The 72,089-nt window shown below is 42.3% G+C and overlaps 1 protein-coding gene and 1 long non-coding RNA gene across 2 annotated transcripts; both read left to right on the plus strand.

Moving 5' to 3' along the window:
- Nucleotides 1-20,618: 20,618 nt before the first annotated feature.
- On the plus strand, nt 20,619-24,381 carry LOC127307566 (uncharacterized). Its single transcript, XR_007855678.2, has 3 exons — nt 20,619-21,556; nt 21,658-23,145; nt 23,900-24,381. It is a non-coding gene; the product is annotated as an uncharacterized lncRNA (long non-coding RNA).
- A 4,076-nt stretch (nt 24,382-28,457) lies between these two features.
- LOC127307567 (lipoxygenase 2.3, chloroplastic) lies at nt 28,458-31,824 on the plus strand. The gene is made up of 6 exons (XM_051338291.2): nt 28,458-28,885; nt 29,000-29,265; nt 29,376-29,613; nt 29,700-30,023; nt 30,100-30,185; nt 30,279-31,824. The coding sequence occupies exons 1-6, from the start codon at nt 28,552-28,554 to the stop codon at nt 31,710-31,712; spliced, it is 2,682 nt and encodes an 893-aa protein (XP_051194251.1). The 5' UTR covers nt 28,458-28,551; the 3' UTR covers nt 31,713-31,824.
- Nucleotides 31,825-72,089: the final 40,265 nt, after the last annotated feature.

Genomic DNA, 72,089 nt, shown 5'->3' on the forward strand with positions numbered 1-72,089 from the left:
ATCATTCAAAAACAACTTCACTTCACCAAGTTCCCATCTAGAGTAGTCAAGTTTTATTTGTTAGCAATAGCACTAATCATGAGGGGTGCTAACTTAGCTTTTCTTGCTCTAGGCTAAGGTGGTACTCTTGTGCTACTCTAGACCAAGTGAAACATGAATCAAAAGGTATCTCTGATAAAACAACATCAATAAAACTTGCATTGTAAAAACTTGGGATAGGACCACTAAGCATAAAGTAAAAGAGGGTGATGCATTGCTCTTGAGAGCTTTGCACTTTGCAAGTGTATTAGCTTGCCTTGGTTGGGGAAATGATCAAAGTGATCTTCTTCTCCTTCTTCTTGGTAGAATACCTCCTCCTCCTGATAGTCTCCGGTACTAGCGTCTAAAATTGAATACGAGGTATACAATCACCAAACAAGTCTTAAGACTATACTAAGCTCACACATAAGTCACCCAAGCTAGGCTATCATCATACACTACTCTTAGGTTGGTGGATTGGTTTTCTTATTTAAGAAAAATAATTTCCTCTCATACTAATTAAGGTGCTTCTTTTCCTTCTTTAGAGAAATAAATTCCTCTCATTATCTTATTAAGATTTAATTTCTTTCATGAATAATATATGACCTAGGTTGACCAAAGTCAACCTCTTCATATTTATCATTTAAGAAAATGATTTAAATGAGGTGGGGCACCTCATACACTTTAATCCTAACATGGTGATGATTTAATATCATCAAACAAACCTTATGAGAACTAAATGACCATAGTCCCTATATCATAATGAAATGTTTGTGACAAGATTTAAGTGAGAGACAAACTCCCATACTAATTATAAATAGTTTTGGACAATATCTTTGACTAGAAATAGCCAAATAGTACTCTAATTAAACTAGGCCATGATCATTCAAAGTAAGCATGGCATATTTTTGCAGAAACAAATAGTGTAAGTGAAATGTGATTTATGAGAGGTGGAATCACCTCAAAATTCAAAATGGTTGATTTTATAAATTTGTTTGAAATTTGAAAACTCTCTGACTTGTTAATTTTGCTACTTTAATTCTACAACACATCTAGGGTTCAAACCAGTGGCAAAGTGTAGATAAAACTCTAAGCTTTCCATCAATATAAAATTTGTAAAATTTGGCTCAGGGGATTTGGAGATATTTGATTTTTAAACAAGCATCTGTAAAGAAATTTACTGAAAAGATTTGAATTTAAAATCAAACGCTGGGCCTAGGCGGGAAAGGGTTTGGGCCAGCGTGAGAGGAAAAGGTCTGGGCCAGCCCAACTACGCGTAGATGCGCCGTGGGCTGTCTGACAGTGCGGGCCCCAGCTGTCAGCCTGTTTTAAACGACGAACCGGTAAGGAGCGAGGATGGCCGTAGGATTAAAAGAGAATCGGGCGGCCGTCAGTCGTCCTCGTCCTCGAGCAGGAGCAGCGAGGAGCTAACCCTACCGGCGGCGAGGGGGTGGCGATGGGTGGCTTACCGACGTCCAGCGAGGTCGGCGAGGCGGGCAAACGGCGTTGTCGACGACGACGAGTCGAAGGAGGGTCGAGGGAGCGGCTGTGGTGGCCTGGAGCTTCTCCTCCGTCAAGCTACTGCGGCGGCGGTCTCCGGTGAAATTCCGGCGAGAGAGGCCAAATTGGGAGGAGGGGTTTAGCTAGCTTGATCAGGGGAGAGAGGGGATGAGAATGGTGTGAGAATTGAGGGCTGGGGTGGCCGCTATTTATAGCGCGAGGTGGTGGCCGAGGGTGCGGAGCAGGTGAGTGATGACGCCGGCGATAGAGGTCGCGCTGGGCCAGGGGAGTGAGCGTGGACTGTTGGCGACGTCGAGGCGGTCACGACGCGCGTGACGGCGAGGAAAACCAAGCCGTGACGAGGGCAGGAGCGTGACAAAGGCTCTCGGTACTGTGGTGGAGACTTTTGATGGTGACGACGGCGTGCGTCCCCTCCGGCGTAGGTGGGCTTGTCTAGTGCATAGAGGATGACGAGGTGGTGCTACGGACGAGAGGAGGGAGCAGATGGAGGACGGAGTGACGAGGGCGAGGGGAGGTACTGGCGCGTCCAGGACCATGCCGATGCGCGCGCTGGCGAGGCCGTGGGTGGTGACCACGTCGCGGCTAGGGCTCTGGCGGCGTCTCCTTGGCTCAGGACCATGTCCAACGTCATCAGCAGTGAATGGGGAAGGTCCAGGACATGGTGGCTTGGTCTGGATTGGAGAGGTGAGGAGGAGGGCATGGTGGTGACTATGGTGATTGACATGGCTGTGTCCTTGGTGTTCTGGTGCAAAAGTTTAGTCTCTGGGTCCCTGGCTTGGTCAAGTGGGGTGAGGCAAGGTGAATTGACAAGGTTGTCAAGGTTGGATAGGTCTAGGGCTTGTAAGAATAATTTTTGCCAAAGTTGTATGTGACACATGCAAGTACTTGGCATAGTTGATGTGTGATGATCATGGCCAATCTATGTGAGGTCATGGTGGGGGTTTAGAGGTACCAAGGGCACTATAGAGAGGTACAAGTGAGGGAGAGAGGGGAAGTACAAAGTTGGTGGGGTGATTGTACCCTAATTTTTACTCTATGTAACAAAAAGATCACATGTAATGGTCTCTCTTGGGTTTGATTTTTGGCCAAATTTCTGCATGGGAGTGGTCTACATAATGTTTGGCACTCATTGGTGGTCTTGGTTTGAATTTTGGAAAAGATTTGTGAAGATTCGAAAATTGGAGGGAATCTAGATTTGGTTTCAATGTTGCCACTTGGCACCCTTGTGCTAAGCAATGGTCAACTCTCTGGTCAAAGTGGTCAACATCAAAAGTGTTCATCTTGATGAGGTCTTGGATGAGGTGCAAAGAGTTGGCAGGGTTTGGTTTGAAAATTTCTTAATAGAAGGGCTCAAAGTGGGTAAGATGTTAAAATTGTCATATGTGACCATTATCACATGCAACAAGGTTTTTGATTTTTATTTGATTTGATTTTGGTTTCTTTGATTCAAAAAGGATGCTATTGAGTTTAAAAGGGTTTCCCAACCCTTGGCAAAATTTTATATGGCCTAGGTTAAAGATTTTTCAAAAATGGCCATAAGCCATATGTGAGGGTTTTGCAATTTCTCTAATCTTTTTCTTTATTTAACTTTGATCCAAAGGATCATAGTTTTGGGTTTCAAAGAGGTTGGTTAGGGTTACTCATGGTTTCCAACCATTTGGGTAAGGCAAATAGAGCATAGGTCAAAATTTGGTAAAAATGGCTAAGTGCCACATATGCCTCTATGCATATGTTTATTTGAATTTTGGTTTCTCACTTGATTTGGTTGGTAGGTACTAGGTTAGGTTTGTTGATGTTTTCAAAACCTCCAAACAAGGTAGAAAGGCCTAGGTATAAGTTTTATCAAAAATAGTATGGGCACATAGGCCCTTTCTTTCTAATTTGATTTCTTCTTATTTGGTTTTATTTTGAAGGGTAAAGTGCAAGAGTAGGGTTTAGGGTTTTAGATCATCTCAAACTATTTTAACAACCAAACATGGCAATTACACAACCAATAAGAAATATCACTATGCATCAAACTAAATTTAATAAAAGTTTTTGTTGGTTCCAAAATTTGGAAAAAGGTATCTCATTTTCTTTTTGTTTAAAAATTGGGATGTTACAAACCCTTCCCCCTTAAACAAATCTCGTCCCGAGATTTTAAGAAAAGTTAGGTTCCTAAGAGAGATTGAGCAACTTGATTAAACAGGAAAACATACTTGGCATGGTCTGAGGGGCTTCTTGGGCTTCACATTGCGATCATGTTGTAGAGGCGGCCGTGATTGTTGTTCTGGTTCCTTCTTGCGGCAAAGCGGCGCTGGTTCTGAGCAGGTTCAGCGGTATTGGCGGCAATCTTTGCAAGCTTCTTGGGGCACTCATTGGAGTAGTGACCCACAACTCCACATTCATAGCAGTTCACAGTTGACTTGTCTTTGGGAGTGACGGGAATGGCGTTGCTTCCGGTCCTTGTGGCAGTATTGTTGTTGTTGTTGTTGTGGTTGCCTCCGGACTTCGGGGGTCCTCTGTTGTTGTTGGTGTAGTTGGGGCGATAATTCTGAGTGGTTGGCTTGTTGTATCTTGGGGTGAATCCTCCAGAGGAGTTGTGGCGGTACTTCTGGGCATTGTTGGGCCCATTCTGGTTCATCATTCTTCTCTTGCGGTTCTCGTTGGCTTGATGCAGCTTCCCTTCCATCTGAATGGCTGAGTCTACTAGGGCTTCGAGGTCAGCGAACGGAATGTTCACTAACACAGTTTGCATCTCGTCATGCAGTCCGTTCAGAAATCTTTCCTTTCTCTTCTCGTTGGTGTCGGTCTCATCCGGGGCGTACCTCGACAGAGTAAGAAACCTGTCGCGGTATTCCACCACGGACATCCTTCCTTGTTTGAGTTCCCGGAACTCGTCTCTCATTTTCTTGATCAGTCCTTGGGGCACATGGTACTTGCTAAACTTCAGCTTGAAGTCTTCCCAGGTCATCATTTGTCCGGCATTCATTGCGCGGGCGCTTGTCCACCAGGCTCGTGCAGGTCCTGACAGGTAGTGGGTGGCGAACAGTACTTTCTCTGCGGCTTCTACTCCCGCAACTTCTAGGTTGTTCTCCATTGTCTGGAGCCAGTCCTTGACATCTAGGGGCTCTTCAGTCTTGTTGAACATGGGTGGGTTGGTGTTCTGAAAGTTCTTCAACTTTGACCCTGGGTGGTCGTGGTTTCCATGGCCGTTGTTGTTCTGAGCAAGCTGCTGCAGTGCAGCAATGTTGGCTTGGCGTTCAACTCTCTCGGCTTCCCGGTCAGCCATCATCATCTGTAGCATCTGCATCATGGCGTCTTGGATGGCGTTGCGGGTTGGTGGGGCCATCTAAATCATTGAGGTAGATGATAAGATAAGAGGGGAATTTCTAGGGTTTGTTTGGTTTAAAGTTTTTTTTAAAAAAAGTTCATAACTTGAAAATTTGAGTAGTGTTGCGGAGGTAAAAACCAACAACACTTTTTCATTCATACCAAGCATCATACATTACAAAGCTAACACACCGTTGGTTTGAAGAACCATTCATTCGTTCTACGATACAAGGGGATCCTGATACAACTCACACCTACTTAAGTGCTGGGGTGATACTACTCTTCAGGGTGGATTCTTCGTCTTCACGGGTGATGTGCTTGGCGAGAGGCGAGGGCGTTGTCCAAATCCCTGCGAGTTTTGTACAGCCTGAAGTCCTGGTGTGCTACATAGGGGTTCATCTCCGTGTGTGGGGGAATGGTCATCGATCGTCCTATGGAGTCATGTCTTGGGTAGTAGATGAAACGAGTGTTCTTGATCTTGTTCTCATTTTGTCCACACAGACGGAAAATTGCTTCTTGCATAGCTCTGACTAGTCCTTCCTTCCAAGTGTTTCCCGTTACAGAAATCCAGATGGTTTCCCATACCGGGGCTCCAAGCTTTCTTCGTAGATCAGTTGAAACTTCCCACCGAGGGGGTTCTTCGGAGTGGTTGTTGAGGGGTATTCCGAAGAACTCGGGATACGGGTGTCCTAGGTACTCCACTAGTTGCTTCAAATCCTTTTCGAACCTCAGTTCTCCTCCGTGACCAGGCTGATAGCACTCCCATTTGTACTCCATCTGTGAGCAATTAGGATGACCAAGTTAAAGAAGTAGTCAAGTGTGCAAAGTTTTAGATAGTTCTACCAAGAAAAAGTAGAGCATGAATTTCTCATTTTGAAAAAGATTTCAAGGATAAGAGTGAGAATAAGTTTTTCACAAATATTCACTTCTTTGGTTTTTGAAACTAAGTTTTGCAGACGTCCATTCTAACTAGGGTCTCCTAAGGTCAACAATGGCTCTGATACCAACTTGTCAACACCCAGATTTTTAAGTCCAGATGCTTATTATGCCATTCATCGCAATCCCAGGAATATTGTTTTTGCGAGACATAATAGATTAATATCACAACACATCATTCATTACAACGCATAATTGTCTTACAACAAGGGATCACATGATCCAGTCTCATTACAATACTAGTTGATCTATTGATCAATTACAAAACACATAGCGGAAGCGAAGTAGCGTAGTAGTAGTCCATCTATTCCACAGGCAACTGTTGACGTCAGGAGTGATCCTAGTTGTCGTAGACGTCCTGCTGTCCTTCTTCCGGGTTCCGGTACTCTTCTTCATAGTCTGGCCATTTGAATAGCCAGGGACACAGCCGTGAGTACTTTAAAGTACTCGCAAACTAATACTAATGTAAGTAGTATCAACTATAATAAGGGGGTTCTAAGCTCTAGTTTTATTTGCATAAAGCCAGTTTTATTTCATAAGCACTTTAGTAAACAAAACCTCTTTATTTGCCTAACTTACTCAAGTGGGAACATTAGTGTCATTCCCACAACTCAGTTGTGATTCAAGTCAAGTCACCCTTCACCATTCAACCTTTTCAAGAAATTCTGACACCGGAAACTGTATGGCCTTTCCAACCGTCCGTAACCGTGGACACGGCTATTCGAATAGGTTTACACTCTGCAGAGGTTGCACACTTGTGCCACAACATTTGATTACATCCGTCGGGGATAACCCCGAATCATCGTAACTCAGTACGCGGATCATCAACCTTAACCTTTCACTTATATATCCTAGTATAGGCACCTCTCCCCATGAGCTTGGCCTCCCAGTGAAGACAGACAGTCAGCCTGGGAACTGCACAGGGCTTGGGCCGGACATTCACCTCATATCACATCATTTCTTTTGTTGTAGAGGCAGCTTTCGGCATAACCCCGATGATGCTTGTTTAGAGGGAACCCATACTAAGACACACAAACTTCCAGCTAAGCCCTACCCATAATCAGGTATTGTGGGGGTACTTGTAAATTGGAAAGGTATCGCATCCAAACCAATATCAGTTTTAATCAAAAATCACCATCTTCTCTTAGTCATAACACCTTTCAAAAATCATTCAAAAACAACTTCACTTCACCAAGTTCCCATCTAGAGTAGTCAAGTTTTATTTGTTAGCAATAGCACTAATCATGAGGGGTGCTAACTTAGCTTTTCTTGCTCTAGGCTAAGGTGGTACTCTTGTGCTACTCTAGACCAAGTGAAACATGAATCAAAAGGTATCTCTGATAAAACAACATCAATAAAACTTGCATTGTAAAAACTTGGGATAGGACCACTAAGCATAAAGTAAAAGAGGGTGATGCATTGCTCTTGAGAGCTTTGCACTTTGCAAGTGTATTAGCTTGCCTTGGTTGGGGAAATGATCAAAGTGATCTTCTTCTCCTTCTTCTTAGTAGAATACCTCCTCCTCCTGATAGTCTCCGGTACTAGCGTCTAAAATTGAATACGAGGTATACAATCACCAAACAAGTCTTAAGACTATACTAAGCTCACACATGTCACCCAAGCTAGGCTATCATCATACACTACTCTTAGGTTGGTGGATTGGTTTTCTTATTTAAGAAAAATAATTTCCTCTCATACTAATTAAGGTGCTTCTTTTCCTTCTTTAGAGAAATAAATTCCTCTCATTATCTTATTAAGATTTAATTTCTTTCATGAATAATATATGACCTAGGTTGACCAAAGTCAACCTCTTCATATTTATCATTTAAGAAAATGATTTAAATGAGGTGGGGCACCTCATACACTTTAATCCTAACATGGTGATGATTTAATATCATCAAACAAACCTTATGAGAACTAAATGACCATAGTCCCTATATCATAATGAAATGTTTGTGACAAGATTTAAGTGAGAGACAAACTCCCATACTAATTATAAATAGTTTTGGACAATATCTTTGACTAGAAATAGCCAAATAGTCCTCTAATTAAACTAGGCCATGATCATTCAAAGTAAGCATGGCATATTTTTGCAGAAACAAATAGTGTAAGTGAAATGTGATTTATGAGAGGTGGAATCACCTCAAAATTCAAAATGGTTGATTTTATAAATTTGTTTGAAATTTGAAAACTCTCTGACTTGTTAATTTTGCTACTTTAATTCTACAACACATCTAGGGTTCAAACCAGTGGCAAAGTGTAGATAAAACTCTAAGCTTTCCATCAATATAAAATTTGTAAAATTTGGCTCAGGGGATTTGGAGATATTTGATTTTTAAACAAGCATCTGTAAAGAAATTTACTGAAAAGATTTGAATTTAAAATCAAACGCTGGGCCTAGGCGGGAAAGGGTTTGGGCCAGCGTGAGAGGAAAAGGTCTGGGCCAGCCCAACTACGCGCAGATGCGCCGTGGGCTGTCTGACAGTGCGGGCCCCAGCTGTCAGCCTGTTTTAAACGACGAACCGGTAAGGAGCGAGGATGGCCGTAGGATTAAAAGAGAATCGGGCGGCCGTCAGTCGTCCTCGTCCTCGAGCAGGAGCAGCGAGGAGCTAACCCTACCGGCGGCGAGGGGGTGGCGATGGGCGGCTTACCGACGTCCAGCGAGGTCGGCGAGGCGGGCAAACGGCGTTGTCGATGACGACGAGTCGAAGGAGGGTCGAGGGAGCGGCTGTGGTGGCCTGGAGCTTCTCCTCCGTCAAGCTACTGCGGCGGCGGTCTCCGGTGAAATTCCGGTGAGAGAGGCCAAATTGGGAGGAGGGGTTTAGCTAGCTTGATCAGGGGAGAGAGGGGATGAGAATGGTGTGAGAATTGAGGGCTGGGGTGGCCGCTATTTATAGCGCGAGGTGGTGGCCGAGGGTGCGGAGCAGGTGAGTGATGACGCCGGCGATAGAGGTCGCGCTGGGCCAGGGGAGTGAGCGTGGACTGTTGGCGACGTCGAGGCGGTCACGACGCGCGTGACGGTGAGGAAAACCAAGCCGTGACGAGGGCAGGAGCGTGACAAAGGCTCTCGGTACTGTGGCGGAGACTTTTGATGGTGACGACGGCGTGCGTCCTCTCCGGCGTAGGTGGGCTTGTCTAGTGCATAGAGGATGACGAGGTGGTGCTACGGACGAGAGGAGGGAGCAGATGGAGGACGGAGTGACGAGGGCGAGGGGAGGTACTGGCGCGTCCAGGACCATGCCGATGCGCGCGCTGGCGAGGCCGTGGGTGGTGACCACGTCGCGGCTAGGGCTCTGGCGGCGTCTCCTTGGCTCAGGACCGTGTCCAACGTCATCAGCAGTGAATGGGGAAGGTCCAGGACATGGTGGCTTGGTCTGGATTGGAGAGGTGAGGAGGAGGGCATGGTGGTGACTATGGTGATTGACATGGCTGTGTCCTTGGTGTTCTGGTGCAAAAGTTTAGTCTCTGGGTCCCTGGCTTGGTCAAGTGGGGTGAGGCAAGGTGAATTGACAAGGTTGTCAAGGTTGGATAGGTCTAGGGCTTGTAAGAATAATTTTTGCCAAAGTTGTATGTGACACATGCAAGTACTTGGCATAGTTGATGTGTGATGATCATGGCCAATCTATGTGAGGTCATGGTGGGGGTTTAGAGGTACCAAGGGCACTATAGAGAGGTACAAGTGAGGGAGAGAGGGGAAGTACAAAGTTGGTGGGGTGATTGTACCCTAATTTTTACTCTATGTAACAAAAAGATCACATGTAATGGTCTCTCTTGGGTTTGATTTTTGGCCAAATTTCTGCATGGGAGTGGTCTACATAATGTTTGGCACTCATTGGTGGTCTTGGTTTGAATTTTGGAAAAGATTTGTGAAGATTCGAAAATTGGAGGGAATCTAGATTTGGTTTCAATGTTGCCACTTGGCACCCTTGTGCTAAGCAATGGTCAACTCTCTGGTCAAAGTGGTCAACATCAAAAGTGTTCATCTTGATGAGGTCTTGGATGAGGTGCAAAGAGTTGGCAGGGTTTGGTTTGAAAATTTCTTAATAGAAGGGCTCAAAGTGGGTAAGATGTTAAAATTGTCATATGTGACCATTATCACATGCAACAAGGTTTTTGATTTTTATTTGATTTGATTTTGGTTTCTTTGATTCAAAAAGGATGCTATTGAGTTTAAAAGGGTTTCCCAACCCTTGGCAAAATTTTATATGGCCTAGGTTAAAGATTTTTCAAAAATGGCCATAAGCCATATGTGAGGGTTTTGCAATTTCTCTAATCTTTTTCTTTATTTAACTTTGATCCAAAGGATCATAGTTTTGGGTTTCAAAGAGGTTGGTTAGGGTTACTCATGGTTTCCAACCATTTGGGTAAGGTAAATAGAGCATAGGTCAAAATTTGGTAAAAATGGCTAAGTGCCACATATGCCTCTATGCATATGTTTATTTGAATTTTGGTTTCTCACTTGATTTGGTTGGTAGGTACTAGGTTAGGTTTGTTGATGTTTTCAAAATCTCTAAACAAGGTAGAAAGGCCTAGGTATAAGTTTTATCAAAAATAGTATGGGCACATAGGCCCTTTCTTTCTAATTTGATTTCTTCTTATTTGGTTTTATTTTGAAGGGTAAAGTGCAAGAGTAGGGTTTAGGGTTTTAGATCATCTCAAACTATTTTAACAACCAAACATGGCAATTACACAACCAATAAGAAATATCACTATGCATCAAACTAAATTTAATAAAAGTTTTTGTTGGTTCCAAAATTTGGAAAAAGGTATCTCATTTTCTTTTTGTTTAAAAATTGGGATGTTACATGGCAGTGGTGGTGGAGAACTCCGGCAGGGCTTCGCCTAAGCGTATGCGGGAGTTGTAAGTGGAGGAGAGGTAGCTGGGGTTTGGGGAGAGGGGGCTTGGGCGCCGGCCAACTAGGGCTGCGGCCAAGGGTGGCAAGGGTGTGACGGCCAGCCCCTCCCCTCCTCTCTTTATATAGGTGGAAGCCCCAAGGATTAGGTCAAAAGTCTCCGAATAAGACCCCAACATAAACCTTCCATATGACCAAACCTAGGGGGAGTGGGACTCCCCCCTTTCCTTGGTGGGGTGGCCGGCCACCATGGGGAGGAGTCCACTTGGGACTCCTCCTCCCTTAGGCTGGCCGGCCAAGGTGGGTGGAGTCCCTCCACATTCCATGCTGATTTCTTCCGGACTCTTCTAGAACCTTCTAGAACCTTCCAGAGAAAATACCAGATCATTTTCAAACCTAGAAAATGACTTCCTATATATGAATTTTATTCTCCGAACCATTCCGGACCTCCTCGTGATGTCCTGGATCCCATCCGAGACTCCGAACAAAACTTCGAACTCCATTCCATATTTCCATATCTACTTAAACGACATCAAACCTTAAGTGTGTCACCCTACGGTTCGCGAACTATGTAGACACGGTTGAGACTTCTCTTCGACCAATAACCAATAGCGGGATCTGGAGATCCATATTGGCTCCCACATATTCAACGATGACTTTAGTGATCGACTGAACCATTCACATACGATACCGATTCCCTTTGTCACGCGATATTTTACTTGTCCGAGGTTTGATCATCGGTATCTCTATACCTCGTTCAACCTCGTCTCCTGACAAGTACTCTTTACTCGTACCGTGGTATGTAGTCTCTTATGAACCATTCATATGCTTGCAAGCTAATTAGACGACATTCCACCGAGAGGGCCCAGAGTATATCTATCCGTCATCGGGATGGACAAATCCCATTGTTGATCCAAATGCCTCAACTTATACTTTCCGGATACTTAATCCCACCTTTATAACCACCCATTTACGCAGTGGCATTTGATGTAATCAAAGTACCCTTCCGGCATAAGTGATTTACATGATCTCATGGTTGAAAGGACTAGGTAACTATGTATCGAAAGCTTATAGCAAATAGAACTTAATGACGTGATCTTATGCTACGCTTAAATGGGTGTGTCCATTACATCATTCACATAATGACATAACCTTGTTATTAATAACATCCAATGTTCATGATCATGAAACTATGACCATCTATTAATCAACAAGCTAGTTATACAAGAGGCTTACTAGGGACTCCTTGTTGTTTACATAACACACATGTATCAATGTTTTGGTTAATACAATTATAGCATGGTATGTAAACATTATCATAAACACAAAGATATATAATAACAATTTATTATTGCCTCTTGGGCATATCTCCAACATTGCGGCGCGCGGCTGGGAACGAAATTTTGTCCAGCGCGCCCCAAGTTCAGAAGGAAGTCAAGGAAAAAGTCAGTGTGACAACAGTTGTCAGGCGTAGCCCAAGAAACAACATTTACAAGGGTTTTAAAGTGAACATGCCAACAGATTCAAAGAAGAGAAAGTCCAAGGTTGTGAGCCGCATAGTACCTGATGCTTCCTTTACACCTCCAAAGGATGTTATTGAACCTTCCAGGGATGACTCACTAGTTCCTCCTCCAACTCTAATCCCAATATTGTAGAAGATTGGTGTCAACATCTGTGGCATCCCTCCTGAAGAGCTAGAGAAGGACAAGCTAGAGAAGAAGGATGATGATGGTGAAGATTGAAGCAGGCTATCTTGCTACGGATTTTAATGAATCCCCTGATGAGTTATTCTCAAAAAAATTATTTATTATTAGCTTCTGGAACTTTATTAGCTTGAATACATGTTGTTCTGCCTGTCTTATTCTTTTATTCATATTTGGACTTGATGAACTCAACACTTAGGATTTGGCACATTTTATGTTGGAATATAAGGGGTATTAATTCAGAGGATAAACATAATGCTTTAAGATCACACATTGATGCCTCTGGTTGTTCCATAATTTTTTTGCAAGAAACAAAAAGGGTTAGTTTTGATCATTCATATATTAGAAAATTTTGCCCAAGGAGGTTTGATAAATTTGTTTACTTCCATTCGGATGGTAATTCTGGTGGTCTTGCAATTATATGGAACAATACAATTTTTAGAGGACAATTGGTTGAGAATCTAGCTTGGGCCACAACAATGAAATTCTATTCTACATAGTCAAACAGTTCTTGGATATTATCAAGTATATATGGCCCATGTGATGGTGATAACAGAGACAATTTCGTACAGTGGTTATATGACATCAATATTGATGACCTTGATAATTGGATTTTGATGGGAGATTTCAATTTTTATAGATCTCAAACTGATAGAAATAGGGGTGGAGGCAATGTTGATGACATGTTACTTTTCAATGACATAATCAGAGCACAAAATCTAATTGATTTACCACTGCAATGTGCAACTTTCACTTGGTTAAATATGCATAGTTAACCATTATTCGAAAGGCTGGATTGGTTTTTAACTTCGAATAATTGGACTTCTTCTTTTCCCAATACCATAGTGACGGCTTTACACAGACCTGTTTCTGATCATACCCCATGTCTTATTTCTATTCAGTCAACTATTCCCAGAAGCGAAATATTCAGGTTCGAGAATTTTTGGATTCAGCATCTAGGATTCAAGCAAATATATGCTATACTTATTCGTGAACAGCTTCGATTTTTTACAGAATTTTGGGACCTTTTCGTTGACTCATGTCCGCTTGACACGTATGCTCTTTTGTTACTGATTACCATGGCGTTTCTTCTGTGTATGATTTGGGTGTTGTTTCACAGTTTCCTTGCTCTGCCCTGCCCTGTGATTCTTGGTGGCCCGGGTGCGTGTAGCGTTTACAGTTTTCTAATCTGCTGTGCACATGCGGTGTCTGCTGTCTCTTTGCTGTTCTGTCGGTGGGTGGGTGTTGACACCAATTTTGTCTCGATTATATATAGACATAATTAAATAATAAAAGAGTTTCCTTACAAATAAAATAAAAAATATTTGTGTTTTGGACATTGCGTCAACTACGATGGTCTAATATTGACTAAAATAAGCAAAGTCGCGGTGACAATAAATAGTCGACTGCGAGATCAAAATTATATCTGCATCACCACGGCAACCCTATGAAATACGAGCACATCATATTAATTATTAAATATATCATAGAAAGATTTCACCAAAGAGAAATTCACAACATGTGTAGATGTTGAGCTATGCTAGCAACGTGAATTAACAGTTTACAATCTAGCTAGTTTACATGCTACTGAGCCACAACCAAACCAACTACGTGCAACTCTAGGTTGCATGGATTTTGCGGCACCGTACCTTAATTAACATATAATAATACCCAGCCCATATCCACAAGTAAGACAATGCGTTGAGCTTATCCGGCTAAATAGCTGGGTTATTAAATTACCAAAGCCCACTAGAGAATACATAGCAAAAGGCTGACGGCACAAAGATCTACTCGGCCACGATACCCGCTCGGCCAAGTTTCCTGGACCTGCACGATCGAGAGAACGTGGGCACGTTCCCACGATTTCCTTACGCCGTCACTCAGCCAATCGCCTATATAGAGACCACCCCAGTCCATCGCTGAGGCTAATCACCATTCGCGAATCATCCACCAGCAATCACCGCTTCAGTCCATCGCTGCTGCTCAAATTATCATTCACCAATCGCTATCGACTCAAACCAACAGTCCATCGCTGCTGCCCAAAAACCAATCACCCAGGCTCGCATTGCTGCTGCGCTATACTCGTATATACGCGCTGCCGGCTGATAGCTGTACGCTTTGCTGGCCGATCGTCGTCGACGCTGCCGTACGGACACGCCGGCGCTCCTACATCTCCATGCAAAGGTAATAAAAAGAAGGTTCATACTCTCCTGCTCCCATGGTGCTCCCATGGTGATTGTTGCTCCATACAACACATATATTTTTTAGGTTTAAATCCCTACATAATCCAAAGTTCATATCTTGTTTGGTCTCATGATGATCTTTGATCTCGTGTGATACACTTCAAGAATAGAATCAAGTTCATGTCTTGTTTGGTCTCATGATGATCTTTGATCTCATGTGATACACTTCAAGAATAGAACCAAGTTCATATCTTGTTTGGTCTCATGATGATCTTTGGTCTCATGTGATACAATTCAAGAATAGAACTAAAATAGATATTGATTGGATTGCACATATTGCTCTAACTTGCCCAAATTAATATATCCCTTGTTTTGGTCTCATGGTGAAATCCCATGAAGATACAAATCGGGATAATCAACCAAAGCCTACTTTGGTCTCATAGTGATCATTGGTCCTATGATGATACAAATTAGGTGCACATGATAAAATTATGCTGGCTCCGGTCACATGGTGATTTTGATCCCATGTTGATATAGAATAGAAGTAAAACTCATGTTGTTTTGGTTTCATATGCTAGTAGAAATTAAGACATATTTGCTAGTCCCCTAAATGGATGAATTATTGTAGCATGCCATTTGCCTAGATAATAAACTTGAGCAGCGTAAAATCCACCCTAAAATAAACCACACTCTATGCATGCTGGCCCATCGGCATATGTTAACCAGAGTAAATTATGTATTCCCTCATATGGATGCAAGTATGAATCTAGATAAATTGTCTGATAGGTAAATTTCACCGTATTTGCACTAGATACAAAGTAGTGTATGTGAAATATTATGTACTCCATTTCACGTCAGGAGTTACAAAGAAAACTAGTACACTATGTTGTTAGTACTAGAATTAAATATAATGATCAAAGTGCTTGTACGCGATATTTACGCCATGCAAGAAGTTGCCATAGGTTTTATCATGCTCAGTCAAATATAAAATTGATATATCTGAGAAGAATTGAACTTCATGCGTGTAGCCAAATATATTAAATATGCACGGGCTAGGTAGCATCATGTATGGTTAGAGACACTGATAGATGCGCATGTCCAACTAGACCGAGCAAAGCAAATTATGCTACTCCTTTGTATTGGCTTAATCTAAAAATTAATCAACCTTTATCTAGCTAGTACTAGGCGTGTTGCATATTGGCCCAAAATGGATTATACACTCCCATCAAATGGATGTATATCTCAGCCACATAAGACAAACAGATTTTTCCCACATTGCTTTTGTACCGAATATGATATAGTACACTTGCAATGTTTTCCTAACTCCATTATATGTCAGGAGTTCCCAAATCAGATATGCTATCTAGTACACCATGTTGTTAGTGCTAGAATTAATATGGCAATCGAATAATCATGCATGAAATTCATTTAATGTATAGTTTAGTCTCGTATAGTTTGACTGAATTAATAATTGTCATCATGGGCACGTAAAGTATAAACTGATAAATATTCTCAAGTTTGGTTACACTACGTGCATAAATGCTATGCCATGTTGGTGATAATACAAATGAGAAGAAATCATAAAACTCCACTTGATTATGCTACACGTGGGCTATTGTCACACGGCGCTAGTAATAATACAAGTGAAGTGAAACTTAATGAAATATGTTCATATAGAAACACTAGTCTCTCATACAAAACTAGTGCATTAACATAGGTGTTGAAACCATATTGCACCACCAAGTTGCATGCATATATTCAATGGAAAGTCCGCATACTCCCAAATCAACATATACTCTTACTTGGTCACACTACATGCTATGCTATGCTAGTGATGATACAACTAAGAAGAAATAACCATACTTCTCTTGGTTATGCTACGCGTGGGCATCTTGCTACACGGCGCTAGTTATAACACAAGTGAAGCCAAAGTTAATCAAATTCTCATGTGGCATACCTATCCCAGAAACATAGGGTAAAATCATGCCTAGCCAAATCAACTTGCATTTTATACTATCCATCATGCTTGTAATATAGATGAAGTTGAGTAGAAACCAAGTTGGCCGTGCACCAAAAATATAGCATGAGCCGTATGTTGTCAAATAGTGGGTTGGTTGAAATATTAAACTACTATTATCAAATATTAGTACAATTAAATATGTACGCTAAAGTTCAACTAGACGGGTCTCCGAAATAGATGGATCTAGTCTATGGTGCAAAATGAAACGAACTGTTCATACGAGCTGCCGTGCTCTCAAAGTCAAATATGAATATACACATCTCCATGCTGCTATAACCCTCCCTAAGAATGGATTAGCAGCTTCCATAAACATATTCCCATGCGCATGCTTTAACATGTAGCACTAGGCCAAAATATAATAGAATGCACCTGACCAGTACTCCCACTAAAAAGATAAGGAATTAAACTAGGCATACGCCTAATTTGTAAAACGAGTTAGTACTATATCCACTAGTACTAAAAGAAATATAAAAGGCCAAGTATATGCAGCTGTCGCTTCATGCATGTAGAAAAGTGTTGTGCATGTTCCATAGCTAAATTTGCATGCGTTTCTTGCACTGATAATACTAGTGCAAGAATAAATGGTGATGCATGCGCATATATCCTATCCAGCAAATGTAGGATCAAAGCAAATACTATGCCTAGATATATCAAACTTCATTATATGCTACGTATATTTAAGTAGTAAAATAAACGAAGCATCCTAGGAAAACATATATTAAAAAAAGATGCCAAGTATCTAGGAAGACAAACTTCAAGTTCGGCGAGCAGATTTCATCGACGACCGCGAGGAGGACTTCTTAGTTTATTTCACATTTTTGTAATAGTCATATGATGTAATCCTATGTAATAGATATGTTGGAATTCTTAATCAGGGGTTTTCTCTTCGGAGATGTAATTAACGGAGTTTATATGCAAATGTATGAGTTCCGGAAGTAATGAACCGCAATCTTTGATATTAGTCATTTACATTCGCGCAACTTTAAATTTACATACTATCTGTCTCTATGACGTGGACGCGTACATTAGTTACTTTTGTCGCCGCCATTTTCCCGTCATCAGTGGGGCCTATTGATATGGGCTGGTGTGGCATGGTGGTGACACGTTATTGAATTGAGTTAGAGTTAGTGCTCTTTTGCCGGGTGGATTTTGTCTAGCTTCTTCTTTATTTTCCGGTCTTCTTTTTTCCTTCTTCTTCCTCTGGATTGCATCTCCTTGGTATCGCCGGTTCTCATTTTCTTCCTCTCGCCTGCTTTTGGCTGCGATCGGTTCCTCGCGCGGATCTCTGGGTGGGGCTGCGAGTGGCCGTGGCCGGCTTGGTTGTGCCCTTCGTGATGGTGCAGGAGTTGTTGGTCGACGGCCCGTGATGCGCCTTCCTCGCGTGGTGGTGCTGTTGCTAGGCGCGGTAGCAATGTTGCTAGGCATGGCGGTCGAGTGACTTCAGGGCATGTGTGTTTTCATGGAGGTGGAAGTGGTTGTAGAGGCCGATCTCGCGGCGCGGGTGATTTCGGCGGCGCAAGGGTGCCGGTGGACTGTTCTTCGCCTGCTGGTTTGGCATACTTCGGGCGCGGGTCGTCTCCTTTTTTCACTACTAGGAAAAGGCCTAGCCGTAAGATGGGTGTTAGTGGCGCACCAGGAGGGCAGTGCGCCACTACTACTTAGCAGTGGCGCACCGGAAAGTGGTGGGCCACTATAAAAAATGTAGTAGTGGCGCACCTCTTCTGTGGTGCGCCACCACTAAGTTTGACCATGGGTTTGACCCAGCCTTATACATAGCAATGGCGCACCATGTAGAGGTGCGCCACAGCTATTTTATGTAGCAGTGGCGCACCTCTACATGGTGCGCCATTGCTATGTAAAGGGGATGATGGACATGTTTGGGCATCACTTAGTAGTGGCGCACCCTGCTTGGTGCGCCACTGCTAAGTGGTGCCCAAACATTTCCAGCCCGCCCCCCGTGGATCGCCTTTTCGGGTTTGGAAAAAATAAAAGAAATAGATAGAAATTTCAAAAAATAAAATCCTTCGAGATGCCCATGTAATATGTGATCTAGTTTTAGTGAAACTTTGAAAATTTGAATTTCGATGTATTATGCAAAATGGCGTCATGTTTCGGTAAAACGGGATTTCTGGTTGCATACGACCTCCGATGAAAAACTTTTTTATATCAAAATCGATCTACTCGAAATTTCCTATTCAAATTCAACCGCCTACGGCCGTTTGGACAAAAAATGGATTCGTCAATTGGAAAACAGAAACAGGACTTTTTTCAGGTTTTAGATTTTGATGAAAAAATTTCAAAAAATAGAAAAAAAAATAGCGGTGGCGCACCCATGCCTTGGTGCGCCACTGCTAAGCTTCCCGCCCACGAAATTCAAAATGGGAGGAGCCGGCCACTTAACCCCCTCCTCCCTCCTCCCTCCTCCTCCTCCACACATTCTACTGCTTTCATACTCCTCTCCTCCTCTCCTCTCCTCTCCTCCTTTCACCGGCGACCTCCTCCTCTCCTCTCCTCCTTTCACTCCGGCGACCTCCTCCTCTCCTCTCCTCCTTTCACTCCGGCGACCTCCTCCTCTCCTCTCCTCCTTTCACTCCGGCGACCTCCTCCTCTCCTCTCCTCCTTTCACTCCGGCGACCTCCTCGTCCTCTTGTTCATCCTCTCCTACATCTCCTCACCTCTCTTCACCTCTCATATGTCCCTCATCCATCATCACCGGCGGCTAGGCTAAGAAAAATGAGAATGAACATTGCACAAATAATTCTAGCAACAAGAACGAGAAAAAATAACGAGCCAAAAAAATTCGAAATGAAATGTGCCAGATCCAGATCTAGAAATTTCAAATTTTAGTAGTGGCGCACCTTTTTTCTATCCAGTGGCGCACCTCAGACGTTTAGGAGTGGCGCACCATGAAGCTAGTAGTGGCGCACTACCTGGTGCGCCACTGCTAAGCCAAATAGCAATGGCGCACCACTAGTGCGCCACTACTAAAAGTTAGCAGTGGCGTGATAGCAGTGGCGCACCACTAGTGCGCCACTGATGGGTAAAAGTGGTGCGCCACTGATTGCCCTTTTTCTAGTAGTGTTTGTTTGTGTTTGATTTTCTCGGTTTTTCTTTAACATCTCTCTTCATCTCTCCACTCTTCATCTCTCTAGGGGAAGCCAAGGCACGCCAAGGCCTCAAGATCTACACGTATGGATCCACCATGGTCGCAAACGTGGCGGCGTCCATGGTGTCAAAGGGCTGAGGACCGACTCAGCGTCGAGGCCGACCCGCCAACATCTTCTCGCCGACGTCGCTCCTCCGATGCTGCTTTCTTCTGGGCTCCCATCTAATTTGGCTGAGGGAGACATGGAGGAGGTCGACTTTGCTGGACCACGTGGTGCTCCCCACTTCCAAGGTTTCCTCTCCTGCTCCAAACCCTCGATCTGAAATTTGATTTGGGGATTCAGTGTCTCACCTCCCTTCATTCAGGCCTCCGATTTGAGCTCCACAGAGTTGTTTGTTTGCTTATGAGGTTTGGGTTTCAGCTATCTGTTTGCTGTTCGCCTTGGGGGATTTGTCATGTCTCCCCCAGCCTCAGGTACTCCCTATCTTACTTCACAACGCCTATTACATGTGTGGTATTGAATTAGAGGTTTTAGCAATTCTGGAGAGAGTGAGAGGATAACCCGATGGTGGTGTGGTGGGTGGCATGTTGCTGATGTAGTAGATCGGCGTGCTCTAAATTTCCATCAGTAGACCACCATGTGTGCATAGGAAATGAAGTTCAAACAATTGTTACTGTTCGTCTACTGCACAACTTCAGAAAATGATGTAGTAGATCCATTTTACTATGTTCCTGTTTCAATCCAGTATCTGTATTTGTCTGGTATATTGCATATTTTTTGGTTAGTTTTCAGATTCGGTTCATTGCTAGCAAGATTTGAGAGATGGGTTTGCATCTCAGATTGGAGAAATATGAGTTACTACTTTTAGCCATTACTCAATATTCACTCAGCTAAATTATATCTATGCAGCTTGGCTAAAAAAGTGATAGGACAAGCACTTCAGATATTGCTCATGAGGTAACTGCAGAGTTTATGGAGAAGCCATCCAGCATTCTTCTGGCCCCCTTTCTCTTTCAACTCCCGTCTATGGAGAATCCACAAGAATACCGTGTACCTTCAATTCCTAAATCCCCAAAGACGAATCTGATGTATTTGCTGGTTTTAGTTTGGTTTTTACAGTGCAGTTCGCAAAGGATTTAGTAACGAATTTCACATCTGCAAGCACTGCAGGTCTCTAATTTTTTTTACTGAAACCGTGCCTACCATTTCCTTGCAATTTCTTGCAGGCTGTTCACTCTAGATCGATGTGCTGCTAGGTATTTGGCCAACATGTGGCTGTTGTGTTCGTACACTGATGGACGAGGAGCAGAAAACGACTCAAACGGTCACTCATGGATACAATTATTCTTAGGTGCGTAGTTTAATTGCTCACTCATGGACACAATTAGTTGTTGTAGTTTGAAATTTTGATAATAGAGTATTCCTGCCATGATGTACACAAACGTTTCGGATTCAACACACATGCTGCCAGCTGTTCCATCTTGAAGTTATTTTCGTATACTGAATTCCTCTGGTTAATTAAGGAGATGATTTAAGGACCAATATCTCAGGCTTGGTTATCTTTTGGGTATGTATTTCCTTGCATAGCCCTGAGTTCCAAATGTTAATGGGATTATATCTGTAGGATTTTAGTATTTTTGGTTTAGTTGATATGTTTGAACAATGGTGTCAGCTTTAAATAAATCTTATGCTTATGTGACATATATCTTTGAACACCGTGCTAACGCAATCCATCTTTGATGTTCCTGGTAGATAAATTATATTACTCATTACGCGTACTATCTTGAAGCTCTGATTTTGATGGCAAGATATTATATTTTCTAATGCTGATGGATTAATGGAGTCATCAAATGAAGAACCTGTGATCATCTTATTTGTTGGCCTGATAGTAGTCAGTACTCAGGTGTTACACTCTCATCTTTGTTTTTTTGTGTTATCCTCTGTTGTAATACTTCCTTTCTTTCTTTCTGATTTGTGCTAACTGTGATATGTAATGTGCCGTAGGTTTGTTGGCCTTCAAAAGTACATCTGTTATAGTGCTGAACATACTTCGGTATTCAGCTACTCTGATGCAGAACCCCAAAGGAGTTGTTGGTTTTCATGCCGTTGTTGACAGATCCTGGCTCTACATGCCTGCAAGGTCAACACCGACGCCCAGATCCACGGTGAAAAGAAAAAAAACACCGAATACCCAGGTCTCACCGAAACCATTACCATTGTTTTCTTATCTGTCATGAGTTCAACATAAACAAGGTTGGTATTCCACATGCAGTCAGCTCTCCGAGTCTCTTATGATAAAGTAGGTCAAGTCACCCATTTTAGAACACAAAATGTCTGTCATCTCACCTAATTACGAGTTGTGTGTTATGTGCCATGCCAACAGCGCTGGAACCAGCCTGAAGAATCTGAAAAGTTCCAGTTCTCTAACTGAATCGGCTAGACCAATACATGCTTAGATAGAGTCATGTGGATACAGATAAGAGTGTGAAATACTAACTTGTGATTTTTCTGAAAGCTCCATGTGTGGTAGGTAACTGTGTATGTGCCTATAAAAGCTGTGCCAAAGAGTTTCTCTTGGTGGCCATAGAGATACCTCGCTCAGTTTTCCTCTTGATGTATGTATTCCAGTGATACTTGCTTCCTCTATTTCTTTTAGGTAGACACTTGGTAGCCAATACTAACTCTGATGACAGCATCTCTCTAATCTCTCATCATGTCTGTGTGTTTTGATATTTTCTACCAATTCAAACTTAGTATCTTTTATTTTTTAACTTTCTCCTCTAATTGTCGATTGATTCATGATATACATGATCAAAAGTTTTACCCCTGAACCTGCGAGTGGGCTATGTGATAATATTTTGTATCAACTGTCTTTTTCAGCAAAGGACTTTTTAGTAGGTTATCTCGACAGTGTGAATGTTGTTCTGAATTCTGAACTTGTACAGTATGGTTTGTCGCTGCCAAGCTATATGCCACCTGAGTTTCAGACTACTCTTAACTTTGGATCAACTTCCTGATACTTGGGTGTGCTTATCCAGGATATCTCGAAATTATCTTTCTCAGTGAATAATCTTCAAGTTTCTGGTAACACAAGATCTTCTATCACTTATTTTATCATTTAGTATCCTCAACGCTGTTACCAATGTTAGTCAGAGAAAACGTTAGACATAAACTTCAAAAATCATTATCTCGTGAAAATAAGTAATGTTTTATTTTCTGTTTTGCAATTTGGATTGGTTTGCTATATACTTCTCTATGTATATTTGTAGAGGAGTCCAACTTACAGTTGTATTTATTTTTAACTTCAGCACAGAACCTGATGCAAAACTTTATACATGTTCTGAATATTTGTTGTCTGTCTCTTATTCCAGTCTTCTGCGCCAACTTTCCTTCTTGAGTTATGCTCATGTTATGATTGCTCAACTACAGCTTAGTTGCAGGCTGAAGGGGGCAGCGCGGAAGGCGGAAACGTGTGTTTAAAGACTGATGTAGGTACGTGTCTACGTGATGCAGCAGTGTGTGCACTATGTAGGTTTGATGGCACGCAGATGCATACCTTAAAGTTTCCTTTAGTTCTCCTTTTGTCTAAACTACAAATGCCAACGGGATTCTTATGTGTTGAATAGATAAGAAGAATCAGTAAAAAAGGTTATATCAAACTTGCAAAACATATCTGATCTCTTCTACCACGGCAACTACAAATGGCAAATGTTTTCTTAGGCATATATAGCAGATCTCTTCTGGCCACTGAAGTTGTACTGATGTGTTCCGCATCGATCATATCTGTTGAAATGAATTTGATTTGCTCCAGAAGATAAATTTTTATGTGAAGAAATGTCGTGCATGTAGGTCCAAGTGCCAAAACTAAAACTACTAATGATTTTTTTCTATGGCCTCTCCCTATTCTTAGTTCTTATATATGTGTCACTATAACTACTAAGTAGGATATATTTTATTTGCAGTACAAATTTCTGCAACGAAATGAACTAATCATCCCTATAAAGGTCCTTTTGGTTATGACATGGGATCACGAAATTCTTATGGAATATCTTTCTGCACCCAAATTATGACAATTCAATGTAGGTAAACTCAATTTCATAGAGTGGCTCCTGTTTCACGAATTGACACTGTGTTGACAACTTCAAAGAAGATGCTTGAACTCAAAATTCACCAGCTGTCTTCTCCCTTGATACATACAGTGTGTCTGCTACAATCGTTTTCACTAACCCGAGGTCTATGCTTGCAGTCACTTCCTCCGATGACCTGTATTGATATGTAGCTGCCGTGGTAGCACAGTGACAGGATATGAGCACGAGTTACTCCAAAGGTGCGACCTCCAAGAGGAGAGTACTTAGTTGTAGTGGCACAATGTGATCTGTTTGCTTTTGCACATAAATGTCTGATATTTTTATAATATAGTGTGTGCTAAAGATATACATGCATTTTTGGACTCAAGCACATTATAAGTTTATATAAGCTAAGATTACATGTACATTTAAGTTGATGAAAATATTTTCTTTTTGGTTTTAGATAGTTACAGTGTCATATGCAAATTCAGAAACTGTGGTACATATCTGTTTTATCACCTACTGTTGTAACGTACTTGCAGTTCTGCAAGAGTTTGAAAGTAAAGGACAAGAAGCACGTGGCTACCTATATGTTATGAAAGATAATTCCTCTACATATTCACATTGTTTATGTTTTTAGTCCATATATTACATGCTTTGCTCTGGTTGTTTTTCTCAATTGCCAGTTCATACGCTAAGGTGAAAACAATGATGAAAATAATTATTGTCCCATTTTTGAGTTCAGGATTAGTCCAAACATATATTACAATTTAAATAGTGTATTTATGTTTTTTCACCAAATTTTTCTCAGTCAGCCATTATACTGGCGCGGCGTGCCGCCGCGCCGATCTTTGCTAGTAGTTTTAATGGCTTGGAAGATAAATGTTCACAAAGCAAATGCAGCAGATACTACCAATGCAAAGCTCAAGAATGTACGATTAGCTTTGAAGAATTGGAGCAAATCAATCTCACAATTATCGCTCCGTATTGACAGTTGTGAGAAAGTACTCAAACAAGTGGATGATATTGAGCAACTTAGAAGCCTTACGGTTCTAGAGAATAATTTCCGCAAAATTCTAAAAAGGCATATTATTCGGTTACTTTCGTATAAACAACAATACTGGAAGAAGCGCTGTACAGAAAGGTGGATCAAATTCGGTGATGAAAATTCAAAGTTCTTTCATAGAATTGCAACGGAAAGACATAGAAAAAATGCAATTGCTACAATAACCAGAGAAGATGGAACTATTCTATCAGAGCATGAAGGAAAATCTCATGAACTTTTTTAGGCATATAAAAAGAGACTTGGAGTCACTGAAACACATTCTATGAGATTTAATTTGCAAGAACTCTTTGATCCTTTACCAGGGTTGCATGGCATTTCAACACCTTTCACTAAGGAAGAGATCGATAATGTTATTCAAAAAATACCAATTGATAAAGCGTCGGGCCTAGATGGCTTCAATGGTTGTTTTCTTAAAACTTGTTGGGAAATAGTTGCGCATGAGTTCTACAGCTTGTGTCAAGAATTTGCTGAAGGAAATGCTTTTCTGGACAGTATTAATAATTCACTTATTACTTTGATCCCGAAAAAGCAAGCACCAGCTACAGTAAATGACTACAGACCAATTTCCTTGTTAAACTCTTGTATCAAGCTGCTCACTAAGCTTTTGGCTGATAGGTTACAACAATGGATTTTAAAATTGGTCAGTAAGAACCAATATGGCTTTATTCAGGGAAGAACCATTCAAGATTGCCTGGCTTGGGCATTTGAATTCCTTCATCAATGCCAATCGTCTAAAAGAGAGATCATCATTCTAAAATTAGATTTCGAGAAAGCTTTCGATATGATTGAGCATGACACAGTTTTTGGATATTTTAAGACATATGGGTTTTGATGATATGTGGCTTAGATGGATCAAATGTATTCTATCCTCTGGACATTCCTCAATTCTATTAAATGGAGTAGCAGGTAAAGATTTTCATTGCAAACGAGGTGTGAGACAAGGTGATCCATTATCACCTCTACTATTTGTAGCTACTGCTGAATTGTTGCAAGTGGTTATTAATAATGAATTAAGAGAAGGCAGACTATCACTGCCATTTCCATATGGGGAAAGTTTTCTGATTATACAATACGCCGATGATACAATTCCGGTTATGCAAGCTAATCCAGTTGAGGTGGCCCATCTGAAAAATGTACTCATTGACTATGCTACTTCCGCAGGGTTAAAAATAAACTTTCAGAAGTTCAATATTGTGCCACTCAATATTTCAGAACAGAGAGCTTTGGAACTTGCTAATATTTTTGTTTGTGCAGTTGTATTCATGCCATTCACATATTTGTGCCTTCCTATGGGTACCACTAAACCCACGGTGATTGAAATGCTTCCTTTGATTGACATAATTGAAAGAAGAGTTTCCAATACAACTCTCCTATGTCTCATGCTGGCAAATTGACATATGTTAATGCAATCCTCACTTCTATTGCCAACTACTCTATGTGTACTATTGAAATAAATCCAAACATTTTGAATCACATCGAAAAATTAAGAAGAAGAGTGGTATGGAGTAAGAAAATGGATGATGGTGAGAAGTGTCTTTCTCTGGTTGCATGGGATATGGTGTGCAAACCAAAAAAATAAAGGTGGTTTGGGTGTCCTCAATATGAAAATTCAGAATCAAGGATTACTTCTTAAATTTTTAGATAAATTTTACAACAAGAAAGACATCCCATGGGTGAAACTGATTTGGTCCACTTATTATCAGAATTAAGTACCACATGCCTCTAATATCCGTGGCTCCTTTTGGTGGAAATTTGTCATGAAATTATCTCCAATTTTTAGAGGTATTGCGGCTTGTCAGATTGGTCAAGGTGATACGACACTATTTTGGAAAGATTAATGGAATAACTGTATTATGCAAGAACAGTACAAATGTTTATTTTCTTATGTGCTGAATGAGGATATCTCGGTTAAAGAATTCTGCTCATTGGCTAATATGGATGATATATTTCACCTGCCACTATCCCCTGAGACTTTTCAGGAATATCATGAAATTCAACAAGTCACTCAGGATTTGAATATCTCTCAAAGTAATGATGATTCATGGACTTTTAAATGGGGAAATTCATACACATCTAGGAAGTATTATAAATTTATGTTCAGATTGGTGAACCCTCCCACTCCTTTTCATGGATTTGGAAATATATGTGCAGGAAATGAGCTTATACCGTTGACAAATAGACGATCACGTCATCCCAAAAGAGTTGATGACATTGGCAATGAAATCTCCAACTCCCGCAGCTAGGTTATACTTCCCAGCCGCAAGAGTTTTTTTCTCGCGAAGAGCCGCCTTGTCGAGCGAAGAAGTAGAAAATGCATTTGAGATATCCATACATACCAGTGTAGCGTCACCGTGTTGTTGTGTGTTCCATCAACACAACAAATTAAGTGGGGAAGCAACTTGATGAAGATAAAATGCTAGGTGTTGCCCTCTAGATCAAATTTAGATGGAGAGTTAAAGAAACCATAATGCTTCCACAAGAGAGAGATGGCGCCCTAGGGTTTTTGGAGTTGGAGGGTGGACGCGGCCAAGCTTAAGGGATAGGGGTGGCGATTGGCCTGGGGTGCCCCCCCTCCTTTATAGGTAGCAAGATCCCTAGGACTAACCGAACTAAGCAGAACGAGTCCTCCAATTCAGCCAAGGGGGGAGGATAAGCAGGCTTGAATACTTTAATTATAAGATTTAGATTTTTATATGAACTTACTTGAAACGTTTTGGTGTTGGTTTCTTGATCAAACCGATTGTGCTTACATATTTAGTATTGGAGCTGGTTCTGTGGTAGGTTTTCCTGGAAAAAGATTTAACCAAAGGGGTACTGTTTAGACTTTGTTTGAAATTTTAGTAGGAAAATCAACTCTACAACTGGCTTCTAAAGCCCGGTTTTGTTTGCACAAGTTTAGATACACATATTAAGAAAATTATATTTTAAATCCATTTTAAAATGTTAAAACTTTCTGAATAAAAATCCTAGGTGTACATCCTGATATTTTACGCTCACTCATAAAAGTTTGCGGAGAACAGACATTGTGTGTGGTCTATGTAAAAATACAAAAAAAAAAATGTCCCGTGAAATGCTATTTTGAAGCACCGAAAGTTATCTCTTTTACACATGCCACTGAAAATAGCATTTCTTTGTGATATTTTGTGTACGGACATAGAATGAATAGAAGATGTATACCCATATTTTTTCCCGGAATTTCTAGACATTTTGAAATATGTTTTTTATGCAATTAGTGTATCTACACCTATGAGCCAAAGTGCATTTCCGGGTTTTGTAGTAGCTAGCTAGTGTGAGGCGCATACAAAAGTAGAAAGACAAATTACGTGGCTTATAGACTTTTTCTTGCCATTAGAGACTTGTGTTTCTGAAAATCCTTCTGTAGATCGATCACCATCACCTACACGTGGTTAACAACGGGATGTGACAAATGGGCAGTCACATGCAACGGGAAGTGACAAGCCTCGGGTCGCCTTCTGTCCCGGTAGGCTTGTAGCCTAGTGCACGTGTACTCCATGCTGTGCGTGTCCACCTGGATGCTGGATCTAGATGTACTGTATATCCACATACTCCGTCTCGGCGGGGAGTCCTGCCCGCTCACACACATACGCACGTGAAGCACGACGCCCGGAAGCACCCACACAAACTTGGCTATATAACTAGCACCATATACTCAGAGAGAAAGACGCAGACTCGACGCAGAGATTGAGAGAGAGAAACTCACAGTGGTCTCGAAGCTCAATCTATAGCAGTCCTGCCAGCGTAGCCATGATCCATCTGAAGCAGCCTCTGGTGCTCTCGGCGCAGAGCGGCAATGTTACCTCGCCTCTTTTCGCCGCCGCGGCGAGCAGCCAGCAGAGGCGAGCCCCCAGAGCCGGCGGCCGTCCGGTCAGGACGCGCAGGATTAGCTGTGCGTCGACCGAGGAGGCCGTGGGCGTCTCCACGTCCGTGACGACCAAGGAGAGGAACCTTACGGTGACGGCCATTGTGACCGCGCAGGCGGCACCGGCCTCCATGTACATCTCCCGCGGCCTCGACGACATCCAGGACCTCTTCGGCAAGACGCTGCTCCTGGAGCTCGTAAGCTCCGAGCTCGACCCCAGTGAGTTTCTCTCACTCTCTGGTGAATTTGTGGCTGGGGAACTGTGCATGGATGCACAGTTCTTGATTTGTTTTCACGTGACTAATAAGGGCCCGTTTTTTTTTCTTTGCGTAGAGACGGGAAGTGAGAGGGAGAAAGTGAAGGCATTCGCGCACATGACGCTGACACAAGGGACGTACGAGGCAAAGATCTCGGTGCCGGCGTCATTCGGGCCGGTGGGCGCGGTGCTGGTGGAGAACGAGCACCACAGGGAGATGTTCCTCAAGGACATCAAGCTCATCACCGGCGGCGACGAGAGCACCGCCACCACCTTCCACATCGACTCCTGGGTGCACTCCAAGTTCGACAACCCCGAACCGCGCGTCTTCTTCTCCGTCAGGGTAATGAAGCTAGTCACATGCACCTGCCATGAAACTCTCCGTGGATGCCGATGGGCACGGCACCGTCCGGAGGAATTAACCATGCGTGCGTGGGCATATATATGTTGCAGTCGTACCTGCCGTCTCAGACGCCGCCGGGAATCGAGGCGCTGAGGAAGAAGGAGCTGGAGACGCTGCGCGGGGACGGGCAAGGCGAGCGCAAGTTTCACGACCGCGTCTACGACTACGACACCTACAACGACCTCGGCGACCCTGACACGAACATCCAGCACAGACGCCCCGTGCTCGGCAGCAAGGAGTACCCCTACCCTCGCCGGTGCCGCACCGGTCGCCCCATGACCACCATCGGTGCGCACATCAATCTGCAGATAGCAATTGACTGAATCGATCAAGAATGAACCGTAACAGAATTAATTAAACTGAAAAAAACGCAGACCCAAAGACGGAGAAGAGGAGCTCGACGGTGTACGTGCCGCGTGACGAGCAGTTCTCGGGCATTAAAGGGCTGACATTCAGCGCGACGACGTTGCGGACGGGATTGCATGCCATCCTGCCGGCGCTAGCTCCGCTGATAAAAAAGTCAGAGAACTTCCCGCACTTCCCGTCCATCGACGACCTCTACAGCGATGGCATCCCGCTCCCCGCCGACGCCGGCGCCTCCTTGCACATCATCAGAGACGTCATCCCCCGAGTCGTCCAGATGATCGAGAACACCACCGAGCACGTCCTCCGCTTCGAGGTTCCCCACATGGTCGAGAGTGAGCACCACCGCCGCCGCCTGCTTGAGCACGTGTCACAATCAATTATATACTGATCATCAACATGGTTTTGCAGGGGACAGGTTCTCGTGGTTCAGAGACGAGGAGTTCGCGAGGCAGACGCTCGCGGGGCTCAACCCTATCTGCATCCGCCTTCTCACGGTAACTATCAGATGCAGAAATGAAAATGCAATAAAAACATACAGTATCAAATGCGGTAAAACAATCGTTTACACTGAGCTCGCAATTGTGCAGGAATTCCCCATCGTGAGCAAGCTCGACCCTGCGGTGTACGGCCCGCCGGAGTCGGCGCTGACCAGGGAGCTCCTCGAGAAGATGATGAACGGTCTCATGACGGTGGACGAGGCGCTGGAGAGTAAGCGGCTGTTCATGCTGGACTACCACGACGTGTTCCTTCCGTACGTTCACAAGGTGCGCGAGCTGCCGGACAGGACGCTGTACGGGTCCCGCACCGTCTTCTTCCTCGGCGACGAGGGAACGCTGATGCCGCTGGCCATCGAGCTGACACGGCCGCAGTCGCCGACCAAGCCGCAGTGGAAGCGCGCCTTCACGAGCGGGAACGACGCCACCCAGTCGTGGCTGTGGAAGCTGGCCAAGGCGCACGTGCTCACCCACGACACCGGCTACCACCAGCTCGTCAGCCACTGGCTGCGCACGCACGCCTGCGTCGAGCCCTACATCATCGCCACCAACCGGCAGCTCAGCCGGATGCACCCGGTGTACCGTCTCCTGCACCCGCATTTCCGCTACACCATGGAGATCAACGCGCTAGCCAGAGAAAGCCTCATCAACGCGGACGGCATCATCGAGGACGCATTCTGGCCGGGGAAGTACTCTGTCGAGCTCAGCTCCGTCGCCTACGGCGCGACCTGGCAGTTCAATACGGAGGCGCTGCCGGAGGACCTCGTCAGCCGGGGACTCGCCATGCGCCGGGAGGACGGTGAGCTTGAGCTCACCATCAAGGACTACCCGTACGCCAATGACGGGCTCCAGATCTGGGACTGTATCAAGCAGTGGGCGACCGATTACGTAAATATCTACTATAAGTCCGATGAGGACATCATTGGCGACCAGGAGCTTCAGGCATGGTGGGAGGAGGTGCGTACCAAGGGGCACGCGGACAAGAAGGACGAGCCGTGGTGGCCGGTGTGCGACTCTAAGGACAACCTCGTCCAGATTCTGAACACCATCATGTGGGTCACATCCGGCCACCACGCCGCCGTCAATTTTGGGCAATACCATTATGCTGGGTACTTCCCCAACCGCCCCACTGTGGTGCGGACGAACATCCCGGTGGAGGAGAGCCGGGAAGACGAGATGAAGAAGTTCTTGGCCAGGCCGGAGGAGGTTCTGCTGCATAGCTTCCCATCCCAAATGCAGGCCATCAAGGTGATGGCGACGCTGGACATTCTCTCCTCACACTCGCCCGACGAGGAGTACATGGGAGAGTACGGCGAGCCAGCGTGGATGGCCGAGCCCATGGTGAAGGCCGCATTTGAGAAGTTCAGCGGCAGGCTCAAGGAAGTGGAGGGATCCATCGACGAGCAAAACAACAACCCAGAGAACAAGAACAGGTGCGGCGCTGGCATCGTGCCATACGAGCTGCTCAAACCATTCTCAGAGCCAGGGGTCACTGGGATGGGCATCCCTTACAGCATCTCCATCTGATTCTGTACGTGACACAGGCAGGGAAGGGTATGTACTAGTGTGTTTCGGCTATTAGAATACCGTGAGTTGATTCTAATACTATTGCAACGAGAAACTCGTACTAATTATAGCAGTTATGCCTTCAAAAGGAGTATGAAACTATGATTTATACATGACAACATTTTCAATCCATCTGCCATACATTTGATAGCCAGCAACTTGTATTATACTACTCTTCAATGATATAATAATCCAAAAATATCAAAGCTACAAATAAATACCACAATAATGGATTACACACATATGTAGAAAGAGACCACAACAATAATCGTTTGCCAACACCGAGATCACCGTCTTCTACTACAGATGCCAAGGAAACAAAATGCGTGAGTTTACAAATTGAACCATCAATTCCACTCACCAACTCGTAGTGCCCTATTGCTATGGTGAGGCTAGATTTTGAGAAGTAATATTTAGGTTTTGCAAGTTCATATGGATTTGAACAAACTAGATCAAACCACAGAGCACAACAAAACAATACGTGTATTTTATCATACCAGATACACTGATGAATACGAGCATAATTTCTGAAAAGTAGAAGAAAATGATAAAAAGTAGATAATCCCATCGAGGAACATGGTAAACAACGATAGAATATTGGAATAAGCACAACTACATATGAAAAATTTATGAAAATGAAATCCTGTCTCTCACCTCTCCATCTTAACGAGCAATAAATCAGAAAATATCATACACCTAAAAAACCCCAGAGGTGTCATGATGAAAGGTACACTGACTTCCAATCTACCTTAGATAAATCAATGTGGGAGGTTTTACAAGGTAATGATGAACTTAAGAAAATTATCTGCAAGGAATATAATAGTAAACTATCCAGGGGCCAAAAGGACGAACAATCGTATAATATTGAAAATAAAACACCGTTCAATTTTATGACTGCGCAATTTTAGACCATATGTCACTTTTTAAAACATTAGAGCGTCTCCAAGAGATGATGTATTTTACATCACGTGTGTTGTATTTTACATCACCTGATTTTACTCCTTTTCCTGTTTTTACATCACCTATTTTTTCTCACAAAAGTCAGATGATATAAAATACATCACCTCACTTCTGAAAGTGTTCCAGGAGATGATGTATTTTACATCACCATCTAGGTGATATATATTTCAGATTTGCAAACATATGGTGAATCTCATATAAAATATTTCGAAAACACAAATAAAATCCAAGCAATACTAAATATTACATAACACAAATAGTTCATCATTATTACACGGATAGTTCTTCATCAACTTGCACATAAATTAACTCACAAACATGCATAGTTTGTCACAAACACACATAGTTCATCACATAATTCAATGACGTCCACCACTTCGTTGTTGTCCCCACCATGTCCACCACTCCTCCATGAGATCCTTCTAAATACTTCATGGGTATCTTCATCACGGATGGCATGATAGCACTCGATGAGGCGGGTTGTGCGGTCTCGCTGCCATTGCACGACACTGGATACCCAACTCGTAGTGATACACGTCCACATCTTGAACATGCTCGTTCTCAATGACCATGTTATGCATGATCACACAAGCCATCATGATGTACCAAAGGATCTCTTGATCCCAGAAGTTCGCTGGACCTCAAACAATAGAAAATTGGGCTTGCAAAATCCAAAATTCTTTCTCAACATCCTTCCTAGCAGCCGCTTGAGCACAGTGAAAGTCTTGTTCTTTCTACCTGAGGGGCTGCCGAGAGGCTTCACAAATGTATCCCACTTCGGATAGATGCCATCATCAAGGTAGTAGCCTTTGTCATAAGTCTGGCCGTTGGATACAAATTGCACCGCCAAGGTCTCTCCGTTGGCTAGCCTTGCAAAGAGCAGTGACCTCTAAAGCACATTGATGTCATTGCAAGAGCCCATCATGCCAATGAAAGCATGACAAATCCGTGGCTCCTGGTCGGCAATAGCTTCAAAAATAATAGTGGATTCTTCTTGTGTCCTTTGAACTGTCCATGCCAAGTTGCAGGACAGTTCTTCCACCTCCGAAGCATGCAATCGATGGAGACAAGCATGATAGGGAAACCACGAGCAGCATTGGTCGCCAGAAGTCTAGCCGAGTCCTGAGTATTGAGAGCTCTCAAGTACTCCCCAACAAACACTTCAACAATGGCAACAACAAAGCACTTGCCACAAACAATGGTGGAGCTCTCACCCATTGCCAAGTTCTCATCGACAAGATCCGCCAGAATTCCATATGCGATCATGCACAATGCAACAATCACCATCTAAAATGTGCTATGTCAAAGTAAGCCAGTTGCATTCCTCCTTTGCTCGAAGAAGGTGTCATGCAACTTCACCGCCTCCGTGATGTACTTGAACAAGTCCGTCTCCATCTGAAACCAACGACGAAAGTAGCACTCGCGATATATGGGCGGTTGATGCATGTAAAATGCATACATGAACTTTGTAGGTTATTGGTACATATTCCCACATATTAGAAACTTATATAATGTTATGATCATGTTTTATATTGATTTCTAGAGATTTACCAATGGTCCCTTTTTATTTTGGTTATAACTATGTAGAACAGGAATTCTCTATTTTGTGTATTTTTAACTTTCAGGGACCTAAACAAAGTCAAATTGACTTGGAATTTTTCGAGGATTATGATTTCACGAAGATGATAACATGGAGCACTAGAACCTCACGAGCGTGGCCCAGAGGCCAAAAGAGGACCAATGGTGCGGCCCGAGTGGGGACATGCGCCACCCATGCTATTTCTCTCCTCGAGCATCTTCAGTCGTCCATCAAAATACCTACCTCGAAGTCTTGAAAAAATGCCTATATAAAGGTCCCCCGTCGCATCTCGGAAGGAGGCATTGTAGAAACAACAAAACACCAAAACAGAGATAGAACCAGTGATGATTGGAGGGGGAACTCCGCCGGAGCCAACACTAGAGGGATCTCTACCTTCTCCAATGTATCCACTATCATCATCATGATGAAGAGAGAGAGAGAGAGAGAGAGAGAGAGAGAGAGAGAGAGTATTCCACCTCTAAACTATGGGGTTGTGGCAGTAGCTTTGATCTATTTCCCTCTTGTTCTATCATAGATCTAGTATCATATGAGCTGTCCAACATGATTATGGTCATATATGTAATTCCTATGTGGTGGATATTTATTCTATGAGTTGATATTCGATATTGGAATCCAATTATGTTTAATATGTATGAGTAGATAAATAGCATGCACCCCGTACTTAAGTACTTGTTTTGATCCAACTTGTATGAGAGAACATGTATGGAAAAACGTGTGTATTAGTTGGAGTAACATGGTGATAGTGATTGAACAGTGACAACAAATTCGGGATCTACTATGGTTTTACCTATCTTTTATTACCTCACTAGGGATTAAGTGAATTCATGTTCTATAATTATCTGGTGGCAGCTATGATAATCTTGTTTGTTCAAGGTAGCATATTTGTTATTCAAACATCATGCCAAAGTACCTAATGCTATGCTATATTAATTCTTAATTCTAAATTACTTGGAGTTTTTCCTTTCTAGAGGAGTATACGAGAGATGTGTTCCATCATCTCTATGATAGTATGTGGTGCCCATATGAATGCTAATCATAAATATAATGAAGTTTCATCAATGCTATATTGCTTATGATATGTTTTATGTCCACTACACCATATGAGAAAATAGATATCTGAAACCATGAACCCCGGTCCAATTTTATCCATAAGAAACAAGTTTCCAACACCATTGATATCATTAGTATTTTCTACATTAATTAAATTCGAAAATACAAAAATATTTTACTATTAGCAAACACAAACCAAAACCAAAAAAGACCTTCCTAGTATTGTTTTTACTTTGCTTGCCTAGTCATCGATTGTTTTACTTTATTTATTTACAAGCTATTTCAGATTTACTAATAGGAAACCTTGTGTTTGATAACCACACAGTGGAGTTGGAGAAAAAAGTCAATTACTTCGTTTTGTAGGTTGCTTGAATAGGAGAAGTAAAATATAACTCTGAGCGGACACTAGTACAAACTTGCTACTTAGAGACTGCTAGTTGAGTCGGCATTGTCCCAAGCTAATAAAAGCCGCCTCTGTTGGAAACCCTCATACGGTCATCCAAAACCAAACATCTCTAATACATCTAGAGACTACCGTAAAATAAACCCGCCTCAAAGTATCGGGGAATATATGTTAATAAAGTACAAAGTTCATGTATGCATTTTACATGCATCGGGGTGACGGTTTAGGGTTATAGGTGTGGGGCAACCCTCCCCAAGTGGAGGGAGAAACTGCTGGCACACACCATAGCGCACTGTCGGCGCACCCGTGGACACCTATTTGGGGTGCGCCGATAGAGATGTTGTTATGTGTGTATATTTTAAGTTTTTCTTCAGAGATAGTCCCTCCGATCACTTTTAATTGACCCGGATTTAGTATAATTTTTACTAATTCAAGTCATTTTAAGGGTATGAGAGGAGTATTTTAAGTTGAATGTGTGTTTGGCACACTGGGAAACTCATATAGCTTCCACCAAATGCAACACAGAATGTTGAGCAACCTATGCAAGAGGGGCCATCAAGTTTGCATGTTTGTTTTTCCCCTCCATTTTTGTGTTGCTTTTGTTGATTGTTAACTCCATTTTCTACCTTCATACGAGACTCCCACTACAACACAAGGAGGCCAAGAAAGTGCACAAGCAGAAGGGCATCCCACTAAACCAACATATAATCATTCACTCATCAATGTGCTAATGCAACAAAGGCAAGCCCCAAGACCTAGTGCTCCAATGCCACTCCCAGAGTCTTCCTTCATCAGTGCAACTTAATCAAAGGATTGTCAACCAGCCAGGACCTAGTTCTTCCATAATAAGATAGGGTGAGCTTGGACAAAGGTTGAATGTGCAGAAGCAGTCCAAAGCTCATAATCTGGAGATGAAAAGGACTTAAGTCCTAGAAGCAAGGTATGAGACACAGTTGAAGAGACAAGATGAAGATAATTGCACAAGAATAATTGAGGTAAGCCAAACAAGCAGAGCTAGATATAAATATGAGAGTTGATGCAAAGACTCGTGGTGACTACGAGTGCACAATTCGTTTGTAGCTAGTTTCAAAAGTAAGAGTTGAAAGGATCGTATGCCTCACCTAGAGGGGAGGGGGTGATTAGGTGCTACACAATTTTTAGTTCTTTTTCAATTTAGGCTTGACACAAAGATAAATTCTCTAGATATGCAACTATGTGAATTTACCTAGATGACAAGGAAAACAACTATGCAAGATATAGCTAGACAAAATATAATAGAGCAATCAAGGATAGAGGTAATCAAGAGTGGAGCACGCGGATACACAGAGATGATTCCCGTAGTTCCTATCTTTTGAGGGTAAGTACGTCTACGTTTAGAGGAGTGTGGTCGCCACAAAGGCCGGACCAACGCCACGAAGGCCTCACTCAGGTCTCGTGTGAGCAAAGCCACAAAGGCCTAGCCCACTTTCACTAAGGGATTTCCTCGAGGCGGAAACCGGGCCTTTACAAGGTTCTTGGGGTACACATACACAACTGAATCGGAGGCTCCCAATAGCTGTAACAACACAACAACAATAACAAGAACAAATCAAACACAAGAAACTAGGGTTTCCAAATGGAACACTAGCAAAGGGGCCCTCAAACAAATGAGGGGGAAATGTAAATCGCATCGGTCAAGATGTAGATTGGGGTCTTCTCCTTAGATTCTCCAAAGATGAAGAGTTTTGGATGGTTGGAGTGGAGGAGAAGATCTAGTGAATCTTGTGTTTTGTTTCTGTGGCTCCAATGGTGGCTGAACTTCAGATAAAACGATCCACTTGAGCTTGAGGAGGAAGGGGGTATTTATACCCCTCTCCAAATCGAGCCGTTGTAGGAAATCTGGGGGCGAATAATCCGGCCTAAGTATGAGCCGGATAATCCGCCCCCTGGAATATCCGGGACTCAACAAATATCCGGCCAAATATCCGGCCTGGATCGAGTGAGCTCGGCGCTTAAGTCCTTAGCCGATTTTCAGGGGTCGGATATTCTGCAAATATCCGGCCCCGGATTATCTGGACTGGAGCTAGTTTCCTGCTTCCGTCTTTTTGTTTCTCAACACAAATTCAACCACAAATACTTTCTGCACTACATCAACGCACATTAGTGTATCGCATATATTGTCATCAAACACACAAAACTTTAATTAGAGAGATGTTCTTTCAAGAGTATCGAACCACGAAGAGCTAGAGTTCAAGTGGTCTTAATACCTTTTGTTGATATTTATTTAAGTAGACTATTTAATGATTGTTCTAAAGTTTAGGTGATGCACAAGTGGTGAAAAGAGAGTTGGGTTGTTTTGGTTGCGAACTAAACAATAAGTAAAATAGAAACAATACACAAAGAGTAGAACTCGTAATGTAAAAGCATGAAAGTGCAATAGGGCAAAAGAGTTCACATGGAGCGTTGTTTTACCACCAGCATTTAATAATTATGAGCAAGATAATCTAGCCTTTCCTTCATGCATATTTTGGGGTGGAGCTCCATAACTGGATGAGTGTTGATCAACCATCAACTCCTCATTTCTCATAACCACCACAATGATTGATAGTTAGACACTTCAATCCAATGTAATTAAGTGTTTCCCCGTGGTCATGGCTAGGCTTAGTGAGTCCCCTCATACCCCCCTTGACTATGTAGGTGAAGATCCAATGCGACATGTCACTTAGCACCTTCAACATCACCCTCTAGCCAAGAATAGTGATGTCTACGCCCCCCTCCATTTCCTGTAGGCAGTGTTGGGCCTCCAAGAGCAGAGGTTTGTAGAACAGCAGCAAGTTTTCCCTTAAGTGGATCACCCAAGGTTTATCGAACTCAGGGACGAAGAGGTCAAAGATATCCCTCTCATGCAACCCTGCAACCACAAAGCAAGAAGTCTCTTGTGTCCCCAACACACCTAATAGGTGCACTAGTTCGGCGAAGAGATAGTGAAATACAGGTGGTATGAATATATATGAGCAAAGTAACGGTGCCGAGAAAATAGCTTGCTGGCGTGTAGTTGATGGTGGTAGTATTGCAACAATGTAGTAACGCAGTAAAACAAGAAACAAGCAGCGATAAGCGATATTTAGGAACAAGGCCTAGGGATTAGACTTTCACTAGTGGACACTCTCAACATTGATCACATAACAGAATAGATAAATGCATACTCTACACTCTTGTTGGATGATGAACACATTGCGTAGGATTACACGAACCCTCAATGCCGGAGTTAACAAGCTCCACAATTCAATGTTCATATTTAAGTAACCTTAGAGTGCATGAAAGATCAATTCGACTAAACCAAGTACTAACATAGCATGCACACTGTCACCTTCATGCTTATGTAGGAGGAATAGTACACATCAATACTATTATAGCAATAGTTAACTTCGCAATCTACAAGAGATCATGATCATAGCATAAACCAAGTACTAACACGGATGCACACACTGTCACCATTACACCGTGTAGGAGGAATAAAACTACTTTAATAACATTGCTAGAGTAGCACATAGATAAATTGTGATACAAAATACATTGCAATCATAAAGAGATATAAATAAGCACTTCACTATGCCATTCATAACAGTGAATAAGTATTCTGTGAAATATAGCCTAAGAGACCCACACGGTGCACACACTGTCACCTTTACACACGTGGGACAAGGAGTCTCCGGAGATCACATAAGTAAAATTCACTTGACTAGCATAACGACATCTAGATTACAAGCATCATCATATGAATCTCAATCATGTAAGGCAGCTCATGAGATTATTGTATTGAAGTACATAGGAGAGAGATGAACCACATAGCTACCGGTACAGCCCCGAGCCTCGATGGAGAACTACTCCCTCCTCATGGGAGCAGCAGCGGTGATGAAGATGGCGGTGGTGATGATGGAGAAGCCTTCCGGGGGCACTTCCCCGTTCCGGCAGCGTGCCGGGAACAGAGACTCTGTCCCCGGATCTTGGCTTCGCGATGGCGGCGGCTCTGGAAGGTTTCTGTGGGTTTCGTCGAACGCATCAGGGTTTTCGCGACGGAGGCTTTAAATAGGCGAAGAGGCGGCGCCAGAGGGTCGAAGGGGTGCCCACACCATAGGGTGGCGCGGGCCCCCCCTGGCCGCGCCGCCCTAGGGTTTGGTGGGCCTGTGCCCCCTCTCTGGCGGTTCTCGTGTGTTCTGGATGCTTCCGGGCAAAATAGGAACCTGGGCGTTGATTTCGTCCGATTCCGAGAATATTTCGTTACTAGGATTTACGAAACCAAAAACAGCAGAAAACGAGAACGGCACTTCGGCATCTTGTTAATAGGTTAGTTCCAGAAAATGCACGAATATGACATAAAGTGTGCATAAAACATGTAGATAACATCAATAATGTGGCATGGAACATAAGAAATTATCGATACGTCGGAGACGTATCAGCATCCCCAAGCTTAGTTCTGCTCGTCCCGAGCAGGTAAAACGATAACACAGATAATTTCTGGAGTGACATGCCATCATAATCTTGATCATACTATTTGTAAAGCAAATGTAGTGAATGCAGCGATCAAAACAATGTATATGACATGAGTAAACAAATGAATCATATAGCAAAGACTTTTCATGAATAGTACTTCGAGACAAGCATCAATAAGTCTTGCATAAGAGTTAACTCATAAAGCAATAATTCAAAGTAAAGACATTGAAGCAACACAAAGGAAGATGAAGTTTCAGCGGTTGCTTCCAACTTATAACATGCATATCTCATGGATATTGTCAACATAGAGTAATATAATAAGTGCAATATGCAAGTATGTAGGAATCAATGCACAGTTCACACAAGTGTTTGCTTCTTAAGGTGGAGAGAGATAGGTGAACTGACTCAACAATGAAAGTAAAAGAATAGTCCTCCATAGAGGAAAAGCATCGATTGCTATATTTGTGCTAGAGCTTTGATTTTGAAAACATGAAACAATTTTGTCAACGGTAGTAATAAAGCATATGTATCATGTAAATTATATCTTACAAGTTGCAAGCCTCATGCATAGTATACTAATAGTGCCCGCACCTTGTCCTAATTAGCTTGGACTACCGGATCATCACAATGCACATGTTTTAACCAAGTGTCACAAAGGGGTACCTCTATGCCGCCTGTACAAAGGTCTAAGGAGAAAGCTCACATTGGATTTCTCGCTATTGATTATTCTCAACTTAGACATCCATACCGGGACAACATAGACAACAGATAATGGACTCCTCTTTTATGCATAAGCATGTAACAACAATTAATAATTTTCTCATATGAGATTGAGGATATTTGTCCAAAACTGAAACTTCCACCATGGATCATGGCTTTAGTTAGCGGCCCAATGTTCTTCTCTAACAATATGCATGCTTAACCATAAGGTGGTAGATCGCTCTTACTTCAGACAAGACGAACATGCATAGCAACTCACATGAAATTCAACAAAGAGTAGTTGATGGCGTCCCCAGTGAACATGGTTATCGCACAACAAGCAACTTAATAAGAGATAAAGTGCATGATTACATATTCAATACCACAACAGTTTTTAAGCTATTTGTCCCATGAGCTATATATTGCAAAGGTGAATGATGGAATTTTAAAGGTAGCACTCAAGCAATTTACTTTGGAATGGCGGAAAATACCATGTAGTAGGTAGGTATGGTGGACACAAATGGCATAGTGGTTGGCTCAAGTATTTTGGATGCATGAGAAGTATTCCCTCTCGATACAAGTTTTAGGCTAGCAAGGCTTATTTGAAACAAACACAAGGATGAACTGGTGCATCAAAACTCACATAAAAGACATATTGTAAACATTATAAGACTCTACACCGTCTTCCTTGTTGTTCAAACTCAATACTAGAAATTATCTAGACCTTAGAGAGACCAATTATGCAAACCAAATTTTAGCATGCTCTATGTATTTCTTCATTAATGGGTGCAAAGCATATGATGCAAGAGCTTAAATATGAGCACAGCAATTGCCAAGTATCACATTACCCAAGACATTATAGCAATTACTACATGTATCATTTTCCAATTCCAACCATATAACAATTTAACGAAGAAGAAACTTCGCCATGAATACTATGAGTAGAAACTAAGGACATACTTGTCCATATGCTACAGCGGAGCGTGTCTCTCTCCCACAAAGTGAATGCTAGGATCTATTTTATTCAAACAAAACAAAAAACAAAAACAAACCGACGCTCCAAGCAAAGCACATAAGATGTGATGGAATAAAAATATAGTTTCAGGGGAGGAACCTGATAATGTTGTCGATGAAGAAGGGGATGCCTTGGGCATCCCCAAGCTTAGACGCTTGAGTCTTCTTGATATATGCAGGGGTGAACCACCGGGGCATCCCCAAGCTTAGACCTTTCACTCTTCTTGATCATAGTATATCATCCTCCTCTCTTGACCCTTGAAAACTTCCTTCACACCAAACTCGAAACAAACTCATTAGAGGGTTAGTGCATAATCAAAAACTCACATGTTCAGAGGTGACACAATCATTCTTAACACTTCTGGACATTGCCCAAAGCTACTGGAAGGTGATGGAACAAAGAAATCCACCCAACACAGCGAAAGAAGCAATGCGAAATAAAAGGCAGAATCTGTCAAAACAGAACAGTCCGTAAAGACGAATTTTAAAATGGCACCAGACTTGCTCAGATGAAAATGCTCAAATTGAATGAAAGTTGCGTACATATCTGAGGATCACTCACGTAAATTGGCATAATTTTCTGAGTTACCTACAGAGAATTAGGCCCAGATTCGTGACAGCAAGAAAACAGTTTCTGCACAGTAATCCAAATCTAGTATGAACTTTTCTATCAAAGACTTTACTTGGCACAACAAAACACAAAACTAAGATAAGGAGAGGTTGCTACAGTAGTAAACAACTTCCAAGACACAAATATAAAACAAAGTACTGTAGCAAAATAACACATGGGTTATCTCCCAAGAAGTTCTTTCTTTATAGCCATTAAGATGGGCTCAGCAGTTTTAATGATGCACTCGCAACAAATAGTATTTGAAGCAAAAGAGAGCATCAAGAGGCAAATTCAAAACACATTTAAGTATAACATGCTTCCTATGCATAGGAATCTTGTAAATAAACAAGTTCATGAAAAGCAAAGTAACAAGCATAGGAAGATAAAACAAGTATAGCTTCAAAAATTTCAGCACATAGAGAGGTGTTTTAGTAACATGAAAATTTCTACAACCATATTTTCCTCTCTCATAATAACTTTCAGTAGTGTCATGAGCAAACTCAACAATATAACTATCACATAAAGCATTCTTATCATGAGTCTCATGCATAAAATTATTACTACTCCCAACATAAGCATAGTTATTCTTATTAATTGTAGTAGGGGCAAATTCAACAAAGTAGCTATCATTATTATTCTCATCAAGTGTAGGAGGCATAGTATTATCATCATAAAAATTACTCTCCATAGTAGGCGGCACTAAAAGACCAATATCATTATAATCATCATAAATAGGAGGCAAAGTATCATCAAAGAAAATTTTCTCCTCAATGCTTGGGGGACTAAAAAGATCATGAAAACCAGCTTCCCCAAGCTTAGAACTTTCTATATTATTATCAACAATGGTGTTCAAAGCGTTCATACTAATATTACTACCAGCATGCAAATAAGATTCTATAGGTTTTTTAATTTTCGCATCAAACAATCCATGTTTTAAATCAGGAAATAGAATAAGAAGATCATTCTTGTCCATTATGCCAAACTAGTGTAAACAAGAAACAAAAAGATGCAATTGCAGGATCTAAAGGAAATAGCTTCGAGTACTTACAACGGCGCCGGAAAATAGCTTAGTAGCCGAGATCCGGAGGGTGAGTACCTTTTACCTTTCCTCCCCGGCAACGGTGCCAGAAAAATAGCTTGATGTCTACGCCCCCCTCCTTTTCCTGTAGACAGTGTTGGGCCTCCAAGAGCAGAGGTTTGTAGAACAGCAGCAAGTTTTCCCTTAAGTGGATCACCCAAGGTTTATCGAACTCAGGGAGGAAGAGGTCAAAGATATCCCTCTCATGCAACCCTGCAACCACAAAGCAAGAAGTCTCTTGTGTCCCCAACACACCTAATAGGTGCACTAGTTCGGCGAAGAGATAGTGAAATACAGGTGGTATGAATATATATGAGCAGTAGCAACGGTGCCAGAAAATAGCTTGCTGGCGTGTAGTTGATGGTGGTAGTATTGCAACAGTAGTAACGCAGTAAAACAGTAAACAAGCAGCGATAGCAGTATTTAGGAACAAGGCCTAGGGATTAGACTTTCACTAGTGGACACTCTCAACATTGATCACATAACAGAATAGATAAATGCATACTCTACACTCTTGTTGGATGATGAAGACATTGCGTAGGATTACACGAACCCTCAATGCCGGAGTTAACAAGCTCCACAATTCAATGTTCATATTTAAGTAACCTTAGAGTGCATGAAAGATCAATTCGACTAAACCAAGTACTAACATAGCATGCACACTGTCACCTTCATGCTTATGTAGGAGGAATAGTACACATCAATACTATCATAGCAATAGTTAACTTCGCAATCTACAAGAGATCATGATCATAGCATAAACCAAGTACTAACACGGATGCACACACTGTCACCATTACACCGTGTAGGAGGAATAAAACTACTTTAATAACATTGCTAGAGTAGCACATAGATAAATTGTGATACAAAATACATTGCAATCATAAAGAGATATAAATAAGCACTTCACTATGCCATTCATAACAGTGAATAAGTATTCTGTGAAATATAGCCTAAGAGACCCACACGGTGCACACACTGTCACCTTTACACACGTGGGACAAGGAGTCTCCGGAGATCACATAAGTAAAATTCACTTGACTAGCATAACGACATCTAGATTACAAGCATCATCATATGAATCTCAATCATGTAAGGCAGCTCATGAGATTATTGTATTGAAGTACATAGGAGAGAGATGAACCACATAGCTACCGGTACAGCCCCGAGCCTCGATGGAGAACTACTCCCTCCTCATGGGAGCAGCAGCGGTGATGAAGATGGCGGTGGTGATGATGGAGAAGCCTTCCGGGGGCACTTCCCCGTTCCGGCAGCGTGCCGGAACAGAGACTCCTGTCCCCCAGATCTTGGCTTCGCGATGGCGGCGGCTCTGGAAGGTTTCTGTGGGTTTCGTCGAACGCATCAGGGTTTTCGCGACGGAGGCTTTAAATAGGCGAAGAGGCGGCGCCAGAGGGTCGAAGGGGTGCCCACACCATAGGGTGGCGCGGGCCCCCCTGGCCGCGCCGCCCTAGGGTTTGGTGGGCCTGTGCCCCCTCTCTGGCGGTTCTCGTGTGTTCTGGATGCTTCCGGGCAAAATAGGAACCTGGGCGTTGATTTCGTCCGATTCCGAGAATATTTCGTTACTAGGATTTCTGAAACCAAAAACAGCAGAAAACAGGAACTGGCACTTCGGCATCTTGTTAATAGGTTAGTTCCAGAAAATGCACGAATATGACATAAAGTGTGCATAAAACATGTAGATAACATCAATAATGTGGCATGGAACATAAGAAATTATCGATACGTCGGAGACGTATCAGCATCCCCAAGCTTAGTTCTGCTCGTCCCGAGCAGGTAAAACGATAACACAGATAATTTCTGGAGTGACATGCCATCATAATCTTGATCATACTATTTGTAAAGCAAATGTAGTGAATGCAGCGATCAAAACAATGTATATGACATGAGTAAACAAATGAATCATATAGCAAAGACTTTTCATGAATAGTACTTCGAGACAAGCATCAATAAGTCTTGCATAAGAGTTAACTCATAAAGCAATAATTCAAAGTAAAGACATTGAAGCAACACAAAGGAAGATGAAGTTTCAGCGGTTGCTTCCAACTTATAACATGCATATCTCATGGATATTGTCAACATAGAGTAATATAATAAGTGCAATATGCAAGTATGTAGGAATCAATGCACAGTTCACACAAGTGTTTGCTTCTTAAGGTGGAGAGAGATAGGTGAACTGACTCAACAATGAAAGTAAAAGAATAGTCCTCCATAGAGGAAAAGCATCGATTGCTATATTTGTGCTAGAGCTTTGATTTTGAAAACATGAAACAATTTTGTCAACGGTAGTAATAAAGCATATGTATCATGTAAATTATATCTTACAAGTTGCAAGCCTCATGCATAGTATACTAATAGTGCCCGCACCTTGTCCTAATTAGCTTGGACTACCGGATCATCACAATGCACATGTTTTAACCAAGTGTCACAAAGGGGTACCTCTATGCCGCCTGTACAAAGGTCTAAGGAGAAAGCTCACATTGGATTTCTCGCTATTGATTATTCTCAACTTAGACATCCATACCGGGACAACATAGACAACAGATAATGGACTCCTCTTTTATGCATAAGCATGTAACAACAATTAATAATTTTCTCATATGAGATTGAGGATATTTGTCCAAAACTGAAACTTCCACCATGGATCATGGCTTTAGTTAGCGGCCCAATGTTCTTCTCTAACAATATGCATGCTTAACCATAAGGTGGTAGATCGCTCTTACTTCAGACAAGACGAACATGCATAGCAACTCACATGAAATTCAACAAAGAGTAGTTGATGGCGTCCCCAGTGAACATGGTTATCGCACAACAAGCAACTTAATAAGAGATAAAGTGCATGATTACATATTCAATACCACAATAGTTTTTAAGCTATTTGTCCCATGAGCTATATATTGCAAAGGTGAATGATGGAATTTTAAAGGTAGCACTCAAGCAATTTACTTTGGAATGGTGGAAAATACCATGTAGTAGGTAGGTATGGTGGACACAAATGGCATAGTGGTTGGCTCAAGTATTTTGGATGCATGAGAAGTATTCCCTCTCGATACAAGGTTTAGGCTAGCAAGGCTTATTTGAAACAAACACAAGGATGAACTGGTGCAGCAAAACTCACATAAAAGACATATTGTAAACATTATAAGACTCTACACCGTCTTCCTTGTTGTTCAAACTCAATACTAGAAATTATCTAGACCTTAGAGAGACCAATTATGCAAACCAAATTTTAGCATGCTCTATGTATTTCTTCATTAATGGGTGCAAAGCATATGATGCAAGAGCTTAAACATGAGCACAACAATTGCCAAGTATCACATTACCCAAGACATTATAGCAATTACTACATGTATCATTTTCCAATTCCAACCATATAACAATTTAACGAAGAAGAAACTTCGCCATGAATACTATGAGTAGAAACTAAGGACATACTTGTCCATATGCTACAGCGGAGCGTGTCTCTCTCCCACAAAGTGAATGCTAGGATCTATTTTATTCAAACAAAACAAAAAACAAAAACAAACCGACGCTCCAAGCAAAGCACATAAGATGTGATGGAATAAAAATATAGTTTCAGGGGAGGAACCTGATAATGTTGTCGATGAAGAAGGGGATGCCTTGGGCATCCCCAAGCTTAGACGCTTGAGTCTTCTTGATATATGCAGGGGTGAACCACCGGGGCATCCCCAAGCTTAGACCTTTCACTCTTCTTGATCATAGTATATCATCCTCCTCTCTTGACCCTTGAAAACTTCCTTCACACCAAACTCGAAACAAACTCATTAGAGGGTTAGTGCATAATCAAAAACTCACATGTTCAGAGGTGACACAATCATTCTTAACACTTCTGGACATTGCCCAAAGCTACTGGAAGGTGATGGAACAAAGAAATCCACCCAACACAGCGAAAGAAGCAATGCGAAATAAAAGGCAGAATCTGTCAAAACAGAACAGTCCATAAAGACGAATTTTAAAATGGCACCAGACTTGCTCAGATGAAAATGCTCAAATTGAATGAAAGTTGCGTACATATCTGAGGATCACTCACGTAAATTGGCATAATTTTCTGAGTTACCTACAGAGAATTAGGCCCAGATACGTGACAGCAAGAAAACAGTTTCTGCGCAGTAATCCAAATCTAGTATGAACTTTTCTATCAAAGACTTTACTTGGCACAACAAAACACAAAACTAAGATAAGGAGAGGTTGCTACAGTAGTAAACAACTTCCAAGACACAAATATAAAACAAAGTACTGTAGCAAAATAACACATGGGTTATCTCCCAAGAAGTTCTTTCTTTATAGCCATTAAGATGGGCTCAGCAGTTTTAATGATGCACTCGCATCAAATAGTATTTGAAGCAAAAGAGAGCATCAAGAGGCAAATTCAAAACACATTTAAGTCTAACATGCTTCCTATGCATAGGAATCTTGTAAATAAACAAGTTCATGAAAAGCAAAGTAACAAGCATAGGAAGATAAAACAAGTATAGCTTCAAAAATTTCAGCACATAGAGAGGTGTTTTAGTAACATGAAAATTTCTACAACCATATTTTCCTCTCTCATAATAACTTTCAGTAGTGTCATGAGCAAACTCAACAATATAACTATCACATAAAGCATTCTTATCATGAGTCTCATGCATAAAATTATTACTACTCCCAACATAAGCATAGTTATTCTTATTAATTGTAGTAGGGGCAAATTCAACAAAGTAGCTATCATTATTATTCTCATCAAGTGTAGGAGGCATAGTATTATCATCATAAAAATTACTCTCCATAGTAGGCGGCACTAAAAGACCAATATCATTATAATCATCATAAATAGGAGGCAAAGTATCATCAAAGAAAATTTTCTCCTCAATGCTTGGGGGACTAAAAAGATCATGAAAACCAGCTTCCCCAAGCTTAGAACTTTCTATATTATTATCAACAATGGTGTTCAAAGCGTTCATACTAATATTACTACCAGCATGCAAATAAGATTCCATAGGTTTTTTAATTTTCGCATCAAACAATCCATGTTTTAAATCAGGAAATAGAATAAGAAGATCATTCTTGTCCATTATGCCAAACTAGTGTAAACAAGAAACAAAAAGATGCAATTGCAGGATCTAAAGGAAATAGCTTCAGTACTTACAACGGCGCCGGAAAATAGCTTAGTAGCCGAGATCCGGAGGGTGAGTACCTTTACCTTTCCTCCCGGCAACGGCGCCGGAAAAATAGCTTGATGTCTACGCCCCCTCCTTTTCCTGTAGGCATGTGTTGGGCCTCCAAGAGCAGAGGTTTGTAGAACAGCAGCAAGTTTTCCCTTAAGTGGATCACCCAAGGTTTATCGAACTCAGGGAGGAAGAGGTCAAAGATATCCCTCTCATGCAACCCTGCAACCACAAAGCAAGAAGTCTCTTGTGTCCCCAACACACCTAATAGGTGCACTAGTTCGGCGAAGAGATAGTGAAATACAGGTGGTATGAATATATATGAGCAGTAGCAACGGTGCCAGAAAATAGCTTGCTGGCGTGTAGTTGATGGTGGTAGTATTGCAACGAGTAACGCAAAGAAACAATAAACAAGCAGCGATAGCAGTATTTAGGAACAAGGCCTAGGGATTAGACTTTCACTAGTGGACACTCTCAACATTGATCACATAACAGAATAGATAAATGCATACTCTACACTCTTGTTGGATGATGAACACATTGCGTAGGATTACACGAACCCTCAATGCCGGAGTTAACAAGCTCCACAATTCAATGTTCATATTTAAGTAACCTTAGAGTGCATGAAAGATCAATTCGACTAAACCAAGTACTAACATAGCATGCACACTGTCACCTTCATGCTTATGTAGGAGGAATAGTACACATCAATACTATCATAGCAATAGTTAACTTCGCAATCTACAAGAGATCATGATCATAGCATAAACCAAGTACTAACACGGATGCACACACTGTCACCATTACACCGTGTAGGAGGAATAAAACTACTTTAATAACATTGCTAGAGTAGCACATAGATAAATTGTGATACAAAATACATTGCAATCATAAAGAGATATAAATAAGCACTTCACTATGCCATTCATAACAGTGAATAAGTATTCTGTGAAATATAGCCTAAGAGACCCACACGGTGCACACACTGTCACCTTTACACACGTGGGACAAGGAGTCTCCGGAGATCACATAAGTAAAATTCACTTGACTAGCATAACGACATCTAGATTACAAGCATCATCATATGAATCTCAATCATGTAAGGCAGCTCATGAGATTATTGTATTGAAGTACATAGGAGAGAGATGAACCACATAGCTACCGGTACAGCCCCGAGCCTCGATGGAGAACTACTCCCTCCTCATGGGAGCAGCAGCGGTGATGAAGATGGCGGTGGTGATGATGGAGAAGCCTTCCGGGGGCACTTCCCCGTTCCGGCAGCGTGCCAGAACAGAGACTCCTGTCCCCCAGATCTTGGCTTCGCGATGGCGGCGGCTCTGGAAGGTTTCTGTGGGTTTCGTCGAACGCATCAGGGTTTTCGCAATAGAGGCTTTAAATAGGCGAAGAGGCGGCGCCAGAGGGTCGAAGGGGTGCCCACACCATAGGGTGGCGCGGGCCCCCCTGGCCGCGCCGCCCTAGGGTTTGGTGGGCCTGTGCCCCCTCTCTGGCGGTTCTCGTGTGTTCTTGATGCTTCCGGGCAAAATAGGAACCTGGGCGTTGATTTCGTCCGATTCCGAGAATATTTCGTTACTAGGATTTACGAAACCAAAAACAGCGAGAACAGAAGCGGCACTTCGGCATCTTGTTAATAGGTTAGTTCCAGAAAATGCACGAATATGACATAAAGTGTGCATAAAACATGTAGATAACATCAATAATGTGGCATCGAACATAAGAAATTATTGATACGTCGGAGACGTATCAAATAGTTCCCTCTCCCGTCCCATAGGCAAATGTTATGTGGTGCACATCACATAACATCAGGAAAGTTAACTAATAAATACAGTTAATCATGAATGAAAAGTATAAATTATCTTTATTCAAGACATAATGTAGCTAGGGGTTCCCCATAACTCCCCAATAACAAGGGAAACTACTCACACATAGAGGAAATGAACATCATCTTAATGTTATTAATGGAGGTGTAACTAATAAATTAATCCTTGTGTAAATCCACAATAAGTTTAGAGATTACAACAAGATGGACGAAGGAATGAGGTGAAAATGGTGATATTTATGGAGATGCTATTGTGATGAAGAAGGTGACGCCCAATCCTCCAAGGGTCTTTGTAGTTTCGAGGATCGATGCCCCGTGCTTGTTTCCCCTCCAGATCTCTTCTGGAGGTGAGGTTACTGCGAATTCTGGTGTCTCTGGATCTTTGATCTCAAATCCTTTTTCATGGGGTGGAACTATTTGAAGCGGCGAAGCCACCGACAGGCATACATGCATCGATACGGTCGGGCGGGCTCTACCCATATTAATGCTCGTTAAACTCCCTGGAGCTTCTCCTCGTTAGTCTCTTCCACCCAGGTGTGTGAATAATTATTTTGGAGGCTTTTGTAGTATTTAATTTGCGTATTTATCCAAAGAAAATGGTGCGCTAAGTCTCCTTTCCAAATAAGTCTTCCGTATCCGGGCTCCTGCTGAAACAAGTACAAAAGGTGCACACAAGTGCAGTAAAATGCTAAAACCCTATCGCTACGAATGCCAAAATGCAAGGTAAAATATGATGCAAATTGGACTCATCATCTATGAAGATCATATAAGAGGTGAAGAAGGAGGTAGTTGTACATCATCGAAAGGAAAGTGAAGAGAAGAAGATGCATGAGCTAGAAGAGAAGAAGCTACACACAATTGAAAAGGAAGCTCAACTTATGGAAGAGAAGAATAAGGCTAAAGAGAAGAAAACGAAAGATGCATAAGAGAAGAAACTAGAGGCAAAAGAGAAGAAGAAAAATAAAGAAGCTAAAGAGAAGAAGAAAGATGCAAGAGAGAAAAATTACAAAATGAAGAGAAGAAAAAGAAAGAAGCAGGATAAAAGAAGAAAACTGATGCAGAAGAAAAGATGAACAAGAGGTTACCTGTTCATGCTTAGTTTCCCCAGAAAAAAGTTAGAATGTTTGTCGAGTTTAGATCAATTCATCAACCAGAAAGGTTCCTGGACATGTAAAACTTATTTATACATATCTAGACTACCAAATAGTAATGTTTGTACTATCTAGACTACCTGCTAATTTGCAAACTTGTGACCATTTTTGAAAAATTCAATGAACATCATCTACTTCTACTTGTCAGATCATATCCTTGTTTTTTTAGATTTATCTAACAATTGTATCCATGTTATTTAACTTGTCGACTAGTTGTCCACTTGTTGATAAGTCACGCACTAGTTGACAGGTCTTGCAATTTTTAATACAAGGAGTACATTTATGCTAATACTGATTTATCCACACAAGTTACAAAGACTAACAATATTATGTCCACCATTCGTAAGATTCTCAAAAGGCATTACATGACATTAATTTGGTTCAAAGCCAGTACATTGTCCATAAGAACAACACATACACTACGGTCTACTACACTCACGCACATGAGTACATATACTACAAATAGCCATTTGTTTACACATCACTTCTTCAAGATAAAGAAAACATTGACTAGAACAATGAAGAAGAGCATTACCAGTACAATCTTCAGCAAGATCACTATTTGTCTTCCTAACACAACCAGCTCTCAAACAATCCTCATGTTGCCATCATGTGCATCTGTGTTGTACGTTGCTAGTTCTTGCAATGCATGCTCCAGCTTGACTGCCTCTTTCCCACTCCTATGCTAACTTCTTCCCAATGAAAGCTCCACCTCTTCACTCATATCCTCAACCCATTCCAACGCATCCACAACTACGTCCCCTCTGAGCACGTTGTTATCGATCATGTAAATCACATACTCATGCTCCCCATGCGAGAAATTGCATGTCGACTGCAAAGTGCATACACAACAAATCATATTCAAGCCACTAAGAACACACTTGACTAAGCAAAAACAACCCTAAACTTTCGAGATCTGCACTTACAAAGCGGTACTTGCACTTGTAGAAGGTCCAACCGGGGTGCTCATCAATGTCCGAGGCGTACACCAGGGTGCTCATCAATGTCGGAGTGGTACTTATAATAGTTTCTTTTTTTAACGGGATTTTGTCTTCCGGATTTCACTGCGGAGAGTGGATTATGTTGTGATGCCGTTTTGCAAAAAAAAAAATCGCCACATGTTCGTCCCTACATTAATAGAGCATCGGCTACTATGCAAAAGTGCGCCGGTTGAAACCACCACTGCCTACCAGGCGGGCCATCCTCCTCTACGTCATCTAATATGCAACACTAGTGCCATCGGGTGATCGTACATGGTACACTTGTGGAAATTACATGATAATAATTCCAGATTCTCTGAATACAATTGCCACATCGAAGCATACGGACAAGTTTCATGGCTAACCATGTAAGAGCATCTCCAGCCGCGTCCCCCAAAGCGTCCCCAAAAGGTTTTGGGGCATGCTAGACATATTTTCGGACACAGTCGCGCGCCCCAAAGCCTCCTTTCGTCCGGCACGGCCCAATACGGTGTCCGGCGTCCCGAGCCCATTTCCGCTCCACAGGGGACGCTCTGGGCATGCCGGACACAACGAGAAGCGAGGCGGGCTCCCACCTATCGGCGAATACATCTAGAACGGTTGGTTCACGCCTTTTATTTCCCGCCGCGCCTCCACTCCCGCACCTCCCACCCTTCCGCCACCGCTCGATTTCGCCGGCCGTCTCGACGACAAATCTCTTCTGAGTCGGGCACCGTCGTGGCGGCTGGCTCCCTCCCCGTTCTTTTCGCCGCCGCCGCTTCGCCAACGCATCCCAAAACGCGCCGGCAAATCCGCCCCTCCTCCATGCACAGAAGGTGTTCGACGCCTTGTCTGGTAGGCGCGATAGGTCGCTATTCGTTGCCTCCTCTGCCGCGGCTGAATTTTAACCATTTGTTTTGCTTCAGACATGGATAGTGACGACGAGATGATTGTCCGACTGTTGGAGAAAGAGCAAGCCTTCGAAGATGACATTCAGGAGCATTTTTCGATCATCGCGTCCCTCCAGAACATGCTTGACGCCGAACCGAAGAAGCGAAAGAGGCCGCGCCGTGGAGGTTCAAAGGCAGGAAGAAAGAAGTCGAAGCCCTGACAAAGGATGGAGGGGCATACCATCCTGCACAACGATTACTTCGCATATGAAGCAACACATGCCGACATTTTTTGGTGCCGGTAAAGGATGAGCAAGGGTTTGTTCATGAATATCATCCACGGGTTCGAGAGTTTGACCCCTACTTCAAGCTGAAGCACAAATCTATTGGCATTGCTGGGTTCTCGGTGATTCAGAAGTGCACCGCCGTCATGAGGATGCTTGCATATGGAGCACATGCCGATACACATGACGACTACCTTCACACGAGTGAGTCTAGCTACTACTATTGAGTGCATGTACAAGTTTTGCCGAGTTGTGGTGGGAAAGTTTGGAAAGTACTACTTCAGAGGGCCAACTAAAGAAGAGACTTCAAGGATCATGGCACAAAATGCTGCGAGAGGATTCCCTGGGATGCTTGGAAGCATCGATTGCATGCACCGGTCATGGAAGAACCACATGTTTGCTTGGCAAGGTATATACAAAGGGCGTCATTGATATTGCAGTGTGATGCTTGAAGCTATGGCAGATTATGACCTGTGGAATTGACATTCTTTCTTTGGCATGGAGGGATCACACAATGACATCAACATGTTGCAGCAGTCTCCGGTGTTCAGCAAACTAGTGGATGGTCATGCTCCACCATGCAACTATGAGATCAATGGCCACCAAAATACAAAAGACTATCATCTAGACGATGGTATATATTCAAAATGGGCGACTTTTGCATAAACAATCTTGACTCCATCAAGTCAGAAGAATTTCCACTTTGCTTCGGGACAGGAGGCTTGCAGGAAGGATGTCGAGCGGGCATTTGGTGTGCTTCAAGCTCAATTTGCTATTGTTATGTACCCTGCTCTAAGCTGGTCTCACGACCAAATGTGGGAGGTGATGCAGGCTTGTGTGATCATGCATAACATGATCATCGAGGATGACTGCAAGAATCAGGTGACGAGACATGTTGGTCCCTATGAGTGTCAGGGCTCTCTTACGGAGGTTGATCGTGAGGTGCCCGGAGATTTTGCTGATTTCCTCGCCATGCACACAGAGATTCGTGACAACAATATCCACGAGAAACTTCAAAATGATCTCGTTGAGCATATGTGGAGGGTCAAAGGATTATCAGCAAATGCGGCGGCGCCTTGATTTAGCCCCACTTATTATATTTATTTAGTTGTTTTATTATTTGTTGTATTTTAATTTGAAAACAATTTTAGCAAACATATTTATTTGTATGCTATGTTTAATAAAATGGTGGTGTTTTTGAATATTGTATAAAAAAGTTAGGGTCGCATTTGGGGGATGCTGCTGGTGAGCGACGTCCCCAAACGCGGCACGGAGAAAAAACGTCCCCCAAACGCTTGGCGCCATGGGGTCCACGGCTAAGAGCATCTCCAATAGCCGCACCATATTTCTGTGCTGGAAACGTCGCTGCATTTGTGATGGAAAGCTATACCGCGCGCTGCGCAAGGTTTTGCTCCACTGGAGGCACCAAATTGCGGCACGAGCGGCGGCGCAAAAAATGCTCCTCCACCGGGCGCTCCAAATTACAGGGCGCATCACCGGCGCAAAACAACATTCGCACACTACTATGCATTCAACAAGATCAAACAAGCTTTAAAAATTCACGAATAAATGCAGTATTTATTATTACAACACAAACAAATAATACAATAAATACATCAAATTGTTCACAACAAATACAACAAGTTTATGGATTAACAATACAACATAGTTTTCAAAACAATGCAACAAATATGCAAATTAGAAGTAGGCATTATTGTTGTCCATGCCAATTCCTCCATTCTTACATGATATCTTTTTGGAGCTCATCATGTGTTTCGTTGGAACGAATGGAATGATACGAGGCAACAAACCAGTCCATCCTATGTGCGGACCTCCTCACTTGCACATGAACCCCCATCAATTCATAGTGGGTATGATCCATATTTTCACATGATCATCTTCTATAATCATGTTATGCATGATGACACAAGCAGTCATGATATACCAAAAGCACTCTTGGTCCTAAATTCTAGTTGCCCCCTCACAATGGTAAATTGGGCTTGCAAAATCCCAAATGCTCTCTCTACATCTTTCCTAGCCGCCGCTTGTGCATTGTGAAATTGGGTTTGTTTCTTACCTCGTGGTTGACTAACCGGCTTAAAAAATGTTTGCCACCTTGGATAGATGCCGTCGGCGAGAAAGTAACCATAGTTGTACGTGTGGCCATTTCTTTCAAACTCTACCAATGGACCTTCACCCAATGCAAGTATTGTCATTAGTGGTGACCGTTGAAGAACATTGATGTCGTTGCAAGACCCGGACATTCAAAAATGCATGCCATATCCAAGTCTCATGATCGGCGACCACTTCAAGGACTACAACGACATCCTTTTTGTACCTTTGAATTGTCCATGTCATGCTGGACAATTCTTCCAACTCCAATGCATACAATCAATTGAGCCAAGCATATCTAGAAATCCCCGGCCAGCGTTGAATTCCAAAAGTCTTGCCGTGTCTTCAGCACTGGGGGCTCTCAAGTATGTGGATCTGAAAACATTCACAATTGCTATGACAAAAGCGCTTGACACACATAATAACCGTCACCCATGGCCAAGTTGTCATCGATTAGATCCGCTGGTATACCGTATGCCAACATACGCAGGGTTGCGGTCATCTTATGATAGGTGCTATGCACAAGTTCTCCGGCGGCATTTCTCCATTGCTCAAAGAACCGATCATATTTCGTCACCTCCATTGCGATGTGCTTGAACAAACTAATTCTCATCAGAAAACGCCGCCGAAAATAGCTTTCGGGATGTGTTGGATTTTCATTGAAATACGACCGCATCAACTTCTCGTGCCCTTCAATTCTTTTTTCCACAACTTATGTCTATCAAACACCGATCCACCTATTTTTGACTTCTTAACGACGCGGTATGACAATAGTATGGATATATTCACCTCTTCCTCTATATCGTACTCGTCGTCCGATAAATCATATGATGAACTCTACAAATATACATATGAAATGACTTTACTACTAGTTGTAATCAAAAAATGGAGCACAAAATGTTGGCGATCGTTGGAGGCACATACCTTGCGATCATTGATGCGCGTGAGACACACGTCCGTTGGGAACCCCAAGAGGAAGGTGTGATGTGCACAACAGTAAGTTTTCCCTCAGAAAGAAACCAATGTTTATCGAACCAGTAGGAGCCAAGAAGCACGTTGAAGGTTGTTGGTGGCGGAGTGTAGTGCGGCGCAACACCAGGGATTCCGGCGCCAACGTGGAACCTGCACAACACAATCACAGTACTTTGCCCCAACGTAACAGTGAGGTTGTCAATCTCACCGGCTTGCTGTAAACAAAGGATTAGATGTATAGTGTGGATGATGATGTTTGTTTGCGAAGAACAGTAAAGAACAATTGTAGTAGATTGTATTTCAGATGTAAAGAATAGGACCGGGGTCCACAGTTCACTAGTGGTGTCTCTCCCATAAGATAAACAGATGTTGGGTGAACAAATTACAGTTGGGCAATTGACAAATAAAGAAGGCATAACAATGCACATACATATATCATGATGAGTACTATGAGATTTAATCAGGGCATTACGACAAAGTACATAGACCGCTATCCAGCATGCATCTATGCCTAAAAAGTCCACTTTCAGGTTATCATCCGAACCCCTTCCAGTATTAAGTTGTAAACAACAGACAATTGCATTAAGTATGGTGCGTAATGTAATCAACACAAATATCCTTAGACAAAGCATCGATGTTTTATCCCTGGTGGCAACATCACATCCACAACCTTAGAACTTTCTGTCACTGTCCCAGATTTAATGGAGGCATGAACCCACTATCGAGCATAAATACTCCCTCTTGGAGTCACAAGTATCAACTTGGCCAGAGCCTCTACTAGCAACGGAGAGCATGCAAGAACATAAACAACATATATGATAGATTGATAATCAACTTGACATAGTATTCAATATTCATCGGATCCCAACAAACACAACATGTAGCATTACAAATAGATGATCTTGATCATGATAGGCAGCTCACAAGATCTAACATGATAGCACAATGAGGAGAAGACAACCATCTAGCTACTGCTATGGACCCATAGTCCAGGGGTGGACTACTCACACATCGATCCGGAGGCGATCATGGCGATGAAGAGACCTCCGGGAGATGATTCCCCTCTCCGGCAGGGTGCCGGAGGCGATCTCCTAAATCCCCCGAGATGGGATTGGCGGCGGCGGCGTCTCTGGAAGGTTTTCCGTATCGTGGCTCTCGGTACTGGGGGTTTCGCGACGAAGACTATATGTAGGCGGAAGGGCAGGTCAGGGGGTGTCACGAGGGGCCCACACAGTAGGCCGGCGTGGCCAGGGCTTGGGCCGCGCCGCCCTAGTGTGTGGCCACCTCATGGCCCCACTTCGTTTCCTCTTCGGACTTCTGGAAGCTTCATGGAAAAATAGGACCCTGATGTCTACGGGTGCTTCTATTCTTGTAGACAGTGTTGGGCCTCCAAGAGCAGAGGTTTGTAGAACAGCAGCAAGTTTCCCTTAAGTGGATCACCCAAGGTTTATCGAACTCAGGGAGGAAGAGGTCAAAGATATCCCTCTCATGCAACCCTGCAACCACAAAGCAAGAAGTCTCTTGTGTCCCCAACACACCTAATAGGTCCACTAGTTCGGCGAAGAGATAGTGAAATACAAGTGGTATGAATGAATATGAGCAGTAGTATGGCGCTGAAAAAGTGCTTCTTTGCGTGCGATTGATGGTAGTAATATTGCAGGCAGTATAAATGCAGTAAAACAGTAAACAAGCAACGATAGCAGTATTTAGGAACAAGGCCTAGGGATCATACTTTCACTAGTGGACACTCTCAACATTGATCACATAACAGAATAAATAGATAGATGCTAGACTCTACACCCTCTTGTTGGATGATGAACACCACTAACTGTGTAGGATTACACGAACCCTCAATGCCGGAGTTAACAAGCTCCACAATATTCAATGTTCATATTTAAATAACCTTAGAGTGCATAACAGATCAACATAACCAAACCAAGTACTAACATAGCATGCACACTGTCACCTTCACACTACGAAAGGAGGAATAGATCACATCAATACTATCATAGCAATAGTTAACTTCATAATCTACAAGAGATCACAATCATAGCCTACGCCAAGTACTACACGATGCACACACTGTCACCATTACACCGTGCAAGAGGAATAAACTACTTTAATAACATCACTAGAGTAGCACACAGATAAATTGTGATACAAAACACATTGCAATCATAAAGAGATATAAATAAGCACTTCACTATGCCATTCATAACAGTGAATAAGTATTCTGTGAAATATAGCCTAAGAGACCCACACGGTGCACACACTGTCACCTTTACACACGTGGGACAAGGAGTCTCCGGAGATCACATAAGTAAAATCCACTTGACTAGCATAATGACATCTAGATTACAAGCATCATCATATGAATCTCAATCATGTAAGGTAGCTCATGAGATTATTGTATTGAAGTACATAGGAGAGAGATGAACCACATAGCTACCGGTACAGCCCCAAGCCTCGATGGAGAACTACTCCCTCCTCATGGGAGACAGCAGCGTTGATGAAGATGGCGGTGGAGTCGATGGAGAAGCCTTCCGGGGGCACTTCCCCGTCCCGGCGGCGTGCCGGAACAGAGACTGCTGTCCCCCAGATCTTGGCTTCGCGATGGCGGCGGCTCTGGAAGGTTTTCTCTGGTTTCGTCGAACGTGGTAGGGTTTTCGCAACGGAGACTTTAAGTAGGCGGAAGGGCAAGGTCAGTGGAGTCCTGGTGGGGCCACACACTAGGCCGGCGCGGCCAGGGCTTGGGCCGCGCCGCCCTACTGTGTCCCCACCTCGTGGCCCCACTTCGTTTCCCCTTCGGACTTTTGGAAGCTTCGTGGAAAAATAGAACCCTGGGCGTTGATTTCGTCCGATTCCGAGAATATTTCCTTACTAGGATTTCTGAAACCAAAAACAGCAGAAAACAGCAACTGGCCCTTCGGCATCTCGTCAATAGGTTAGTTCCGGAAAACGCATAAATATGACATAAAGTATGCATAAAACATGTAGATATTATCAATAATGTGGCATGGAACATAAGAAATTATCGATACGTCGGAGACGTATCAGACCCTGGGCGTTGATTTCGTCCAATTCCGAGAATATTTCCTTACTAGGATATCTGAAACCAAAAACAGCAGAAAACAGCAACTGGCTCTTCGGCATCTCGTCAATAGGTTAGTGCCGGAAAATGCATAATAATGACATATAATGTGTATAAAACATGTGAGTATCATCATAAAAGTAGCATGGAACATAAGAAATTATAGATACGTTTGGGACGTATCAAGCATCCCCAAGCTTAGTTCCTACTCGCCCTCGAGTAGGTAAATGATAACAAAAATAATTTCTGAAGTGACATGCTATCATAATCTTGATCATACTATTGTAAGCATATGAGATGAATGCAGCGATTCGAAGCAATGATGAAGATAATGAGTAAACAAATGAATCATATAGCAAAGACTTTTCATGAATAGTACTTTCAAGACAAGCATCAATAAGACTTGCATAAGAGTTACTCATAAAGCAATAAATTCTTAGTAGAAAGCTTTGAAACAACACAAAGGAAGATATAAGTTTCAGCAGTTGCTTTCAACTTCAACATGTTTATCTCATGGATAATTGTCAACACAAAGTAATATAACAAGTGCAATAGGTAAACATGTAAGAATCATTGCACATAGTTGACACAAGTGTTTGCTTCTGGGATAGAAAGAATAGGTAAACTGACTCAACAATAAAGTAAAAGATTGGCCCTTCACAGAGGGAAGCATGGATTACTATTTTTGTGCTAGAGCTTTTCATTTTGAAAACAAGAAACAATTTTGTCAACGGTAGTAATAAAGCATATGTGTTATGTATAAGATATCCTATAAGTTGCAAGCCTCATGCATAGTATACTAATAGTGCTCGCACCTTGTCCTAATTAGTTTGGATTAACACGGATTATCATTGCATAGCATATGTTTCAACCAAGTGTCACAAAGGGGTACCTCTATGCCGCCTGTACAAGGGTCTAAGGAGAAAGTTCGCATTGGATTTCTCGCTTTTGATCATTCTTCAACTTAGACACCCATACCGGGACAACATAGACAACAGATAATGGACTCCTCTTTTAATGCTTAAGCATTCAACAACAGATAATATTCTCATAAGAGATTGAGGTTTTATGTCCAAACTGAAACTTCCACCATGATTCATGGCTTTAGTTAGCGGCCCAATGTTCTTCTCTAACAGTATGCATACTCAAACCATTTGATGGTGAAAACCGCCCTTACTTCAGACAAGACGAACATGCATAGCAACTCACATGATATTCAACAAAGGTAAAAAGTTGATGGCGTCCCCAGAAAACATGGTTACCGCTCAACAAGCAACTTATTAAGAAATAAGACACATAAGTACATATTCTTCACCACAATAGTTTTTAAGGCTATTTGTCCCATGAGCTATATATTGTAAAGGCAAAGAATAGAAATTTAAAGGTAGCACTCAAGTAATGTACTTTGGAATGGCGAAGAAATAGCATGTGGTAGGTAGGTATGGTGGACACAAATGGCATAGTATTTGGCTCAAGGATTTGGATGCACGAGAAGAATTCCTCTCAATACAAGGCTAGGCTAGCAAGGTTATTTGAAGCAAACTCAAGTATAAAAGGTGCAGCAAAGCTCACATATGAACATATTGTAGCTATTATAAGACTTTACATTGTCTCCTTGTTGTTCAAACACCTTAACTAGAAAATATCTAGACTCTAGAGATCAATCATGCAAACCAAATTTTAACAAGCTCTATGTAGTTATTCATTAATAGGTACAAGGTACATGATGCAAGAGCTTAAACATGATCTATATGAGCACAACAATTGCCAAGTATCACATTATTCAAGACATTATACCATTTACCACATGCGGCATTTTCCGTTTCCAACCATATAGCAATGAATGAAATAGTCCAACTTTCGCAATGAACATTAAAGATAAAGCTAAGAACACATGTGTTCATACGAAACAACGGAGCGTGTCTCTCTCCCAAACAAAGAATGCTAGGATCCGATCTTATTCAAACAAAACAAAAATAAAAACAAACAGACGCTCCAAGTAAAGCACATAAGATGTGACTGAATAAAAATATAGTTTCACTAGAGGTGACCTGATAAGTTGTCGATGAAGAAGGGATGCCTTGGGCATCCCCAAGCTTAGACGCTTGAGTCTTCTTAAGATATGCAGGGATGAACCACGGGGGCATCCCCAAGCTTTGACTTTTCACTCTTCTTAATCATATTGTATCATCCTCCTCTCTTGACCCTTGAAAACTTCCTCCACACCAAACTCAAAACAAACTCATTAGAGGGTCAGTGCATAATTCATATATTCAGAGGTGACATAATCATTCTTAACACTTCTGGACATTGCACAAAGCTACTGAAAGTTAATGGAACAAAGAAATCCATCAAACATAGCAAAACAGGCAATGCGAAATAAAAGGCAGAATCTGTCAAAACAGAACAGTCCGTAAAGATGAATTTGTTAGAGGCACCAGACTTGCTCAGATGAAAATGCCCAAATTGAATGAAAGTTGCGTACATATCTGAGGATCACGCACGTAATTGGCAGATTTTTCTGAGTTACCTACAGAGAACCATACCCAAATTCGTGACAGCAAGAAATCTGTTTCTGCGCAGTAATCCAAATCTAGTATTGACTTTACTATCAAAGACTTTACTTGGCACAAAAATGCAATAAAATAAAGATAAGGAGAGGTTTCTACAGTAGTAACAACTTCCAAGACTCAAATATAAAACAAAAGTGCTGTAGTAAAATAAACACATGGGTTATCTCCCAAGAAGTGCTTTCTTTATAGCCATTAAGATGGGCTCAGTAATTTCAATAATGCACTACCAAGAAATAAGAGTTGAAGCAAAAGAGAGCATCATAAAGCAAATTCAAAACACATTTAAGTCTAACCCACTTCCTATGAAAAGGAATCTTGTAAATAAACAAATTCATGAAGCATAATGCAACAAGCATAGGAAGGCAACACAAGCGCAACTTCAAGATTCTCAACATAAAGAGGGGAAACTTAATATTATTAAGATGCATATAACCATGTTTCCCTCTCTCATAATGATTTTCAGTAGCATCATGAACAAACTCAACAATATATCTATCAAATGAAACATTCTTATCATGAGCTATATGCATAAAATTATTACTCCCCACATAAGCATAGTCATTACTATTAATTGTAGTGGGAGCAAATTCAATAGGATAGCTATCATTATTATTCTCATCACCATAATCATCATATATAGGAGGCATATTGTAATCAAAATTAATTTTCTCCTCAATAGTAGGTGGACTGAAAATATCATGCTCCTCAAAACCAGCTTCCCCAAGCTTAGAATTTTCCATAGCATTAGCAACAATGGTATTCAAAGCATTCATACTAATAACATTGCCATTAGCATGCATATAAAGTTCCATAGGTTTTTTAATTTTCTCTTCAAACACCTCATGTCCTAACTCAAGATAAATACTATAAAGATCTCTAATATTTTTGTTGTTTTCCATTAAGCCTAACTAGTGAAATTACACAACTTAGTGTTCTCAGCAGTATTCATTTTAACAGTAATAAAAACAAGTAAAGCGAACTAAATTAAGTAAAGTAAAACAAGTAACTATTTTTTGTTTTGTTTTTAATATAGAGAACGCAAACAAGACAGTAAATAAAGTAAATGCAAGTAACTAATTTTTTGTATTTTTGATATAGAGAACAAACAAAGCAGTAAATAAAGTAAAATAAAGCAAGACAAAAACAAAGTAAAGAGATTGGATGTGGGAGACTCCCCTTGCAGCGTGTCTTGATCTCCCCGGCAACGGCGCCAGAAAACAGTCTTGATGCGCGTGAGACACACTTCCGTTGGGAACCCCAAGAGGAAGGTGTGATGTGCACAACAGTAAGTTTTCCCTCAGAAAGAAACCAAAGTTTATCGAACCAGTAGGAGCCAAGAAGCACGTTGAAGGTTGTTGGTGGCGTAGTGTAGTGCGGTGCAACACCAGGGATTCTGGCGCCAACGTGGAACCTGCACAACACAATCACAGTACTTTGCCCCAACGTAACAGTGAGGTTGTCAATCTCACCGGCTTGCTGTAAACAAAGGATTAGATGTATAGTGTGGATGATGATGTTTGTTTGCGAAGAACAGTAAAGAACAATTGCAGTAGATTGTATTTCAGATGTAAAGAATAGGACCGGGGTCCACAGTTCACTAGTGGTGTCTCTCCCATAAGATAAACAAATGTTGGGTGAACAAATTACAGTTGGGCAATTGAAAAATAAAGAAGGCATAACAATGCACATACATATATCATGATGAGTACTATGAGATTTAATCAGGGCATTACGACAAAGTACATAGACCGCTATCCAGCATGCATCTATGCCTAAAAAGTCCACTTTCAGGTTATCATCCGAACCCCTTCCGGTATTAAGTTGTAAACAACAGACAATTGCATTAAGTATGGTGCGTAATGTAATCAACACAAATATCCTTAGACAAAGCATCGATGTTTTATCCCTAGTGGCAACAACACATCCACAACCTTAGAACTTTCTCACTGTCCTGCATTTAATGGAGGCATGAACCCACTATCGAGCATAAATACTCCCTCTTGGAGTCACAAGTATCAACTTGGCCAGAGCCTCTACTAGCAACGGAGAGCATGCAAGAACATAAACAACATATATGATAGATTGATAATCAACTTGACATAGTATTCAATATTCATCGGATCCCAACAAACACAACATGTAGCATTACAAATAGATGATCTTGATCATGATAGGCAGCTCACAAGATCTAACATGATAGCACAATGAGGAGAAGACAACCATCTAGCTACTGCTATGGACCCATAGTCCAGGGGTGGACTACTCACACATCGATCCGGAGGCGATCATGGCGATGAAGAGACCTCCGGGAGATGATTTCCCTCTCCGGAAGGGTGCCGGAGGCGATCTCCTGAATCCCCCGAGATTGGATTGGCGGCGGCGGCGTCTCTGGAAGGTTTTCCATATCGTGGCTCGCGGTACAGGGGGTTTCGCGACGAAGACTATATGTAGGCGGAAGGGCAGGTCAGGGGGCGTCACGAGGGGCCCACACAGTAGGTCGGCGCGGCCAGGGCTTGGGCCGCACCGCCCTAGTGTGTGGACACCTCTGGCCCCACTTCGTTTCCTCTTCGGACTTCTGGAAGCTTCGTGGAAAAATAGGACCCTGGGCGTTGATTTCGTCCAATTCCGAGAATATTTCCTTACTAGGATTTCTGAAACCAAAAACAGCAGAAAACAACAACTGGCTCTTCGGCATCTCGTCAATAGGTTAGTGCCGGAAAATGCATAATAATGACATATAATGTGTATAAAACATGTGAGTATCATCATAAAAGTAGCATGGAACATAAGAAATTATAGATACGTTTGGGACGTATCAATCATCTAGGGTGCACCATGTTGAAAGTAGGCTCAAGGATGACATGGTCGCCGTTGGAGCGCGGCACTAGCAAGAGGAGGGAGGCGCGGTGCCGTCGGTGGCACAGACCTTGTACTCGTTGGTGGCGGTGGCACCGGCTCGGTACAACGCGGTGGAGCGCTCGAGACTGGCGAGAGGAGGCGCGGGGGAGGCAGATCTACGGCGCGGCGATGAAGTCGAGCGGGGATGGCGGCAAAATCGACCGGCGCTGATGAAAGGACACGGATGTCGCCTAGAGGGGGGGGGGTGAATAGGCGATTTAAAACTTTTACGAGATGGGCTTAACAAATGCGGAATAAAACTAGCGTTTACTTTGTCAAGCCCAAAGCCTATAAACTATGGTTCACCTATGTGCACCAACGATTTATTCTAAGCAATGGTTCACCTATGTGTACCAACAACTTATGCTAAGCAAGACAATCAACTTATGTGATAGCACGATATATATATAACTTCAAGCACGATGGCTATCACAAAGTAAAGTGCATAAGTAAAGAGCTCGGGTATAGGAATAACCGAAGTGACGCGGAGACAACGATGTAGCCCGAAGTTCACACTCTTGCGAGTGCTACTCTCCGTTGGAGCGGTGTGGAGGACAAGTCACTCCAAATGCACGAGGGCCACCGTATTCTCCTCGAGAATTCCCACCAAAAGGGATGTCCTCGATCCACTATGGGACCTTATGAAGGTCACCGAACCCGCACAAAGCTTGGGGCTATCTCCACAACTTAATTGGAGGCTCCCAACAAATTGCCACAAAGGCCTTGCCCTTGAAGATTCTCTACAACTTAATTGGAGTCCCCAAGAACACCACAAAGATGCCACAAAGGCCTTGCCCTTGAAGATTCTCCACAACTTAATTGGAGTCCCCAAGAACACCACAAAGATGCCACAAAGGCCTTGCCCTTGAAGATTCTCCACAACTTAATTGGAGTCCCCAAGAACACCACTAAGATGCCACAAAGGCCTAGAATCCGTCTAGGGTTCCAAGAACCCAAGAGTAACAACCTTCTTGCTTTCACCTTCACGAATCACCGTGAAGAACTCAAACCGATGCACCAAATGCAATGGCAAGAACACCACAAAGATGCTCAAGTCCTTCTCTCTCAAATTCCAACAAAGCTACAAAAGCTATTGGGGGAATAAGAGAGGAAGAACAAATAAGAGGAGGAACACCAAATTTCTCCAAGATCTAGATCTAGTGGATTCCCCTCACAAAGAGAGGGATTTGATTGGTAGGAATGTAGATCTAGATCTCCTCTTCCTTTTCCCTCAAAAAGATTCAAGAAGCATAGGAGGAGTAGAGGGAAAGGGAAGCTCTCAAGGTCAACAATGGTGGAGAGCACAAAGGGGAAGAGGTAGCTGCCCAAGGAGGAAGAAGGGGGGCTTAAATACCCCCTCCCATCGAAATATGACCGTTTGGGTCACCTCAGGCCAGATTTTCCGGGCCGGATATTTGCAAAATATCCGGGCCCCGAAAAACGGCTAAGGACATGAGAAAACTGCTCTCAGAATGGGGGCCGGACATTTGGCCGGATATTTGCCCGGATTTGTCCAAAAACCGGATTTTTCCGGGGGGCCGGATTATCCGCCCCAAACTTGGGCCGGAATATCCGCCCCCCTGAAAACTGGCAGAAACATCAAACTGAAACGGGCATAACTTTAGCATCCGGACTCCGATTTTGATGATCTTGGGCTTGTTTTAAAGCTAGGAACAAGCTCTACAAGATCATGCAGGAAACCATCATAGTCCAACAAGGGAGGATAGAAAAAAATGATGAAAGGTTTGACCTATCTAAAAAAGACATACCGGTAAAACCTCCAATCTTGAAAATGCAACAAGTTGCCCGTGCAAAAACCATTCTTGATGAACTAGAGCTTGTCATGAGAATAAGCACAAGCTCTAAATCATCACATGGATAAGATCCAAATAATAACCAAGAAAGATGATGCAAGGATGCAAAGGTTTGAGCTCTCTCCGAACGATACAATCGAGTTACTCACTCGAGAGCCCTTGTGGTGACCCGGCATACCACTGCATGGTGTAGTATGCAAGTCTGATATAACACCAATGAAACACCGTTCCACTAGTATTATATCGCTCAGAGTGGTACAACAGAAACATATGCGGGTCCAAGGCATGTCTATAGAATTTCAACATTGACTCTGTTACATAAGATCATCACAACCTCCTACTTTACAATGAGGTAAAACTGCAAATAAACTCCAGAAGAACGACTCGTAGTCTAATCCTATCACGAACTCTATTTGTAGAGTATTTGACTAGCTATAGGGCTATGAATAGATTCTAGCTAAATAGGAGCTAGGTTTAGGAAGCTAGTTCCCTTCTATGGCTAAACTATGTTTTCTCCTTGTTGGATGTGATATCTGACTCCACTGACAGGGTCTTGTCTCTTGAAGTAGTTGTTGACTCCTCGGCCTTCGAGTTGCACTGTAGATCCTCCTTCGATGTCTCCATACCTAAGCAGGGGATTTAAGAGTGGGATGAGTACGAGCGTACTCAACAAGTTCATTATAGGAAAGAGGTGTTTAATGCACTAGCTACGGCATTAGACCAGAAAGTCTAATACCAATGCAAGTTTTCATAACCATTTCTTCAAAGGGTTGCTTTTATTCAGAAGAACTATGTCCGTCAGCCTTCACCGGTTTACTAGAACTTCATGGAGCTCCTTTCCGGCCGCGTTCAGCGATTCCATATCCGGAACGAGGGAGTGACAGGTCACGGTTCTTTACACTCTGCAGAGGTGTGTTGCTTTACCCATAAGAGATCTTAACCTTGGTGCCAACCGGGCATATGTTCCCGTCCACACTTCCTTTGGTGTGAGGCCCGGTATAAGGTCTAGCCAATCATGTTCCTCCGCTACCTCGCACACCCACCCTTTGTTGCATACCCCGACCCTGGGTCCTCGTCGGTCCTCTTATACCAATTAAGGATGGACCCCGACCACGACAACAGTTTGGGACTCGTTAACCTAGCTGCAACCCATCATAGACCACTTACCGTGGGGAATTAGAATGGGATCCCCACCCCACCGCTTGCCCAACCTGGGTCAAGTGTCTACGGTAAGCGCATCCGTTGATGTACGAGAGGTGGAAACACTTTTGACTACTCCGTCCCACTCCAGATCTTATGGTTAACACGGGTATTACGGCACAAGAATCACTGGCGACATTTGTTGTTTAATCCTAGATGGATATAAACCCTTGCAATGGAACCTCCACCATATCAACACAATCCATGGTTCCATTGCCCACCACGTAATCATATTCATAGTTATGAAAGTAGTGGTTTTGGTTTTTATGCAATAGTGATAACCATAATACTTTGCAAGTAATTTGATAGAAATACTCAAATGACATGAGCAAGTGATGAACTTGCCTTTCTTGGCTGCAAGATTATGCAGACAAGGTCTTCGATACGCAATAACTCCAAATTCTGAAATAGCATCATCGTCCGGTAAGGACGATGTTTAAAAGATTGGCAAGGATGCAATAATGCATAAGTATGAGATGCAATCGCTCTAAGCGTGACCTAACCCCGATGATTGAAGATCAGTGAGTTGTAATAATTGGTTCAGGGTGTGTTGCACTTTTAGAGTGATTCACAAACAAGGTTCTTATTAAGGATTTGTTGCTTGTTATCATAAACAGGTGTGGTAATAAATCATAATAATAATACTAATAGCACATAACAATATCATTTGGTATAATCCTAACATGTAATGAATAGTGGTTGGTTTTAGCACTATATGGCATGGTTAATGATTAATTATCATATACTTCAAAAGAATAACTTTTGAAGAACATGTTCTTTAATAAGGAACAAGTATGATAATTAGGGTTGTGGGGTTCTATGGTTTACTATGATTCTAATTGGTTTCTGGAGTAAGGGTTAGATGGATCACAACATAGTTGGATTCATCAATAGCTAAAACTTGTAAGGGTTGAGCTAAGCCTAAGCATCTTAAGCAATTAATTACACATGGGTGCTACCAAGGTTGGTTATATCTTACAAGTGATAGATAGTTAGGGTTTATAGGTCCTATTAGGTATGGTTGATGAATACTCTCTATTTTCTTCAAAAGAATAACTTTTGAAGAACACACTTCTTAAATTATAAGAAGCATCTCAATTAAGATTGAGATTGTCTAGGTTTTCTATTGGATCCTTAAGTAGAGAATGGTTGGTTCTTAAATGGGATGGTTCATAAGTATCTTACACTAGTAGGGTTTAGTGTAATATGGTATGTAATGCAAAACATTAGGTATGATTGCTATTAGGATTCATCACAATGGTGTGATGCTAAATAGGAATGATTAAGGTTGGTCTCTTAGAAGATAGGAACTAGGGTTGGTCCTATTTGATCATCTAGGCATGAACACATGTAATACCAATATATTAGAGATGTGTCTCTATTATTTTATGAAGACATGGTAATTGTTTAGTTGCTACTATGGAGTTATGAATGAAATCAAAGTAGCATGATTACATGTTCTAACCTAGGTTTTAGGTTTAGAAGTAAATTAGGATTCATATGAATTAATGGAGCTAGGGTTCCTAATGCATTAGGGTTTTAGGATAAGACAATCACTATTAATATCATGTTAGGGTTTAGGGTTTTAAATAGTGGTTGAAACGAGGATATATCTTTTAATTCTTTTCTAGTTTTTGGAATTATATGTTGAAGTAATGATCAATTAGGGTTTTATATGGTTAAGCATAACCATGAAGAAACAACCGTTATATTATATGAAAATTTTAATACAAATAAATATTTACTATTTTCTTGAGGTGAAAAATAGAAATAAAAAGATTATATCTTTAATATTTTTGTCTTAACAGTTGAAGATCTAAGAATTTATTTTCTAAAATTTAGTGAAAAGATCATATTATTTTTCTTTGGCTTTTGTGGTATTTGTTTATGTTTTCACTTATATTTAGAAATTTTTAATTTTATGAAAAAATTATTTATATTTGAATTTCCTCATGACTTGATTTATTTAGAGGATTATTAGTTAGATAAAATGTCCAAATGGTTAGATGGGCTGGCCCATTGGCCTGGCCAATGATGGTTGGCCCAAACCTGGTATGAGCTATACGACCTGGTCGAGCACGGGAAAGATCCCGACCCGACCCCTGTCTCTCTCGCTCACCTCTTCTACACACACGCGCACGACCCCCTCTCTCTCGTGACCTCCATGTCTCTGCGGCGTCGTCGCTTGCCGTATCCTGGCCGCTTCCGGCCCTCTCAGGCTCCGGCGAGTTGGGGTTCTTGCTCCCCCCGACGAGCTCTACCACTCCTCTCTGTCGATTTGAACCTCGTGGTCTCTAGCGGTCGCCCCCGACCCCGGAACCCTAACTCCGCCTCCTGTAGGTCCGGCCATCGCCGGCCGCTCCTAGCGCTGCCGTCTGCCAGCGAGATTCTGGCGAAGTATTCCTCCTCAGCCCCCCATTGTCTGGATGCCCTCTGCTCCCCTCACTTGTCTCCGATAACGACGCTCCCAGGCGCTGGCGGGATGGCAGCAGTAGCTGCAACTCCGGTGCCCTGCGTGCTGGTGCTGCTCTAGCGCCACCTCGTGGTCGCCTTCCTTTACCTCTAGCAAACCCCTGCCGCCTCCTCCTCTCTGACACTATTAACCTCTTATAGTTATTTTATACTGCGGTGGGTATGTAATGGTGGTGCGGTGTTGTGGTTGGTATGGATCGTGAGATGGTGTCGGTGATGTACTGCTCGTGATGGTGGTGGTCTGGTGGTGTGGTGACAACTTCGTCCCCGACGCCGGTTGGATGGTGTCGCCGACGCAACCCCGGCTCGTCGACGGCTGCGACAACGCCTCTTATCCTGCTACTACTGCAATGTGAGTTAACCCCTTCTCCTCTCTGTCTATGGCCGATATTGATGTGAGCATGTGCTGTAAGCCTGTGACGGTATTGCTTAATATTCTAGCGCTGAATGAACCATGTTCTGGTAGTTGATGCAAGTGTTCTGGCTTTCTGTGAGGTGTGGTTTGAGCTGACCAAGCTCTGATTTAATTGATCATTGCTTTGTGCTATGTGTGGTATCTCACTTTGGATGATTTGCTCATTCTATGACTGACGAAACTGAACTTGTGCAATTCAGTCAGCTGAAGTAATTCAGCTACACTCCTGTGTACCTTATTACTGAATTTGGAAATGTGAGAGGCATTTATATTTGCTTGTAGATTAATGCTTGGTTTGGTGGCTTGCTTATGAGCTTATATTTATACTTATATTGCTGTGCTGCCATTTTGGTACTACTTGGTTGGACTGGAAATAATTCCTGGACCCTAAGTAATTCTCTGAAGCTTACCTGTATGGATCTAGTTGCTCTATTGTGGCTTTGCAGATTTCATGCCCCTGTTTGGATGATTCATTCATCCAGGCATAATGTCTTGCTGTGATAATTTGATGCTCCATTTAACTCATGATTAAGCTTATGCAACAAGATGTAGGTATTGTTGATTGATGATTTACTTGATGGTTGCTGTGAGCTTATAAGC

Source organism: Lolium perenne, chromosome 6, assembly GCF_019359855.2.
Source record: "Lolium perenne isolate Kyuss_39 chromosome 6, Kyuss_2.0, whole genome shotgun sequence".
Taxonomy (NCBI): domain Eukaryota; kingdom Viridiplantae; phylum Streptophyta; class Magnoliopsida; order Poales; family Poaceae; genus Lolium; species Lolium perenne.

Coding starts and splice junctions, on each gene's coding strand:
- LOC127307567 (XM_051338291.2), top strand. CDS start 28,552: ATGATCCATCTGAAGCAGCCTCTGGTGCTCTCGGCGCAGAGCGGCAAT. Junction 29,266..29,375: donor GCGTCTTCTTCTCCGTCAGG/GTAATGAAGCTA, acceptor TATATGTTGCAG/TCGTACCTGCCGTCTCAGAC. Junction 29,614..29,699: donor TCGCCCCATGACCACCATCG/GTGCGCACATCA, acceptor AAAAAAACGCAG/ACCCAAAGACGGAGAAGAGG.